The sequence below is a fragment of the Macrobrachium rosenbergii genome, chromosome 56 (assembly GCF_040412425.1).
Source record: "Macrobrachium rosenbergii isolate ZJJX-2024 chromosome 56, ASM4041242v1, whole genome shotgun sequence".
Lineage (NCBI taxonomy): Eukaryota > Metazoa > Arthropoda > Malacostraca > Decapoda > Palaemonidae > Macrobrachium > Macrobrachium rosenbergii.
The window spans coordinates 26,494,291-26,566,379 of NC_089796.1; the positions used below are offsets into that span (position 1 = coordinate 26,494,291).

Genomic DNA, 72,089 nt, shown 5'->3' on the forward strand with positions numbered 1-72,089 from the left:
GGTGACGTCAACCACAAGCCCTGCCACCTTCCAAAAATTAAAGGCCACTCTCGTCGAGACCTGCTCCCTGCCGGTCTCCGAGAGGGCCGCCCGCGCCCTCGACCTCGCCATCAACCCCCGGCAGGACACAAACCTCCTGGAGACATGGCATGCCCTCCAAGACCACCTCCTCCTCCCTGAGACAGACAGCAGCGGCAGGCACAAAGAGATTAGCCTGTTGAGGGAGATCCTCCTGCGGCAGCTACTCCCGGAGGTTCGTGGACAGATTACGGAGCCCTACACTCTGCCGGTCGAGGACCTGATAAGGATGGCGTAGCAGCTGACCGACTCCACGAGGGCGGTGAAGCGGGCATCCACACCCGCACACCCCATCAACTGCCTCCAGCTGGAGGACCCCTCCACAGAGTGCATCAATGCCGCAAACATGTGGCGGCCACCCCACCACCAGGAGGAGGAAAGGCCAGGGCTTTGCTACTACCACCAGAGGTTTAGCAAAGAGGCCCGGAATTGTGAAGCCCCTGCCTTTCCGGCCATCCAAAAAATGGGGGAGGCGGTGGCCACCCTCACAGGCTGCCATGGCAGCAGCACCTTAAACACCCAGGAGCCCCGCACCAGTAGGCTTCTACGTCTGTGACACTGTCTCCGGCAGGATGATGATGATCGACACTGGGGCAAAGCGGTCAGTGTTCCCGCCTTCCAGAGAGGACCGCAGACGCCCGCCGGACTTGGCTGCCTCCCTGACGGCCGCCAACAGGTCCCCCATCCTCTCCTATGGCACCAGGCTCATGTCGGTCTCCATCCTGGGCCGGAGATACAAATGGAACTTCATCGTTGCAGACGTTAGGACCCTGCTCCTGGGTGCGGACTTCCTCACCCACTTCGGACTGCCAGTTTACGTCGGCTGCAAACGCCTGCTGGACACCGAGTCCTGCCAGTCCCTGCCCCTGTCGCCAGGCCCCAGGGTGCCCACACTCTGTTCCGTCGCTTCCCACCAATACGCCTCCCTCCTGAAGGAATTCCCAGAGGTATTCAGACACAAGCTTCGTCAGGTGCCCGTGGCCCTCGCCAAAACACGGGACATATCATCACATCAAGACGAGGGGCCCCCCGACGAACGCAAAGTTCTGGAGGCTTCCCCCACAGCGCCTTCAGGAGGCCAAGAAGGTCTTCGCCGAGATGGAGCGTATGGGCATATGCAGGAAGGCCCCCAGCCCGTGGGCTTCCCCACTTCACCTGGTGCAGAAAACGGATGGCTCCTGGAGACCCTGCGGTGACTAAGGGCAGCTTAACCTCGCTACAGAACCCGACCACTAACCTCTACCAAACATGCAGGACCTGACGGCCTCCTTCCACGGGGCCAAAATATTTTCAAAACTCGTTCTTTTAAAATCATATTTCTGGGTACCAGTAGCTCCGGAAGACATCCCAAAACCGCCATCATCACGCCCTTCGGGTCCTACATCTTCACCTTCTCCACCTTCGGCCTAAGGAACGCAGGGGCGACCTTCCAGAGACTGATGGACAGCATCCTGGGGGACCTGAACTTCTGCACCTGCTACGTCGATGATATCCTAATTTTTTCCAGGTCCCACAACGAACACCTTCGACACATCTGTAAGGTCCTGCAGCGCCTGCAGGAGAATGGCCTCGTCGTCAGGTTCGACAAGTGCACCTTTGGCCTCGATGGGGTTGAATTCCTGGGCCACGAGATATCCCCAGGAGGCGTCCGCCCAGTTGAATTGAAAGTCGAGACTGTCGTCAGGTTCCCCACCCCTACCTCCGTCAAGGGCGTACAAGAATTCCTTGGGATGGTCAACTACTACAGGAGGTTCATCCCCGGGGTCATGCACACCATGGCCCCCCTGACGGAGATCCTCAAGGGCCGTCCGAAGACCCTAGTGTGGGGCCCCAACCAGCAACGGGCCTTCTCCCTGATGAAGGCCGCCCTCGCCAGCCTTGGCCCACCAGGACCCCAGCGCCCCCTCCAGCTAACAAGGGACGCCAGCAACGTCGCCTGTGGGGCCGTCCTGGAACAGGTCGTCAACAGAGCCCCTCAGCCCATCGCCTTCTTCAGCAGGAAGCTCAGCCTCGCTGAGTCCTGCTACAGCACCTTCGACAGGGAACTCTTTGCGGTGTACCAGGCGGTACACACTTCAAATTCCTCCTGGAGGGTACGCCCTTCACAATTTGGACAGACCACCAGCCGCTGGTCCACGCCTTCACAGACCATGGTCCTCCAGGCAGCAGCGGCACCTCGCGGCCATTGCGGAGTTCACCTGCACCATCAAGTACCTCCCCGGCAGGAAGAACCCAGTAGCCAACGCCCTCTCAAGGATTGAAATCAACGCAGTGCAGCTCGGGATCGACTACGAGGACCTCGCCCGGGAACAGGCTGCCAACCCAGAGATTCCAGCTTACCGCATCGCCATCACGTCGCTGAAGTGGAAGGAAGTGTCCCTCGGCCATGGGGGGCCAACACTGCTGAGAGACGTAAGCACTGGCCACCCCCGCCCACTGGTGCCCACCTCCCGTTGTTGGCTGGTCTTCGACGTCATCCACACTCTCCCACCCCTCCGACAGGACATCCCCCTCCATGCCTCCTGGTCTATCCCTCGCCACCCACGTCTTCGTCAGGAACAATGCCGTACGCCCACCCTTAACCAGGCCCTACAAGGGGCCTTTCCTTGTCCTGGAGAGAAACAAAAAGGCATTCTGGGTGGCTGTCCACGGGAAGGGCGACTGAGTGTCGGTAGACCGCCTCAAGCCCGCATTCCTGGAGGAAGAAGTCGGGGGCACTTCCCAAAGCCCCCTGCAGGAAGCAGCGCCCCCTCAGTCCGCCCCGCCCACAAGAAAACCTCGTGGGCACCCCCAGTAGGCCCCGGGTCCGGGCAGGGGAGCAACCCAAACCTCACACCCACAGGGCACTGGAGAAGTCGAACGCACCCCACAGCTGACATCGAGAAGGCGCGGCCCTCTCCGCCGCCCCAGCAGATACCTGCCTTGATCAGACGTTACCTACGTCTTGTGGGGGGGGGGGTATTGTAAAGTCCCCGCTCAACAGGTTCTCTATGATGAACCTCCCGTTTTCTATGGTGCCTTCACAGTTGACCCGAGGTCGCAGTACTCGGCCTTATCATCATTATTGTGATTTGTACATTTATTACCTGTTCATTTGCCCTTATACATAGTATATGTGTCAGACACACACAGAGTATTTTTGTGTCTAATCAACTGCTGTTAATCATCCTGTTATTTATATGTACCTGTCCTGTTTTGTGTAGAGAAATAGTTTTGACCTCGGGTCACTTGTAAATTTTGTACTGACGTCCACACGCCGCTTTATAAGCGGGTCGCTTCTTCAAGCTTTACGGGCTGCTCTAGGAGCAAGAGCCCGTGCTGGCACAAGTCCAGCTAAATCTGAAACAACAACATTAATGAACTAGCAGTACTTGTCTTCCCGCTCTTTCTTTTGCACCCTCTCACAAGATCACTCCCATGTATTCATGTAATTCTGAAATTGTTCTCTTATGAAAATTAGTACCCAAGTCTTGACTGTAGCATGATTTTAGCTTCCAAAAGCGGGTAGATTAAACTTGGAGGAGACCAACAGACAAACAGCATCCCAGTAATAAAAAAAAAAGGGGGGAGCTATTTCAAAACTTTCCAGCAACCAAACGGCATAGTCAGACTTGTTTGGTTATCAGAAAAGGGTGACATTCGTCCGCTTTTAACAATGGTTGCTCCAAACTTTCAAGAACAACCATCTCTGGAATGTCAATCTTTCTGTTGTAAACTTGCATGGAAATTATGCTGCAGACTGCTGGTTCAAGGAAAAATTAAAACTCCACTGTAAAAAAAATTATATAATTAAAATGGAACTACATTATTACTACAAAAAGGATCTATAATTACACAATCTGTGGAAGAAACCTCCATAATTCAAACATTCCCCATCTTTGTAGTTTCAAGTCCAGTGACTTGGCCTGTCGTAACTACAAAGTCATCATGGAATTCTCTTTTCATTACAGTATATTACGCGACGCACAAACAAATATTACGTTTCTTGTGTAGAAGTTTTATCTCGTTCAGGTTATCTCCATCTTCATAAATGTGAAATCTCCTTAAACTGGATGGGATGCATGACATTTCACCCTCAATTAATTCTTACAAGCCAATTTATTTTGGAAATCATGTCAATAGCTTACGAAAATCCACTATTCAATAAAAGACTATGGATGAAGGATAAAAAGATTAAAACATTGAATCGTGTTTCCTGAATACAAAGCTAAAATAGACTACACTTAACTATAGATTACTAACGATGAATCAGAATCAGAAGTAAAATTAAGAAAAATTTTAGAAGCTAAAAAACATCCTTTACTGTTAACATAACTGAAAATATTTCAACTAAAAAATATCTACTCAAATGTTGTAAGATTACAAAGTTAAAAGTTTTCTTAGAAGATTCATGTATCATAAATCTTAATACGACTGGAAACGGCAAGGTGCGATAAACAAAAACAACAATGAGATCTGTGCCTCAATGTCCAATTTACGCAACAATGTTGGCAAAATGGCTCTAGTTGTGAGCGATTTATAATCGTATAAGGAAGCAATACAAAGATTGCAATACCAGTTTTACCTAACGAACACTAAACGACAACTAGACGCTATGGTAGCTTGGACCATCGTCCTGCTCAAAAGCTAAAACCCTCACTACGTTACAGAGTATCTGTCACTGCATTAGTATCCTGGCAACACTAGACCAGCTCTGATCACAGAAATATTCAGGATCTCTGACGACAGAAACAATTCACCATTCCAGGATATCAAAAAATAATGATACCGCTCACACAAAACTGCGAATAAAACACTTCGACACCTTCAACTTTAGTCCTTAAAATATGGGTTGAAGATTTTAATTTGCAATCAAGAAGGAATCGACAGGAAGCTGAGACAAGGCATCGTTCATGACGCGCTCGACGAGGACACCCAGCTGTCTGGAGACCTCAGGCTTTATGTCCTTAAGGATCTCCTGGCTGTTCTGGTTCAAGAAGTGGTTCACGGTTTGACCTGAAAAGCAAATATTACACATCATACAAAACAAAGTACCAGAGAGAGAGAGAGAGAGAGAGAGAGAGAGAGAGAGAGAGAGAGAGAGAGAGGGAGAGAGAGAGAGAGAGGGAGGGAGGGAGAGAGAGAGAGAGAGAGAGAGAGAGAGAGGGGGAGAGGGAGGAGAGAGAGAGAGGGAGGGAGAGGGAGAGAGAGAGAGAGAGGAGGGAGAGGGAGAGGGAGAGAGAGAGAGGGAGGGAGGGAGAGAGAGAGAGGAGGGAGAGGAGAGAGAGAGAGGGAGGGAGAGAGAGAGAGGAGAGAGAGAGGGGAGAGGGAGAGAGAGGGAGGAGAGAGAGAGAGAGAGAGAGAGGGAGGAGAGGGAGAGAGAGAGGAGGAGAGGAGAGAGGGAGAGAGAGAGAGAGAGAGAATTTCTAAAGGGGTATTGTCTAACTTACAATTCCAAAAAGTTATCAACTTTTTCTTACTGTGTAATGTAACACAAGTCTACAGAAAAAAATTCAGTATAGATAAGTCTTTCAGCACATACCTAGAATAGGGTCACCACTGAAGAGGTTTTCCAACTTGATGTTGACTCTGTTTATGGCGAAATCGATTCTGGTTCCCGAGATCTGGAGATGTTCTGTGCCTGAGGCAGATCGCACCACCCCGACATTTCCGTGGCCGGTAACTTTAACATCATCTGTTGATTACAAGATAACAGGTTTGCTTTTCAGTCGTCTCGGTTGGGTGGTTCGAAGCCAGCAGTCCCCACTAAGCCCCCTTTTTCCTTAAATACCTTGCCACATCAAGAGTTACCTTTCGGGAAGGGCATCTGCTTGCATAAGCCTGGTTTGATTATACTATAAATCAAACGGCAATTTCCCTCCATTCTCCCTTGTTCTTAATCCTTTGGGTCAGCAATGTCTAAGCCAGTCAGAGTAACCCTGGCCTGGTTAGTCTTTTTTCAGAGGTCGTTGGTCAGTCTTAATATTTATCTTTAGAATCTTTTTTTAATTCAAACATGACTGAGACATCAATCAAATCAGCAGTGGCCGAAGGCACACAGGAGAAAATTCTAGTGACCCACAAGAACACTCAAGAAATCATTTCCAACTTGCCCTAAAACCATTATTTGAGGGGAGGGGGCAGATTAACAACATGCTTTGCATGCAACACAAAATTGATCACCCGAGTGGTCTTAACCCTCAATCAGCTGGCTTTATCTTCAGGATGTAATTTACAAAATATACTGGTCATCACGTGTCTCTATTTTAGCATTCTTTTTTAAACCCGAACATGAAATTATATGAATTTCTCTTTTTTCAAGCCGAACCTTGAACCTGTGTTGAGAGAAATACTCTTTGAAGAAAATTTCAGACCATTTGAGCGAAAAAACTATCTATACTACACAGTAGTGTAATTTGTTAAATATTTCGACAATTTACTCCTAAAATGCACATAAGCTTAACTCAAAAACAAATTCCCAGGCTTTCTTATATTCAAATTTCTCCTACAGTTACTACACTTAAGTTCCCTAGAGTCACATTACCATCGTCTTCATCCACACAGCTATCCCTATGCTATGGGGGCCTGTTGCTTCGATGCGGTTTCAATTACTATCTATAGCATCTTCCGCCGCTATAAACCTCCATTACTATTAATGACCAATTTTCAGCTCATTTGTTCCTTGGTCTACGAAAACCACTCCCTTGAAGGGCGACTTTTAGTCTTAACATGCTGCTTGTTACAGTTTTCTGACTCAAGATACAATAATTACAAAGTACTACTCTCCCACTCAGTTGAGGTCTATTCCAGTTTTGTTGAAGAAACCGATCAAGTTTCACTCTCTGCTGAAATACACATTTTACCCTCAAAAGTTGTCAATTCCTCAATATTTAGTTCAGTCACTTCATTCAATCTATTACTAGATAATTATAATGCCAATTTGGCAAACCACATACTCATTTTCTAGTAATTAAAACCTTGATTGAAGCATGACTAATGAAGTATTAAAGTGAGGAGATTCAAAATGAATGAAATCCAACGATTTGTGGTCATCTGACTTCAATCTATAGTACTTAGAAAAATGCGGTATCAATTTTTGTTTGTTTGTTCCGTACAGCACTGTTATATTCCTCTTCTTACAATTAAACTTAAAACTCAAAAGTACTTTTCATAAGTTGCCACACACTTAACAGCATTCTCTATTACTTACAGCAAAGCTGGGTACCTTCTATCCCTTAAAAGGATACATTGATAGGTGTTTGATATTAAGACAATAGCTCTAGAGGTGATTCCTTACGGAAGACCGGACTACATTTTCCACACATTAACAAAATAAATAGATGGAAGAGTAGGGTAATCAGGGTCAGAGCCGAGGCCTGAGCATTAATCAATTACAGCACTTTCTATCGCATCCCTTACACATATGTGGTATTCAGGGCCAAGGCCAGACACCAAGAGGTGACAGAATTAACAACACTTTCTTCTATTACAACAAGACCTCAAGACCTAAAAATCACTACCATTAAAGGAAGCAGCGATATTTCCATTACATGAGACCTTACAACATTCACCATTACATGAGACCTTACAACATTCACCATTACGTGAATGACACATTTTTCATACAGGTACTTTATATTCCACAAGAACTATTAAGTCTTAACAGATGTAAGGACATCTTTTCCCCTACTTTGCACCTTGAAACATTATCACCACCTGTTTAGTACAAGACTTAACACGTCTTCTTTCCCTGTTTAGGAGACACAAACAGCATTTCAGAAAGAAAAAAAAACTGTACGCCTTTTAGCCTTAGTGTCTTTCTTGTATTTTTCCAGCATTTTTTTCACGCTAATTAGAACTAATTAGCTTTTAGAAGCTAATCCTTTGGAATTCTACCAGTTTATGCACTGTATTAAGTAAAGGTAAACTGGAAAATAATTAGTACAAAAGTAAATTCTATGAGTCATTAAAAAAATAAAAACTGCAATTAGAGAAATGTCCAGACTTCTGTTGACCTACAAGTGATATCAACACCTGTAAGATATCTTCCCTGTCTGGTAGAACAAGCAATGGTTTATAATCAGACATGAAAGCCTGCAAAGTAAGAGCTGCTCTTCAAATCCATGCTTCAACTATGAAGCAGAGAGCTGAAATAAAATCAAGCAGCAGGAGCTCTGAAATAAACTTCGTTATGAAACCAGGCGTTGAAATCAAAACATTCTTCGAGACTTACTAAGCAAGGCGTTGAAAGGTCCGTCTCCATTAATGGCCAGGATAAAAACTCTCCCATTGAGGGTGTATTTTCCAACGATTTTCAACTGTGGAATGCTCAGCCCCACCTTGAGGGTGTTGGTCACTGGGTCGGCTCTGAGTGGGAAAAATACGCATATAAGCATTGCAGTAGAACAAGACGCGAGGATACTTATGTGAAATGAATCCGTTGGCTTTTGTGACCCTGACTTTTTCACATTCTTTTGATCCAGGAAAGTCCAGGAAATGGTAGAAGTAACAGTAAATAATCCTGTTAGGCCTGTATAGTTTGACATATATGACCGCAAGAAGTGTGGAGAAATTCGCTTAAATTTAGTAATATATATATATTCGGAAAAAATTCTACTTTGAAATGCCATTGATATTATCAGGCAAGATTTATGCCCCTTTATTTACGACTAACATTGAGCCTTTTTCCAGAAAATGCAGAATCGACAGTACCTAACAGAACAATAAAGCCTATATTTTTTACATATTGAGAGAGAGAGAGAGAGAGAGAGAGAGAGAGAGAGAGAGAGAGAGAGAGAGAGAGAGAGAGACTTACTCGATTAAATCAGTGGTGAACTTGGACAGTCCCGTTACTGTGACGTCCATGAAAGTCGACTCGACAGTGACTGCGCCATCACCCTGACGGAAGACCAAGTTCTGGATTTTCATGGGCTCAAGCTGCGGCAATCCCAGCTCCGGAATTCCTGTCGATATCCAGAAATATTTAAAATATTGTGGAAACCATTAATGGCATCAGTAACTGGCTGAGGGTCGCACTGATCACGGTCGAAATAAAGAATAAAAATTGTAGACGTTAATGACACTTTCAAGCCTTTAACAAGTAATATTGTTACAACGGAAAAGGTTACCATAAAAGAATTAGCATTGCTGTTGTCTTCACTGTTTATGATAATTATCAATGAAACTAACCACAAAAAAGTAAATGAAAAAAGTTTTAACACCAAAGTCAATATCTTATATAACTTCGTAACTCTGCTAAAAAAATTCTGGTATGAAAAAAGGGCATCCCCTATATTGCAGAGAGAAAAAATGATCTGAATGACATCCTATATATTCGAATTTTTCGGTGTCAGCGTCTTTTTGAAGACTGCTGAAACTCATCATAGCCGAAGTCATTAAACATGCATGACAATTGAAGTATTACATGATAATCAATGTCAAATCATAATCAGTGTTATACAGTATAAAACGTGAAAAGGACATGATGGCTATAGAAACAATTACGAAAATCACGCATCATGAAATTCTCATTTGTATTCACCAAAATACTACTATTTTTTTCGTCTGCCCTTTTACCCTTCGGCGGCATCAGTCTCGATGTGGAGCAAAGATAGTCCTCGTCCTTGTCATCTGTAGCAAGATTCCTCCCACTGCCCATCTGGGGGCCCACGCTTTGTCTGTGCGTAACAAGTCCGTTCGCAGTCAGTACCTGATTTTTTTCCTACAACTGTAGGAACAAAGTCTCAAAGATGAAATTAGTGCATATTAATAAACAAGAAAGTGGCTCCGGTCCTAATAACAGTACAAAGTCTCAAAGACGGAATTATGGCAAATCAATAAACAAAAGTGGATCTAGTCCTTATAACACTATTTACTAAATACAAAACATCTACCAAAGTCTGCTGAATGTCTTCGACAGAGCAAAATATTCACGTATCCCAGAGGAATCTAGTGGATGATGCATATTACACCAGATTTACGAGAATCCCCAGAAAGCTACAACTGTCGAAAGCGTTATGTGAATACGAGAATATTCTCACCTGTGAGAAGCCGAGGTCTCAGATCCTCCAGCGTCTGTTTAAGGCACTCGTTGAGCGCAACTTTCCTTCCGACGCGGCATTTCCGTAGCTGTGAAGCTGTAAATAAAAAAAAAAAAGAAAAAACACACACATTAGTTAATAATGTCCATAAAATATTACAAAAGTTAACCCAGCTCCCCTTAAATTGGTGGAAAATATAAAAATTTACCAGCTCCATAGGTTACAAGATTCGCAAATACCCGAATAAGTAATATTGAACTATTTTTTTCTGAGCTCTATAACAGTGATTTGATTATTGATAAGGACTACGCCGTATAATAAAAGAAAGAAATCCCAGAATGTGCCTGCCTTATTATAATAATTATTGCCTATGATGAAGAGTTTGCGGCTCCCGTAGGCCGCCTTCGGTGGAGTGGGACCCTACCAAAAAACAAACAGTATACAGTATCTTCTCTGAAATGCCAATAAGGTAAATAACTGAACTTCGGGAAATACTGAAAATAGGAATGAATGATGACGGATACACTACAACAAGAAGAGGAAGGGGGAAATTAAGGAGGGAAAGAAAGTGATACAAAAATGAGAGGAACGAAAGACACTGTGGATAAGTGGGAAGAGGAGGATAGAATCTGGACAGACGAGTGAACAGGTCCATGGAAAAGCTGGGGGGACGCCTTAAAGGGAGGAATAAAAGGAGTGGAGGAGGGACGAGGTAAAGCCGAGGGGTCGTGTCATCGTCCAAACTTGGGTTCGTGTGGTGTCAGGGGACGTCGAGGGGTTATTCCGGGGGAAAGGCCGAAGTGGTTGCAACAATCGGCCGGATTCAATACCACCTGACAGGTTTTCGGCACCAGTCACCACAGGAGGGGAAATAGATAAGACAATATACGACATGTCCTTTCATCATAATACGGCACTCTTCATCCTGACTTCCCGAGAGAGAGAGAGAGAGAGAGAGAGAGAGAGAGAGAGAGAGTTAATATGAATGAATGCCAATATTCCTCGAAATGCAAACGATGTGTAATACCACTTTAACTTTAAATAGTTCCATAACAAAAACTACAAATAAAATTCTCATTCACAAACCAGTACTTTGTACTCTTTCACTTTCAGCGAGTCCAAACTAAACCATTTACAATAAAGGTTAAACATTGCTGATTTTCGCTGCCTCTCCAAGCAAATACAAAACCATTTACAATTAAACAGTGCTGATTTTCGCTGTAAATACAGCGGCAAAACCACCTACTGTAATCTCAATATAGTATATACGTTCTCCATTAGCTCCCAGTACCAACCATTTAATATTATGCAAAACAGACAGAGTGAACCATCTGCATTAAGCCATAATCATGGAGATTTTTCCTCCTGACAAGGACCTTGAAGCCTAATAAAATATTGCAGTTGGAGACATCACGATATCTACTACTGTTGACTGAAGTATTTAGCATTTTTTGTCAGGTTTCATGATAATGACCTTTAAATTTTTGTTTATAACACCTGAAAAGTCTCTCTCAATCGCTCTAGACTATTTCACAGTCCAAATTGAATGTCCAAAGAATTAAGTACACGTATCTAATCATAAATTTCCCAAACATTTAAGTATAAAAACATTTTCTTTATGTGCATTTATATCTACAAACAAAGTCTACGTAAGTTCAAGCATGCACCAACATGAAAACACTTGATCAATGCATAAAAGACCTAACTAACGAATTTTGATATCCATAAAATTATGATTTAGTAACCATAAAGGAACGAACTTGTTTCAAGCACTTAAAAATCATAGAGAGAGAGAGAGAGAGAGAGAGAGAGAGAGAGAGAGAGAGAGAGAGAGAGAGAGAGAGAGAGAGAGAGAGAGAGAGAGAGAGCCCACAGCCGACCTGTCGTTAAGAGCAAGGACAAGCGGCAAAAAAGACGCCGAGGGAGCTGTAAAAAGTAAAAACATTGGGATCCTGTCGGATAATACGTGACTACTACGGGGTAAATCCGCCAACCTGGTTTTTGTCATTTCCGAGGCACGGCCGCGCCCACATACTGTCCTTCCGTGTGTTTTTTATTTATTTATTCAATTTTTATTTTTTTGCGCGCAAGAATATAACCCGTTTTCATGTGCCGGAACAAAAATTTATCTATTTTATTTACGTGCAAAAAATCTTAATCCCACCTACATGAAATGAGGTTCTCTTAAACACCCAAATACTTAGAGAGGAGGACACCGGACATAACCTCTTCCTCCATTTGTGGCTTTCAAACTTGAAAGAAGAAGAAATTAAAAGCTCGTTGCATTTTACTGTGTAATAACGTCAAAAATGGCTTGTATAATGTAAGGGTCGCTCTGTCATGAGCCAAATCCACCGACGTCCCTGAAACTGAACGACCAAGCTAAACGTCAAGTTAATTATCCGCAGGCTATGGTAGTTATGTACAGAGTGATCAAGTTTCTTGTATTATAATATAGATTCTTTGGTTCCAGGAAACCTTTACAATTAAACTATACAGATCAAAATACAAAATGAGAAGAGGTGCTTCAACGTGATATGGTCGGTGACGATAAAAATACAGGCACAGCAAATACTGTACAGCAATGCAGGCATATTGTGAAATAAAATTTCACGGTAAAAATATCCGCAAAGCTTAACAGCCAAAGAATATGGCTTTGATTAAACACTATTTTTATACCCGATATCAGAAACTTATGAACTTTGACAATTCAGTGTATTTTTTCTATCACCAGTAGGTAAAATCCTGATTCGAGTATCGTTGTGTAACGAGTGATCTAATGATGAAGCAAAAATAAGGTTGTGGGTGAATCAGACTTGCAATGCCCGGGTTTCCCTACATGGTAAAATGATAAGAACCACTTTTTCTGTGATTCACCTTTTGTTTGAGGAAAAACTTTTTCTGTGATTCACTTTTTGTTTGAGGAAAAACCTAACAGCTAACCTTGAGAAAGAACGAAAAACTGTAACAGCTGAACGAACACAAAAGAACGTGCAATTATATTTTCCCGTCTCTATTTTTCCTTCTACTTGCCGACGGCATATCAGCGGAAAAAAAAATAGTTCATTATCAGATAAAAACTGAAAAGTGAAATATTAAAAATTCAAACGGGAAAATTTATAAACTAAATGGGACAGAAAGAAATACGACGCGTTACTAATGTTAGAATTACACGAAAGAGGGCGAAAAAAATTGAGAAGCTAAAATGAATAGCCTAAAATTACACGAAAAGGTAAAACAGCAACTGGAGGCAATGTTGTTATATAAAGCTACCTGCAAAGACTGCCTATCCCAAGAACGTGTTAACACTATAGTAATAAGAACGAAACCCCATTTCACGATGCTGAACGAGGCAAAAATAAGGTTGACGAATCAAATTTCACTCTTCTATAGCAACTGACACAGTACTAGGAGGCAATCTGCAGGATTCCTGTGTAGACTGGAGTATTAGAAAAAAATGTAAATATTAACTTTATAACCGTCCGACCTTCAAATTTAAAGTACTGTACATTTACATATAACATTTTCAACCTCTTGTGATCCCCATGTCTCACATATGCAGAATGAGAATGAACATTAAATGTCAAGGTGTTTGGTTATTGCAATTTAGAGCTAACTTAAAACCCAAAAAGTCTGAGAGGAAATGTGTTTGAGAGAAATCTCCACACCACTTTATGTAATTACTAACATCTATGACAAAATTACTCTAGCTAATACCTAGAGTTGGCAAACTGTTTTTAGTTAAAATTTAGAGCAACAAAGGCACATTACAGTATTAGCCGTCTGGCCAGTCATGCCCCATTGACATCAAAATGACAAAATTACTCTAGCTTACCTAGAGTTGGCAAACTCTTTTTAGTTAAAATTTAGAGCAACAAAGGCACATTACAGTATTAGCCGTCTGGCCAGTCACGCCCCATTGACATCAAATCTTAACTGTTCAATGGGAATGTGTGTACTCACTCTTTGAGAGCCCTTCCTGCCTCTCATTTTCCCCAAAGCGTTCGTCGTTCCACTCCAATTTCCAGTAAATCTTTAGCCAAGAAAACGCATACAAATGCACATGTACACACACTCTACATAACAAAAAGACTCAGCCCAACTGGAAATCATCATTAAATTGACAAACAGTATACGAGTTAAACTCATGTACGAATGCACCCAAGTAAGAATATATAAACACTAATCTTAACCACTCCCGGACCACCTACCAACATACCCAACATGTTCTTGTCAAGCAGTCTAAATGGAGATACGCGATTGGATATATAATGAATTTATGTGTTGCACATCTAGCAAACGCGGACAACCGTGTCCGCATTACTGCGTGAGTATGAGCGTATTAAAAACTTGAATATTTGAAGCACCTGTCATCAGTGTCGATATGAAGTGTTCACATGTAACAATCACTACATGAAAATGGTTTAATCTGCCAAATAAGTCAGGAAGATCAAGGTGACTGCAAAGAGAGCTGTTTTGACAAGCACAATTCACCTCAAATCCCTTTGCTATTTACGAAGTGTCAAATTAGCATTTTCATTATGCCTAACCTTGAACTTGTCCGCGAGTCCATTATGTTGCTTTGGACTAGGCATTGAAACTTAACCAATTCCAATTTCAAGTTTTTTTTTTTGGCGAAGAGTGGCTATGGTGATGCAAGAAAGTAACCTCTATTAACGGCCCAAAGTCCTACAAGAGTTCACTAAATAATGCACCGTCCACGCAACTTCACACTCACCACGGCTGGCTCGCTTGTCACGCTCTAAGTAAGAGAAGTCGGGTGAAGTGGGAAAGCCTAAAGCGAACAGCGGTCTCCCTATTAACCGAAGGTGCCTTAATGTGACGTTTCAGAGCTGTTATTTTAAGTCTTTCTTCCTCCGAGTTGATTTTTTCTATTTTTCATTATTTCCACAGTTTGCTCTTCCACTGTCCATTTTCAAATATACTCTACACCTTCTAGTTTGTGAACTATTTTCACCGTTTTTCCTGTTGTCATACTACTGTTGCAGTTTCACATGGAATTAAATGCTAATAAAGTAAAAGAAAACTAATCTAAATGAATAGTTATAACCACCAGTCCAAATGGCAAATGAGATTAAATGGTAATGATAACTAAACACAAAAGCTGAAGTTTATATGAGCCAAAACTTATTTCAGCATTTCCTAACTTACATAACCAATATTAAAAACTGTTGTAAAAGATAAGAATTAATCCAGTTAACATCCAAAACAATTAAGTAAACCAACTTCTTGGGTCCATCAGAGTACCGCTTTTTTCGCGGCTCAAAAAAACGAAATATCTTATCTCCAAGTTAACCTTGGCTGAGTCGAGCCAGGTGGTTTTTACTTCAAAAAGCTATTCTTTCTTTCTTCGCATGCAACAGTCCTCCTGCCAAGAAGGTCATGCATCAATGCATAAAGACTCGTTCCTTGCCGCTGTTGTTAACGAGCTCGATCCATGGAGAATGCAAAACGTTCATGTACCAAGGATTTGTATCTGCAAATCAATAGCCACGCTCATACGTCTTGGAAAAAAAACCCGGATTCGAATCCGGATTTGGAAACATTTCAGGATGCATAACAGCAACAATGTCGATCTCTACACACACGTTTGGTCGATTACATAATTTCAACTAATCCGTCATAATCAGTATAACCGGGTGTTAGCAATCCAGTCTCAGTAAATTCGCCTAAAATTAAAAACTTAGACAGCTTAACGACTTACATCAATTATAAGCAATGGTTCCTGTGTGTGATTTAAGCAGGCTTTACACGTCACCATTTTCGACCCGTTGTGCAGCCAGCAAGACTTAAGTAAGGAACTGTCAGATAGGAAAACTTCATAAATCAAAGCTACAGGAAAAGGCGAAATACTATAAAACTTTTGTGTCAGACGAACTTCTGTAGCAAAGTTAAGAACAAAGGAACGATCTTGCTAGATGAAAAGCCAACGAACCAGCAAAGCAATACAGTAAAAGTGTTTCCTGATATTAAAGCATTTATAACTTTCAGGTCAAGACGTGCGAGAAAGCTAAATCTGACCTGATCCTGCAATATATTTATAGGTAAATGTCAAAATTCGGTAATCAGAATTTAATCTTACCACAAAGATCAGATGGATTTACCATCAAGTGTATGAAAAAAAAATTATTAATTCTTCTGGAAATAACGCCCAGTCACGCCACGCCCAACTCCAACGCCTCCCCAACTCGACCATCATGCAACCACTCCTTTCAAATCATAATCAAGGAGAAGTGCACTTCTTACTACAAACCTTCCAAACTTACATGAATGCTACACCCAGTAAGTAAAATTCAAAGTGACTACAAACTGTTTCTCAAGATTACTGCCAATCCAATTAATGCAAAATACAAACATCGGATTACGGTATTCCTATACACTACAGTTAAAAGAAGGGTTTTACTTGCAAAAAAAAAAAAAAACTAAACGAACTGGTTTTGTGATCGGAGGAATACTGGCTTAACTGCAGTAGTGTCGAAAAACCTATGATCCAGCCGGTACTGTGGTCAAGACGGCAATAGCGGAAATTTCATAAGGCACAAATTATTAAGTCACCCTGTTAACTGATATCGTCACGTTATTTTGTAATGTACAGTCAATTTATAATAAAGTAACCAACTGCATGCATGATAAGCAAATACATTAGTAAAAGAAAAAATGGAAAATTATACCAAACTAGTTAATTTTTCAAGGGATTCCAAATCTTAAATACACAAGATAACTAAAATCAAACATTCATATATATGTTGCCGAATATTCGAAAAGGTACAAAACGTTTAGGATCGTATCTAATCATTTTTTACAGTATACAAATTTACCTAGTTCCAAATAAAGACAGCTTACAGAATAAGTTACAATGGACTGGAATAATACAGTGTCCTAAAATAAATGAAAATAAAAAAAAAACCATTTTACTGATAATTTTGCAAAATTTCGAAATAAAAATTCCAAGGTACAATTATCGGTAGCCTAACACAAAAACTACTTAACCTTGATTCGTTGATCAACCTATAAAAAAGAAAAAACACTATCTTTACATTCCAGTGTCCCACATTCGTGTGAAATTTTACAAGACGACCTTAGCCTCGACCGGGCACTTTTGAGAACTTAGGGAGGGAGGGAGGGCTTCAGAGGCAGAGAGAGAGAGAGAGAGACGGGCGGGGGGGAGGGTGTTGGTTTATATGCCATGACAATTACCGATGGTTTTGTTCTTCACTTGTTCCAAACACATTAAGTACTTAGTACGAGGAGAATTTAGGTTCTCACATTTCGCTAAGTTTTATAACTAACAACAGTATAGATTTGGAAGTATTTTGAAAAGCACTTAATACAAAGCATAGCCGCAAGGGAGAAATCAGTAATGGCTTCCTGTAATCACCCATTTTTAAAAATGTTATTGGTATACTCGGCAAACCGTCACCATAACATAGTAAATAATCTGAAATCAGTGGCTCGAAAATCTTTTGATTTTCGAGCAAGTCGTTCATCCTGCTTATATCAACAGTACCTTTGGTTTTGCATTCCTCAACGCTCACATCTTGCCTCTGCGATCTGGCAACATTTCCCCCAACTGCTGCTGTGTGTGGACATGATGCATTATGCTTTGTAATCCTTTGCTGTAATCGTATTTGGTAGATTGTCTACCACATTTCGCGGTAAATCGCTCTACTTCTATGGTTCCTAGTTTCCTTGATAGTAACAATTTCTTCACTTCAATATAATTTCTTGAACATTATTCTTTCAGACATAAAACTGACTTAAATGACAAAACTGGGTCACCAAGGAAACGTTAACACGAAACCTTCAGCTTTTCTCTTAATGCTGGCATGTCTGCATTGATTAAATCACCAGTGGTGTTAAGATGCAGTCTCTCACTTATGTAATCACTGGGAGCAGCAGGATTATATGCATCGAAAGCAAAAACTCTTAATGGCGTCATGCCTTGAGTTACCTTCATTATTGGATTGGCTTTTCAATGTTCTTTTCCTGTGAAGTAAGATTCATTTTCATTTTGATTTTCGTGTAGATCACATTTGCCACATACTGATCTTCAAAGGGCTCTCCTATTACAAACCTTTCTTAAATGCTGCCTGATATATTCAGTGTGACGAACCGAAAACAACATTAACTTCATGATAATATAATGCATCAGCTCCCTCATGCACTTATCAATTTTCAGGCATAACGCATCTTATTCTTACACTTGGGGAGTTACTGCTTTCTGACACTGACAGAGATTATAGTGTGTTATGTATTTAAATACAGTAGATGTGAATTGCAAGTTGATCTCAATATAACAAGATAGATGCCAACTCACTTCATTAGTGAGCAAGATTCATCCCTATTTGACTATTCCATAGATATCAAAATCTTCGTAATCGTATTTTTGGAGTTACCACATTTTGCCTTTTACTGCAGAGCCCCGCACACGAAGTTATGCAACGATAGTGCACTAACTGAGGAACGACAACAGTTCTGTATCTGAGAAAATGACCACGGTCATATATTTACAGCAATTTCTTACAAAAGCAATTAACCTAAGAAAAAAAGACCTTCACCTGCTTTCCACAAATTTAAAAAGTTTACTCAACAATAACGCCGGTACTAAACTTTAATGCTGCGTTCAAAGTCATGTTATGCAGTAATAAGTATGTTTTTGTGAAAATACAATGGCTTGCGTCGACCTAACTTAGGCCTTGCGTAAAATGATTATATCGACGTATCACCCAATACATAATTTTGGTAAACTTTAAAAACATTTACTCAAGAATAAACAGCAAAAGCTAGCACAAAGGCAACGCAAAATTACAAATGAAAGACTTAAAGAAAAACGACTAATAGAACAGCCTAGCTGTATTTATTGGTGCACATAACCAAATTTGTGAAATTTTACAAAATCAACAACCACAAAAATTATAAAGTACTTACATTTATGATTTTGTTTATAAACACTTCACTCTCCTACCATGTCAGGGAACGAAGTAGAAGAATAATTTGACATCAGAAACATACTTCTGCCTACTTAACACGAGAGAGAGAGAGAGAGAGAGAGAGAGAGAGAGAGAGAGAGAGAGAGAGAGAGAGAGAGAGAGAGAGATTAACATTTCCAAACAGACATACCGCATTATCTACACCTTCCTAATCATCTCGGATTACTTGAGTAAAGATGAAAACTTACTTTCATATTTTGACAAAAATCGTCTTAGTCATCCATGACAAATTTCCCTTTTGAAAAGCTCAGTGACTTTTTGGCTTCAGCCAAATGTCGCTCACACGACTCCAGTTGTCTGTTGCTAGTCTTTTCTCTTAAACGCACGGGCTATAAACTCCCATTCACCGGCCTAGAATTCTTCGGTTTAGTTGTCTTTACGAGGCAGGGCAGAGGTTTTATCAAGAGTAAAACCACTTTTTATTTTCTAAGATTTTCCTTTGTCCTTGAAATTGGTCACATTGGTAACAGTGGTTTAAGGCCATTTGTTTGCACTAGGTTTTTATATATGTAGAAAAAGAAAACTTCCCTTTTTATTTGCTATTATTTAGGCCTGGGGTTAACGAAAAAGTCGCCTCGCTCTGGCGATGTAGACTAAAGTTTGTAGCCAAAATTGTATAAACTTTCACCAAAATAAATAATGCCAAACGTTTAGGTACATCAGTAAGTTCTGAACACCATAAAAGGCGAATTCTGCCATGAAAATTGACCTTCAGGCTTCTTCCAAGCCCGTAAAAAGGGTCGGGTGTAGAATTAACGCCCTTCGTGGCAAACCAAGGTTTTACTGCAACTTACAACAAACTTCAGCCATTTGATGCATGACCTTAAGGGTACTCTGTGAATTTACAAAGTCGATCGTAGAAAATGTAGGTATAATATATATACTAGTTGCAATCTGCAAGCCTTAGGATGAAGAATCACACTTTGCCTCTTCAACTTCCTATTCTAAGCTGAAGTGGTCCTGTAGCAAGTATGAAATGTGAATCTGAAGTTAATTTTTTAACAGGAAACAGTGCAATTTTTAAACGCTTTGTTCAAGCACTACGGCCATTACGAATACTTGGTATTGGTAAGCCTGATAACGTGGCCATTCCTGTCTGGCTTATCTTAGCTTTCGGACGTTCTCAACTTACTACACTCAAAATCATTCTGCTTTTAACTGAACCTTTCACCGTATTATTATTATTATTATTAATCTACAACATGGTAACTTGCAGAGTAGGCTTCAACAGAATAAGAACACTCACGTGTGAGCACAAAATAAAACTAGACAAAATCTTTTTAACACGAAAAGAGTAATGAAGTCCAGGAAAAACTACGGTACCTGAGCATAGTGCTTCAAAGTACTATTTATAACTCGACTTGCTTATCACTCGACACCAAGAACACTGCCATGAAAACTTATGGTCCTGGGTCGTGTAGCAAAAAGATGACTCGGCAAAATGTGGACGCACTAAAGCAGTTCTAACGAAGGTTCTTGTTGAAACAGACGAGCCTACAGAAGATGGCTACCCGCTACCTTCCTGTGATGGTCTACAGTTAAGCCAGCTTAGCATACAAGTTCAAGAACTCAGCGCAAACTTTGTACTTAGAACTCGCTCGCACAAACTACGCTTTTTTTTTACATTCAGTTTCAAACTTAACACTTTATCTTTTTAATTTCAAGAACATTCACTTACACACACTTTCATACTATTTTTTGTATTTTAACATCAGCATATCAGGACTGTGAACACCACGGGCTATAAATATGAAAAACTTTTTTTATGCTGTCAATTCAAATTACCTTGCTAATAATAATAGTCTAGGCCGAAGGAGGGAGAGGGAAAGGAAGATAGCCGTTCTTTAGCTGGGTGGGGTGGAGGGCCAAATCATTTAAAACCTTGAACTAAAAGGAATCTAGGGACAATACACAAGACCCAGAAAAGTGTATGTACAAAGACCACAAGTGCTTCACAGTAAGAACGAGGTTCGTGATCATGAACCAGTAACTACAAGGACGTCTGCAAAGTACTAAAACGAATTAAAATTATCTTCAGTTTCACCAACTGGGAAAACTTGTAAGCCCTGTCGATCCAGTTCAAAGCTATTGGTCTACCTTGACAGGATTTGATTTTTTTTCTACCTTCGGCGTATAACTGGGCTTTATGTAGGTCATAATGGCTCATATACATGTTAATAAAAGTGAAGATACACAGTACACGAAAGGACTGACGCAAAAGCAGCTTTCTGGACAGTAGATTCAATCTTGATTAAGCATTCAAAGGATGAAGTAGTAGCTAACCAGTTCTTTGGAGCTACCAAAATCAAGAAAAATCCGTTAATGAAAAAGTAATCAAATCTATGCATACGAGATACATTAATCTTCCTATTTTCTTACAAAGTCACGTAAATCACCGTACAAACCATTCTAGGCACAAACTAACTACTCCAATTCTAAGATGAGTTGAACATTGTTGGCTGCGTTTCAACTATCTGGCAATGAAACTAGACATACAAGTCATGACGGAAGGTCTCATGCGACAAAAAAGTAGCTTCTAAAAGGTTATGCAGTACTCGATGGACCCAGAATTCAGCAAAAACTTAGAAAGGTCAACAGACAGATGTATCGAGGAGCAACTGTGATTGTTAAAGCCTTGCCACTTACACGGAAAACATCGCATTGTATGTATTAATGTTTGCTTGTTCCCTTCCCCACTAAGGTTATTCACATGTGTAGAAGGTGCTTCAGCTAATTAAAGGTCATCAAGGGTTTTTAAAATATGGCTCAAATTTTTTTTTAATAATTATGAAGATCAAAATTACATGCGACTACCCGCACTAATACGTACACTGTCGTACGTCTTTCCGTGAACCTTCTGAAAAAAAAAAAACACATTGTAGTCACAACCGGTTTCATATATAACCACCTCCAATATCTCACATAACCTTCTTGATTGCTTCCTGGTAATTTCAAAGGGCCCACATCTCAATAACTTGCTTAAAAGCTGACTTCTCAAGTGTCTTGTTTCCATCTGCAAGGCTATTGCCTTCAGTAACGTGGTTCCATCTAAATCATTCTTTAAGTATGCAGAACCTTGCTTTGCATGTTAATGGACTCTTGTCTTGTTCAGAATGGTGAGCAACCAGTATTTTATACAAAGGTTACGGCGATCTCCTCACCAGAGAAAGGTCCTAAGTTTCAACTCCCGAGATCTTTCGAACTCAAAATCTAAGCTGAACCTTTGGACAGGAGTGAATAAGATATGTTTTAGCCAGCCGACTGTGAAGGGTCACCCCTGGTGGGAACTGGGAGTAGGAAAGGATAACCAGTTAACATCTTTTGAGGGTCACCGCCATTTGTGGGCGAAATAAAGCATGGTGATAAAAAGGGAAAACCCAAGATGAGGAAATGATTCGGACACGAGATATGCAGTGTTTGGATAAGCATCAGCACAAGTGTTAGACACACTTGGGGTAAATGTTCAGAATCACCGAAGCAACGATTTTTCGTACTAGCAATTTAAACTTGAGGGACCATGTTGCCTGTCACAAGATTCACCCATGCACAAGGGTTGATCTCGTTTCGTTAAAATATAAATAAGGTATCATGTGCTCGCGTCACCATCTACACCAAGACACTACTGAGAGAGAGAGAGAGAGAGAGAGAGAGAGAGAGAGAGAGAGAGAGAGAGAGAGAGAGAGAATCGTCGTGTGCATAAACATCCGAAGGGCGAAAGGACAGAGGAGGATACCGATGAAAGGGTCACCTTAGGCAAAGAAAAGGACGCCCTTTGGTTTTCCCCAAAGGACGACCGCCGTCTCGGCATCCCTGAAAGGAATAATCATCCCCTCCTCCTCCCCCCCCTCCTGAGTCCTTTCCTCTTAACAGAAAGTTTACGTAACCCTCCATATTGCTTTGCCTCGGGGTATCTCCGGTTTGACCTTCCTCGTACTCTTCAAGGACTCTTGTAAGTCGATGTCGAATACATTCTAAAATTAATACTCTAAATGTTTCTAATCTCTACACAAGAAGTTTCTTTACAACCTTAAATTTGACAATATTAACAAAATACTTTCAAATTCCAAGACATATCACTGAAATGTTTGTGGATCATGAAAACTTTAAAATCTAATTGTTTTTCTTCATAAATTTCCATAGCTATAGCCTATCAAAGAAATTGCACAGAAGTGCCAAGAATGTAATTTAATGAAGTCGCAAATACGGTCAGAGTTATGTGCCGGAAGAAAATCCTCTGAAGCTACACTGCTGACTTCTAAGTTCAGTCACCCTAGCCTAGACCCATACTAAGTAGACAATGACGCTGTCACTAGGATTTGAGAATTGTGACAACAGCCTCAGATGAGGGGCTCCTTTTGACGATTAACCAACTTCCTATTTATTCTATAATCTTCAAACATGTTCTATGATAATGGCCAAGGATGCTAAAGGCAACCTTTCGGGTTCATTTAGAAGGTGGCAAGTCCTACTAGGGAAGAGACAAGAAAGCTTCCGGGTTGGGGGTAAAAAGTCTCCTTCCGACGTCACTTCACATCCTTAATCATGTTCACTCATGTAAATAATGCTCATGTTTTGAAGACTTTTTATCCTTCTGTTTTGTTTCAAGTGCTACACCACTCCGCATTAATTTTTACTAACATTTGGTTCTTTTTTTGCTTAAGTTGTTACATCGCATCTCATCTGCGACTTCTTCACGGTCCCCTGCACTCTAAATGACGTGGTTATTCTTCAAGAGTAAAAATGATAAAAAGATTAACCTATCACAAGTTAACACGATCACTACATCTTTAAGCATACTTTACATCTAATAAAACCTTATATAAAAAAATCCCGTCTCATCTGTGTGTAATGTCCATGCACATTTTAAATTATAAATGCGTATAGGTAACTTCTAGGCAACACTCCTAACCCCCATAATGCAACTACCTGGATGTTTGAGACCAAGATCACTAAGCCCTTTCAAGGGAGACGGTAAAAACTTGCCTCTGGCAAGGATGCAGACCTTAAGAGAGAGAAGAGAGAGAGAGAGAGAGAGAGAGAGAGAGAGAGAGAGAGAGAGAGAGAGAGAGAGAGAGAGAGAGATTGTCTAAGCAGCAACTTTCAAGGTCATATTTATCCTTAACATATATCCAAGTCTACAAGCAACCCACTTGGTCATGAAAATTCTTCGACAATGACAACTGTTTAAAAACCTGCTACCGTTCGTTAATGGTAATACTGTCATAAATAGTTTGGTTCTCTAAAACCCTGGTAACATATTTACCTTCTTTGCAAAACCTATAATTTCAACAAAGATCGTTTATGTCTACCTTGTACCATCCTTCAGTCTCTTGAATTTTAAAATTCCAACCACCGAACTCATAGCTGGAACCCAGACTTTCTTCCTGCTTAAGGCCAGTGCCAAATCTACGATTCTTACCTGGAAGTTTTATAGAAGGAAGACCTTTCGTAATGAAGGTGAGGAAGTGTTCTATGGTCAGTTTAACCACAGGTTACTCGTTAAACGTGTTTAAACCTCGAACTATGCGGAATTTATTAAGTCAAGTTATCAAACACAATAGAGAGAGAGAGAGAGAGAGAGAGAGAGAGAGAGAGAGAGAGAGAGAGAGAGAGAGAGAGAGAGAGAGCACGATTTGCCGGAGCAAATGGTCACTACAAAGTTACTCAAAGAATGAACTTCAATGTATCAAAATAAGTACTCACCAATGACGGCGTATGCGAGCTCCCACATATCAAGACAAGAAGTCTACATTTATGACCTGATCAGAATGTGCGAAACTGACCGAAGACCTTTCATAGCAGCTTCCAGTGGAAAACACTAATTATGACGAAGCACTTTTCAAGGAAAGTCACTTTCACAAACTTCAAAAAAGCGCTTGAAAAAACGAAATGACCAGAGGCAAGGTAGGGCTATTCATTCCGAGATTCTCGGCAATTTAACCCTGAACTTAAAATTTAATTTCAATACAGAAAAGAATGAGGAACAGTTCTTCAGATAACATTCAGTCCAGAAAGGAATGTGGAAGAGTTCTTCAGTAACATTCAATACAGAAAGGAATATGGGTTAGTTCTTCAGACATTCAGTACAGAAAGGAATGTGCAACTGTTCCTCAGATAACATTCAGTACAGAAAGGAATGTGCAACTGTTCCTCAGATAACATTCAGTACAGAAAGGAATGTGCAACAGTTCCTCAGATAACATTCAGTACAGAAAGGAATGTGCAACAGTTCTTCGGATAACAGAGTCGATATAAAAAATGTTCTACCCATGTTTGTAAAACATATGAAACCTAAGCAAAATTATACATATTAACCCTATTTTTATTCCCGTTCATGTTCCACTCCTCTGCAAATCATACATAGTATTTTATGTCCATGCATTACCCAGAGGCGTGTTAATTGCGCTAATATCTATGCAAGGACAGTTTAAGCGAATTATTAAACAAGTAATTTGCTTTAAGCTACCAAACTACCTGCTGCACTAAGACTAGTTTACCTATACTTCCACAGACGAACTTTCTCAAAACCTTTTCTTTACGGTATATCAGACAATTTTAATTGTGTTAAGGAAAATATGACAGGGGCTAGCAACTACATGGCAAAAATCGAGCCTCGAGGCTGGCAAGCAACCTCGAGTCCGATGTGGAAAATGGTCAAAATGAGGCCTGAGATAACAACAGGGAGCGGAAAAATGAAAAACTAAAGGACCGCTCTATCCGGGTAACTGTCTCAATACGTTAAGAGTTCTTTACAAGACAGCTCTTCTTGTGATTGGATGGTTTATTGACACACGTATACGGGCACACAAAATTGCAAAATTACAAGAGGGAGAAACCGAAGCATGTCTAGATTTCCCCTGATTTGCACCTTAATGGATCGTTACTCTCTAAGCTGACCAATCGCCCTGATTTCCATTTCGAAACAAAGAATATGTCTTGACCTAGCCCAAGCTTGAAAGAATCAAGAGGAAATAAAAAAAAATACTGCCTAAGAAAACGAAACGTTAACTTTCCACAAGTTGAGATATACAGTAGTAAGACTCAGGTTAAACATTCTAAATCTTCCCGTAAAGGCCGAAGATCAGATTTACAGCTGAATGGTGAGACTTGTGCACGCATATAGTAATCTGTTCCTGAAGTAAGCTTAAAAACCATTTTCTTCTTGAACAGATATACGTTACACTTAGGCACAGAAGAAAAAATATTCCGATAACGGTATTCTATTTATTTGTATATCAAGAAATGAACGAACTTAATTACCAGTTAAATTTAGTTAAATTCCTTCGTGTAAAATACAATAAATCACTTTTCATTATTCACACGGCTATTGATAAGATGAATAAAAGTGCAGAGTCTACACACACACAAAAATAGAAAACTTGTGCACGATTACTTCCGTTCGAGAAATCAACTAAGATATCGCACACCAGAAATGACGAAATGTTAGCCGGTCATCACTGCAACAAGAGAAAGCTCGCAGTAAAAACAAAATGTGTTGCACTATACAACACAGAATGACTGCACAAGAAATGTTTGTGTTTGATGTTCAAATATTGAATCAAGTCTTCAAATGGATCATACTGATGCCATGTTTGCAATTTACCAAGATTCCATTAAGAGCCAACGGAAGAGCCATTTAAATTTTATTCAAGAGTCTTCTCTGTAATTAAACAAAATAGCATATTTTGCGTAAGAAATTAATTTTTATGCTTATTACGACTCCTAGCGTGCAATAATCAGATCTTGCTTTAAAGATTACAAAATACATCATTGGTACCAGATGGTCTTTCTCTTATAAACAAGCAATTGCTTAATTTATGGCCAAGGCACTACCTCCGTAAGGGGCAAAAATACCGAATTCCTGTGGTTCCAGTAAAAAGAATCAAACCCGTTTAAGAAATCTTCAGAACCTTGACCTAATGAGGTTAGCTTCTCGTGTTCCCGACTTGTCTGGTGAGAGAAACTACTTCAATTTATGACTACAGTTCGAATAAGGGAACAAAGTCTGATGACCTGACGAGAAACCTGTAAGGGCACGTCCCTTGTATCCAATAGACGATTCGTGCAGAGTTGGTCAGTTGCTGTAGACTGCAAATCTGGCAAAAGTAAATAAAAGGTGGGAATCAGCACTGTCCAAATAAAAATAATAGCGGGTACGGGGTAGTATCATTCATCTCATTCTCTTTTTCGACTCCATGGAACAGGCAGGCCTCATTTGATTCAACTTCTAATATTTCCAGTTGCAGTAGTCTTCACAGTTGGTGTAGCTTTACTGTTTGCTTCAAGCAGTTAAATGGACGTAGCAATAACTGAGGTTTATGCTCTCACAAAGCTACCATTCCATGATGAATTGCTTCCAATTAATAAGGAAGTTTTTACCTAGAATAAGTTAGAAACACTAAGGCATTAACATTTTAAATACAAAACTTTGGGTTTTCAATTGGGTCTCAAGTTACGGTAAACTGCTCACACATAAGAAATAGTATTATTTGTCCCGTGCCTACCTCCCCGACCCAGTAACAGAGAAAGCTAAACTTTCACTACCTTGTCCGAAAGAGAGAGGATACGGTTCTCTTGTGTATTTTTAATACAAAAACAAAGTTTAATCTTTTCCTTTCCTTCTTTCCCACCCGTTAGATTTCACTTTCTCTTTCCACCAGCATTTCCGCCCTCATTAAACAGACTCGTCATTATTTAGAATTTCTATGTAACTTCCTCACGTGACTCAAATGATGAACTTTTTTACTTTGTGGAAATGAAAGGTAATGGATTATTTAGCCTTTCTTGAGTAAGATAAAAAAAAATGTCAAGAGAGATCTTGTTCATAAGTCTTTGCTAAATTAAATTATGCATAGATATCTCGAGAAAACTTTCGTTACTTATCGTTGAGAGAGAGAGAGAGAGAGAGAGAGAGAGAGAGGGGGGATAGCAACCACATCCAAGGCCGCAAAGGTGGTTATGACTAATGTAACCATCAACCTGTGATAGAATAAAACTTTGTCGAAAGAGAATGGGGATTTACTAAACTTCAAACCTAACAATCATAATAGCATTCCTACTTCTGCTAAGGCAGCCATAGACAAGTTCTCACTTCAGACAAGGTTTCTTGCTTATCCTTTTTTTTAAATAGCAGCCCGTCCCCTCCCTTGATGGTCTGTAACACGACAACTTTTACCAGTTTCTTCTCTCCCTTTACTGGTAGAGGATTTTCATCTTTTTTCTTTTTTAAATACTGCCCGAAAAGCACACTTGAAGAAGAGTCCAAACGTTTGATACAGCAACGGAATTGGTTAACCCGTTGAAATACTTTACAAATAAAAATTATGAAATGACGTTGATTTTGTTCCTATACTGTGACCAAACCTAAGGACGTCAAAACGTACGCATTCTCAAAATCCGGCTGACCAATCGTTCTCTGAATAAAAGATGACAGTCAACCTCTAAGTCTGCACGTAGCAAGAACCTGTACTGACCAACTCTAATTAACCTGTAGCAGGATTCACCTGAAGAAACCAGTCCCCCCAACGCCCCCACCAACCGCTGAAACCTCTTCGGTCACAGAATGACATGGCGATTTTATGACTTACACCAGGGTAGTTCCACTGTGTGTGTGTGTGTGTGTGTGTGTGTGTGTGTGTGTGTGTGTGTGTGTGTGTGTGTGTGTGTGTGTGAGAGAGAGAGAGAGAGAGAGAGAGAGAGAGAGAGAGAGAGAGAGAGAGAGAGAGAGAGAGAGAGTTTATTCCAAAGGCGATACTCGAATAGGTCATTTATCATTACTAAAGAAAATCCAAGCTGTAATTTCTAGTTACTTCCTGACGGGGCCATACGATTTATAAACTACAGTTCTCTGGTACGTAAAATACTTTAAAACAAAGGCAGATTTTAATGATCAGTTATCAGTGAAAAAATATAATCACTTAACATCTGAAAACACCGGTAGCAAAAAAAAAAAAAAAGTAATTACCATACGAAACGAGTCACCGGAAAATATCATATACATTTGAAAACGAACAAAGTTCAAGAAAAGCCAAGTACTGCATGAAGAGATACGCAAAAGGACACTTAACTAAAGCACTGCACGAAAAGTACACCGAATGAAAGGAAACAAAAGTAAAAGTGCGCAGACTCCATCTCAAGACCTTTTTTTCCCAAACTTTCACTTTCAATGGACGCTACCACTGTAATGCTCTGGTCTCGTGCACGAAAGAACGCACGAGATAACACTAGCCTAAATGTTGGAAAAAGAACATTACAAACTTGAGATTCAAGAAGAAAAATCCTTTATTCACAATGTAAACACTTCTTTGGTTATTAGATATCTAATAAAAGCTACAAAAATAACATCCAAACAAATGTCAAGACAACTGTCATTATATAATCTTCTCTTTCTCCGCTAGCAGTGAGGAATCTGTTTTGTGAACCAACGCTGCTCGTACAGTACCAAATGCTAAACATATTTACCTCCGAATTCAACCCTCCTCTTTGGTTCAAAAACCCAATAAATTTATAAATGAAAGATTTACTCAAAAGACTGTAGAACTGTAGCAACTGCATAGAAAATACATTAATTCACAAACATCTCAGTACAATAGAGCTAAGACAATGCAGATGGTAGGGGCAGCTCTGGTTCAAGTTTGGCGTATACTATTAATTCCAATGCAGGTCACGGCAGAAATATAATCTCCCTCAGTATACAGATCAATTAAAACCTGTATTCTTACGTCTGGGTACAAGGGTACTTTGCTCCGCCTCGCATGGCAGAGGATCCATCCACAGAACAAAATTATTTGTTACTATTCTAGCATGATACTAGAAACACTTGGAATCTAGCACCATACGCACACAGGCATACTAAACAGCGAAGACTCATGATTAATAATATCAAGAAAATATCAGGAAGTTACGCCACAGCCATACTTGCATTAATTCATTACTATGACATGCATACTAAACGTGTTCCTCAAATATTAATTACATAACTCAAGGTCAAAACTGTTAACGAATAAGGTTTTAATAAATGAACCTTCCCAACAGCCAATTTCATATGTACAGTTGAACAGAACACCCATAATTAAAAGAAAACTACTAATATGAAAAACTCTAAACCAAAACTCACGACATACCATTAAGCTCATGAAGACAGCCACGTTCATGAATACAGCCACTGCTAAAATAAGTCTGCATTAATCGACCTTACCAAATGAACGTTTCGCTATTTCACAGACAAAGGGAAGGCGCTTTAGTACTGTATAATGACACTGCCCACTCGACACAAGCAGATAAAGTGGTGTTATCACTATGATGATTCGATTTTAAGACACTTTCACGCAAAATAAACACTCATCACGCAACACTTCTCCGAAAGCTACTCTTACTAAAGCGTACCTAAACACAGTTTAATCATTTCCAGCAACATTCACCATAAAACATTCATTGCGCTAAGCTTCAAGGTACATTTTGCCTACTTCGTCTCGGCCAGTAAGCACTATTTCCAGATATCTCGCTTTCATTCCTAATTATTGTTATGGGGCAGTAATTGGAATACCCAGTCAATAAAAATTATTCACATACGTTCATTTCTTGAATGGTTTTCATTTGCTTCACTACTCTGGTAATTCATAAGTTCTTTAACTATCGTCCAGAAAATCGTTAAAGTCTCTCAAACAACTTTTCTGAAAATAATAGCAACTGTCTGTTCCCTTCCGAACCCTCGCTTCGTTGTCGAGTCATTACTTCTCATTAGTGTGCTTAGTATTTTCCCCAAGGCAAAGTCGATCCACAAACGCTCATACAACTTACATTCCAAGCTTGGAACTGGCCTGACTTTATGAACAAGATTGACGTCTCAGTGGTTGGGATGCTTTCGAAGCGTGAAGGGAAGGACCAGTATTGAAATACTGAGTTTTACGATTAAAATTAGAATACATTATGGGTCCTAAGCAAAGGGTACCAGATTACCGAGCCAGCTGCAACGCTTTTGGCACGTAATTATTCTAAATTTGAAAGTGGTTCTAAACCTATACGTCACAGTAAACTCACTGGTGGGCCAGAGGCAGTGAACAAAATACGACTCAGATGCAAGTATAAGGGTTGCAAGAATTCTGGCCCAACGTAAGCGCATCATACACAAATACCGAAAACTTGCACTGAAAACCTCTGCCTGACATACGTCGGTTTTTCCTTCATAGTTTACAGTCCAAGATGACGCATCGTACCAAGGTCTGGAGATTAGAATCACTATGCTTTCCGGAGTGATAAGGCTACAAAATAGAAGCAAGCAGTTATCTCAATACCCTAGCTTAGTAATACATAAGCAAAAATTTGTCAGGTTTAAAATGAATTAATTTATCGTGCTGCTGCTAATCAAAACTTCAATTAATATGTCGTTCACTGCCTCAACATGTCACTTGCGAGCTTAATTGTTCAGTTTTTACCAGTTTTTAAGACAAAGCATTGCAATCTGGATTATGGAGAAAAAAAAAAGTTCCAAATTTGAAGGAGTGGACTGAATCATGAAATTTAGGCATAAAATCCAAGCAGTGGGACAACAGGAATATCAAAGGTTGAAAACAACTGACCAAAGCAGCAAGTTATGTACCCATTAGTTGGTTAACTGAAGTTGGTCGCATTCATGGAGTATAAAGGAATGGGACTAGCAACCTCTAAAAAATTGGAAGACAAACATCGGCTCGAACCACCAACAAGGGGCGTGGCGAGTTCATATCCATACACTAATAAATTGTCTCTTGAATTTTGGCATATCACTTATTTTACTAGGTCTTCCATCAATCTACTGTAAATATCAATACAAAATCACGTCAGGGAGATAGAGATAAGTTCGGAAGAGCCCATTAACAAAATAACTCAACCTTTTTCCGTCCACAGAAAAAACCAATGACGCTGTTAGACCTAATTATCATGAAGTGGTTTCACTAATACGAGCCTGACAAGATGACCAAGACCAACATCTCTATTAAGCCTCTTACATAAATACTCGCCGGCAACCTTGACCAATCTACCCCTCTCTCTTTCTAATTCCAATTGCAGTTCAACACAAGAACAAACAACCACAAAATGACAAAATTGCATCAATGCGTTCTAGTTAACTATTATGAACCAGCACATTACAAATTGACGTGAAAATCTTATTTGGGTGTCACGTCGTCATCATTCATTACCGAAGTGGTGCAGTGACCTCTCTTGGCCCCGAATGTTTGAGCAAATAACAGATGCCCAAGAGTCCATCAATATCCCCGAACGGTGTCAGCGTAGAAAACAAAAGTGGTTTCCCTTTTAAAGAAACCCGCCTGGAGGATATATACCTCTTTTGACAAGGACCAGTTTTACGCACCCGAGACGGCCCTCAGCTACACTTTCTTCCTGCAATAGTCAGATACCATAACCATACAAGTGAGCGCCCCCTCCCCCCACATACACATACACACACCCCTTAACTTCTGCTACGGGTCCTCCACTCTTAAAAACCCTTTCGAATGATTTCAACTAATCATAGGTAGTGAGCCTCCTACTTCATATTCGAAATAAGGTTTTAACATTTTTAAAAGGAGTTCTCACCTATACAAATCGGACATGTTGCGAATAGCTACCATACCGCCAATGATGTTCCAAAGGAAAGGGTCCTTCACGCCCAAATACGCTTAATTCGCATGTCGCCGAGAAAAATTACAATTTTAGCCGTTAATACATTGTAATAAAAAAGTATCTCAAATCTGAATTATCATTCCCTTGACCAAATCACTGCAATAAGTCTACCACCCCAAGGATGAAGAGAGAGAGAGAGAGAGAGAGAGAGAGAGAGAGAGAGAGAGAGAGAGAGAGAGAGAGAGAGAGAGAACGAATTTGGTGCGTCAAAAACAAAGGACATCAGACTGCCGAAAAAAAGGGAATAAAAAAGCAACCATCTGAGCACAACCCATTCAGCAGGTAATGACACAGGTCACTTTCCACTTGGATAAAGTATTACAAGGCCACTTGTGGGTGGGTGGGGTGGGGTGGGGTGGAAATAAATAAAGGAAATATTTAGAAGTAATTTCCACTGACCTCCTATACGTTACACCCACACGACTCCAGGCAGTCCTCCTTCCAAGTGCAAAGACCGGAGGGACGAATTTATTTCTGGTGATAAATTAATTCTTCGGATTCCACTGTAGGTGTTGGACAATTCAAGTGGAAATAATCAGCTCAGTGGTGTTTATTTTCCTCCTTCCAAGAGCAAAGACCAGAGTAAATTAAGTTTCTTGGGACAATTCAAGGAAAGTGTTTACCAAGGGAAGACATAAGGCATACATAATACTACCGCTCTGAAATATTCAATAATGCCAAAGCTTCCATAATACGAGTAAATTTCAACAACTAGGTCGCAACCTTGGGTAAGCTTCAGACCAACACGGAGAATGGATGGACAAACTTGTTACGCGAGATGAGTGCTCAATCTCCCATGCGATATAAACAACATGCCTTTATTACACCTTAATCGCGGCTATGATTCAACCGTATACAAGTACATGACACCAACCTTGTTTATCATGCTTATGGGTGGGCCGGAACTATCCCAACTACTATACAGGAAGAATCAACCCTCATCAGTCACACGCCTAGTTGGTAATTTCAAGTCTCTTACGGTTACCACGTACTGCGTTGTATTTTTCCCATACTGATAAGGTTGCCAGAGAAGGCTCTGCACGGATTCTGGTATGGTACTGTACTCTTACTACACAATTTTATTAGCGTTACATTTGTGTCCGGGGATTACCACGTTTCAAGTCAGGATTTTGCTTTCTTTCCAGGGAAGGAGAGTCATCCCGACGCTTCCAACAATCCTCCACCCAAATCTGAGACGGTTTGAACCATTTTCTAATTTAATTACTTCCCTATGTTTAGCCCAAGAACAAGAGCCCGTGCTAGTTTACGGCCAGCTTACACTAACACCGTCAGAGTACGTACCTCTTATCCAGGAATTGCTTTATAAATACTTCGCAAATTCCCTAACTAGATTTCACTTAAAAGGAAATATAAAAATAAAAGCTAAATAGAACTAAGCAAAAACAGCTAGCTCGAGGCATCGAGCTAGAAAGAAATAGGTAAGCTAAATTATAAAAGTAATTGTAGTAAGGCTAACTCCACAGAGAAAAAGCTAAAATTTGTGTCTGGTTTATACACCAAGTATTGCACAGAACCTGGCCAAAATCATGAACTCTGAATATGTAAGCCAAATGAAAAATATAAAAAGAACCCAGCAAGAAAATAAACGAAATCGTCACCTGTGCGCGGCTGGAAAATGGGTCGAGAGTTGAAGCATTGTCTATGAAATACCTTAATACTTTAAAACCAAGGTGATGAAACCCTGCTCCAATACTCAGGTGGCCTCCAACCCCTCACCGGAGGTTCACCACTTTCTGCGGAAAGTAAACTTACCGCACAAAATGCCGGTGTTCGTGAAAGTCACAGATTCTAGTGTGACATTAATCCGGAGCTTAACACTGTACTGTGGTTGATGCTGGGAAAAGACACTGGAGTAACTAACTATTTTAGTATATTCAGAGCAACACGAACATACAAAAGAGCCTTTTTCCCGTAATGTACAGAGGCGCTTTGTTAAAATCTCAAAAGCCTTCTTGATTTACAACCACACTGGGGTAGGAGTACACTGTAATTAACAATACTAAATGTCTGACTTTTTTTTTTTTATCTACCACAGCATTCTTCCAAGAGTATTCACTACATAATTGTCTGCTGTTATGACCATAAATATATGTACTAAAGTAAATTCCTTATTCTAGAGACTGAACATTAAGTAATAACTTTAGAAAACACGGTCTAATAATTCTCGCAATTTTATGCTACAGACTTCAATGCGTGCCATAAATGCTCTAACACTAAGACTTACATTACTACTACGATACGCATTTAAAGTAAATAGGGTGTATTGACATGCTTTTTGATATTCAGGCCTATGCGGGATAAATGCTGCCAGAATAGTTATGGGCATCCTTATTAACATGCATTGCTTTGATGACACTGGAATACAGACTACTTAATGCAGACTCGTCGATAAATGCAGGCGTCAAACAGACTACACAAGTCAAAGTGCGCCACGTAAGGAAGCGTCTCTAGCTCAGCGGGCAACGTACAGAGAGGCTGGTCAATGGTCAACGAGACAAGGATGCAATGTGAGGATGTAATAATACTTTTCTGGTGTGCTGACCGAGCAGGAAGTGGATACGATATAACCAAGCCCAGTTCCACAAGAACAGGACCAAAAACGGACAGGTACTCAGTAAAATCAAACTAATGTGAAAGGTGTCGAATAACACTTAGAAATGAAACGCTCATTTCAAGAACTCACTTCATTTATTTGATTTTCAACCCTTAAGTACATTACCAATTTCCATTGGCGGTACATTTTATACTTCGTTCGATTTATGGACATTCTGTTCTGCCGAAGCTTATTTACCCAACTAGTGGATTTATGGCTTAATTAGAAAATGTGTTCAATCATTGAAAAAAAAAAAATATATATATATCATCACTTTCTCCTTTGGTGCTGTTGTATCGAGGGCATGCTAGTCTGGTTTTCTTCGCGCATTCAGCCATGTATGAATTCAACGAAATATCAGTCTACTGAAGAGTAAAACCGATAAGCCACATGACTCACGACATGGCTCGTGAAACCAGCCAGTCACTACAGTGGACGTCTGGCTCATGGCATAATCTTGACAACAGGCTAAAAGGATGCGAAACTTGGATATCTTGAGAAAAAAAAATTGCCAATTACGGGAAGACTGTCAAAATACTATAGATTAAATTACAGATCAAATAAGGGCCTCGAAATTCACCAATTATTAGAAGGTTCTTCGGAATATTTTTCATGGTTTGTGTGAGCAAGCGCATGGATGTGCTGGTAACCATTCAGAAGTCTTCATCTTGACATCCTCCCTCTCACTTTCAGACCTAACACTCAACCAACGGTTCATTATACGGAATGTCATTATTAGCTGCCACCGGTGGCGGGTTAAAATAGTAGGGATACTAGGTTGTCTTATTAAAGGTTGAATTACATTCACGGTTATTTATACCGTTAACTGCACTGGAGAGTCACTGCTGCCGAATGCTTGTTTGCTTTCGAAAGGATTTCACTAGGACAATGCGCCATATTCATGTCACACTTATGAGGCTTTATCATGCAAAATATCTGCATTGACGCTTTGAATACAAAACGGGGTATTAAAAACGTAATTAAACCGTATATATTTTCACCTTACATCCTTGATAAATATCTTTTACCCACAACCTGAGATGGCTAAACCTCGATAAACCTCGAGTCAGGTATTCGTTCTGAGAGAGAGAGAGAGAGAGAGAGAGAGAGAGAGAGAGAGAGAGAGAGAGAGAGAGAGAGAGAGAGAGAGAGATGAAAACATCTACTTGGATACCAGTCCATCCATGTGCTTATTCAAGCCATGTGACATTCGATAGAGCCTTCTAAAACACACTGTTGGCAACGTTTCAGCTATACAAGTTTGGCAATAAACATCCCGACCACAAGCACATTTCTTACGTTACTATGAACACATGCCAGCAAAATACCATCCAACTTACAGCCTAAGAATACGGGACAGTTAACGTCATTGCCTTGGCTATGTTGATCATTCTGGAACACCAATGATTCATCAGATTTCACTGGGCGCCTACGATATACAGTATAGTAAAAACACTTGAATTACCCGTAAAATTCCATGGCTAAACGACTTTTAAACGATCATTTATGGTCATCTCATTTACGATCATTTAGCCAAGGCACTAAAGATACCCAAACTAATAATGTTTTATTTTTCAAGTACAATTACTGACCGTTATTCACTTTCATACAAAATTTCCCTTCGAGGTTGGTTCTTTCGGTAAGCCGGCTTATGCCAGCACAGGCCATTGCCCTAAAGTGAGATAAGGTGTGAACATGGATTTAGGTCTTGAAGGGTGACTCCGCTCACCAACAGAGATAAGTCTGTCTCAAAATAGGCCTGGTTAATACATTTAGACTGACTGGTTACCCTATCAAGCAGCTAATTTTAACAACGCGTAGTTAACTGACAAACAAAAACCGTGAATGCTTACCAAATTCTGTACCCGTTACAAAAGTCACGAGCAAAATGGCGATAAATCCTCTTGTATGCATGTTTTAATCGTCCGCCCAACGCCCCTAAAGCCTCAATTTCGATCTTCAGTGCCTTTACAGAACAGTACAGGACAAACAACCTCAAATACTTTCTCTATAAAGTGAGGTCTCTTCTTAGCTAACTGCTGTAAAAAAGCACTTTCACTGGCTGAAGTTTCGAAGCGCGGTGCCAGTGGCTGGAAGGAATCAGAGATGCTTTGGGATGGCGTCTGACTGGTACCAACGCTGGACCTTAACTAACTCGCGTCTGCCAGTTTCCCGGCAAAATCAAGTTCCCTCCGTGTTTGCTCGCTAGGAGTTCGCCAGGGAGGTGCGGTAGAACCCCTTCTTTTCCAACATAAATATATTTTTTTTACCTTCGTCCTTCCTACATGCGGCTGGTATGTTCCTTAGCTGATACATCATCCGTCTTGGATACTTAATTTTCTGTATTAACAAATAACCTTGCATCCGCTTTATCTCCGTTTAATTTTCCAGTTCCCTATCTTTTTTTATTTATTTCTGCAGGATTTAATTTACAAACACCGTCCGTCTTTGGAAATTCATTGTCTTGATTCTTACGCAGTACATTTAATTTCCATATACAAATCCCACGTCTGTCTCAATGACTCAAAACCTTATCATCTCACTCCCATATTAATGGATCTGATTTTCTCTCCAGTGGTATCAATACTACCTTGAGACATGATGATGATTTATTATCCGTTCCTCCCACGGTCTATTGACAAGAAGAAATTATGCAATAATAAGGTTTATTCTTGTGGACTCCTCAACGTCGACCATACAATCACGAAGCAGATGGCTTGTATACACAGCCTCTTTACAAAGCTTCTTGCGGCTTTATTCATGCCAGACACAACACGGAAATGAATATTATTCACACGCGAAACGAGTAAGCAATGACAAAAACGACAAATATATAAACAGCAACAGCAGTGTTTCCAAGATACAACGTATTTCATAAATCCGAAATAAACAGAGAGAGAGAGAGAGAGAGAGAGAGAGAGAGAGAGAGAGAGAGAGAGAGAGAGAGAGAGGAATTCCATTGTGAATGTATGAGCGCCATTCATTGTTCATGGAAGATGATACAGAAAATGACCAGCGATCCTCACTTTCACTTTCCAATTGGTTTCACTGCCGGCTGCACCAATTTGCTACCCAGCGAATTGGTGTATTCGCGTAAGACGGAGTGCTTCAATAAAACGAAAAACCAATCTAAATCTTTGCTGGTTATCTTTACAGTAGACGCGCATCATTGCTTCACTTTTTCCCAAATACATTGTTGTACATAAAACATACACTTATCCGTTTGTCCATTTGTTTGTTCTAAGTATCAACCATTCCCTTTCCTGTTTCATATGTGGATATGAATTCATAATGAAAAAGCTCGTTTCGTAAATTAGTGATGTTTTGGACTACATTATATGAATGTGTGCTCATCATAAATAATGACAATAATTTACTCTGCGGAATCGGCTTGAGTGACAACTCTCCTTCTACAGCTGTTTGGAATTTTCTTCTCGCTTCTGTTTTTCCTGATTTATAGCATTCCTTCTATCGCCTCCTTCGTGATTAAGCTTACCCTTTCTCCTTTTCTACCATTTTCTTGTTTTCTTCGGGCCTGGGCTAGAAAAAGGCATTAAACAGCCCGTTACAAGGGCCTTCACTCCTAAAATATAATGATGCCTCAATTCTTTTTCCCCGAATTCTGTTTTGGATGTGTGAAAAGCCCGCCATCTTCAGAAGTGTTTTATTACGTGATCATACACAGTTGGTGTTGTCAACGATGACTGTTCAAAAAGCAAATATCAAAGCAGAACAAGTTTAAAAGGCCATTAACGTGCTAAGCAATTCTATGCAGATTATCGGTTCATAAGCGAAAGAGGGAAAAAAAGAAAGAAGTGATAAGCAAATGAAGACGTATCAACATCACGAGTAAAATGAATTACCAGGAAACAAACAACAGCACCTTCCTCCTACCACGGGGCACATGGCTGAAAGAAAGGGCGTGGCATCTCTGCACGGACTAAGGTTCAGAGTCTTCTGACCCTCGGCATGGACGAAACCAGTTGTCAAGTGTTTACAGATGTACACATATGTGCGATTTTGCATAAATACAGAGGCCGCTGGAACGGGCAGCCCCGAGGAAAGCGACAGATTTTTCTTTGAGGAATGGGAAGTCACAAGGTAGGGAAAACGAAAGTCCGAAATGAAGCAGCGGGTGGAAAGAAAGTCGCCCAATGTGTATTGGAGGAACCTAACCTATTTGGAATGGAATGGAGTATACTATAGAGCTTGGCTAAAGGCCAAGCGCTGGGACCTATAAGATCATTCAGCACTGGAAGGTTTGAAATGTGTAACAGGAGGAAAACCCCGCAGTTGCACTGGGAAGTAATTGCTAGGAGAAGGTGGATAGCAAGATGTGAGAAAGATAATATGAATGGAGGTACAGTAAAATGAAAGAAAGGGGCTGCAGCTAGGGGACGAAGGGACGCTGCAAAGAACCATTAGCAATGCCTACAGTGCACCCCGTGAGGTGCACTGACGACACTACCCCTCTACAGGGCGGAACCCCTATTTGGGCAGAAGGCCCTCGACATTCAGTCTTGATAAAAGCGCAGCGATGATGAATATCAATGGTGCGTCTACATTAATAATTTCAAGGTCGATGTGACTTATGTTTTATAACAGTCATGTTTGTAGGGTTCGTGCATTTCCTGTGTATGTCTGCATCTATACTTTCAAAAATGAGTAAAACAATAGAACCCACACATACCCACTGCAAGTAAACATCATCAGCATTAGACGCTAACTGCTCGAAGCAGTCAGAGATGAAGAGGGCACCAGAAATACAAAAATTATCTGCAGACGGGAACAGCGTTACACTTGTTTTTCAACAGCCACGTGCACAGACCCCAGTGGCAATTAGGTAACCCATGGGTTCCCGTCTACGACGCCTGCGCTTCGGCCTTTGTACCACGCCCTTCTACGGTCTTGCATATTGCTTTAGGGCACACTTAGGTAGCATACCGTTATTTACCCATTTTTTTTTTTTCATTCCTATCCATTAATCCCCTCCTTTCTTTGCGAAGTTACATATGCTAAACGAACTTCCTAGAAGAGGTTGGTTGCGCGTGGATTGCCGAACGATGCTAAAGTTAAGTATATCTTAGTTTAACCAGACCACTGAGCTGATTAACAGCTCTCCTAGGGCTGGGCCGAAGGATTAGATTGGTTACCTAGCAACGGGACCTACAGCTTATTGTGGAATCCGAACCACATTATAGCGAGAAATGAATTTCTATCACCAGAAACAAATTCCTCTTGTTCTTCACTGGTCGGTCGGAGATTCGAACTCGCGACCAACAGAGTGGTAGCTGAGAACGGAACCCGCTCACCCAGCGAGGAACTGCCGAACGATGCATCCACATACCGAAGTATTAGCTTTGTCGGATTGGAATATAAAATTTAGGCCAATGGCCAAGCGCTGAGACCTATGAGGTCATTCGGCACTGAAAGGGAAATTGACAGTGAAAAGGTTTAAAGGTGTAACAAGAGGAAAACCTTGCGATTGCACTATGAAACAATTGTTAGAAGAGGGTGAAGAGTAAGATGGATGCGAGAGAATATGAACGGAGGTAATGTAAAAGGAATGAAAGGGACTGAAAGGGCGCTGCAAAGAACCTTAATACTGCCTACAGTGCACCGCGTGAGGTGCACTAACGGCGTTACTTCGCTACAGAGGGCTTCCATAGCCAGAAAAACTGGAAACCAGTTCGAACAAAAATAATTTCGAGAAATCAACAAACTGGCCAACATGAAGAGCAGGCTACTCTACAGCTGTACAGTATTACAGTCAGTTTTGTGGAAGATTCCTCTCCCTCTCTGCCATTTAAAGTTCACTTTCCTCGTGGTGTGGCACTCCTGGAGCATGTCAAAGCATGGACGTCTTCTGCACTGCTATGGCAACCAGTATTCCTAAATTTGATTTTATGGCAAATGCTGTTGCTGACAGTATGTGTAGCTTTGTTTTTATTGCAGGACTGTTGCTGTCTTTGCAATAAGAACCGACCTTTCTTCATCTTCGTTTCCTTTGTCTAGGAAAAGGGAATATGTACAAAAATTCACACACACATATATAAATGAATATATATATATATATATATATATATATATATGTGTATGTTTGTATGTATGGATGGATGTATATATAAATTCATTTCTAGTTTTTAGAATGCAGAGAGGATTATCATAAACAGACCTATATATATATAAATATATATATATATATATATATATATATATATATATATATATATATATATATATATATATATATATATATATATATATATATATATATATACACATATATACACATATACAGGGTGTTTTGAAATTAGAGACACCCCCTCGACAGCATAAACTAAAATTGATATGGACAAAATCAAAAGTAATTTAGAACAGGCATTTATTTAAGTTTCTCTCTGAGTATTTAATATTTTGTGTGGCCTCCATCTGCCTGTACCACAGCCTGCAATTTTCAGCAAATTGCAAAAAAGCTGAGACTCAAACTCCATTTCCCTGAACACTTTGGTCACCTCTCTTCGCAGGTCGTCGAGGCTTGGTATACCATCATAGTTCACTGTGCGCGCTTCAACAAGATCTTTTAAGATACTACCAATGTTTTCACACACATTAAGGTCAGAGGAGCTACTTGGAAATTCACTTGATGAGAAGAAATCAATACCAATGTTTCAAAGCAGCTCCTGTGTCTGAAGAGCCTCAAAACATGGTGCCTTATCATGCAAAAATGTGGCTTCTTCAACAGATAACACATTTTCAGGATCTTCGAGGAAAGGAAATACTCCACCAGTAAGCACAGTTTCTCTGAAGTATTCGCCATTTCATGACTGTCCTTTTTCTTTCATGATCCACATTAACTGTTTGGCTGTGAAACAGAGAAAAATTCCCAAACATTCAGGAAATTTCACAACTTGGTGATAGCGCACGTCATCGCTGATATCATTCAACTTTGGAGCCCAAATGATGTCATTTTTATGATTTGGCTTCTTGACTGTGTAAATGAAGAATTCATCGGATGCGGCAACATGGAGAAAGTCAGCTTCATCCCAATCTTTAAGGAATGAACCACAAAACCATGCACGTCTTCTCTCTGTTGCTGAGTGATGTTGGGCTTGCTGATAACATGAAATGCTTGATACCAGATTTTTTCAAATCACAATATACAGCACTATAACTTCTTTTCTTTCCCCTTTTCGTTTCTAGTTCAAGCGCCAATTTACATAAAGACTTTCTTGGTCTACCCACTGACTCAGCTATGATGTCTTTTGACTCCTGAGAAAGGACTTTAGGCCTTCCAAAATTCTCACTCTTTTCGCGATGACAGTCATATGGATTTTTGTTCCAGTTTCTTTTAACAAAGGATTAGTCTCTTTTAATGTATTTAGCTATCCAGGAATGTGAAATGAATGATGCGCCAGCACCCCTGGCCTCTCTGAAAGTTATTGCCCGGATCGGTCAATCCATACGATTTCCTCCGAGTCGTTAGCCATGGCTGTTATCTAACTCCATCACTCAGTCTGAAAATACAAGAAATGTAAAATGAAAAATAGCCTAATAGAAACTTAATGTACTTGGAGACAGGCTATAGCAGGAAACTTCATAACTTTCCATTTGTTCTGTCGAGGGGGGGCTCTAATTTCGAAACACCCGGTATATATATATATATATATATATATATATATATATATATATATATATATATATATATATATATAGAGAGAGAGAGAGAGAGAGAGAGAGAGAGAGAGAGAGAGAGAGAGAGAGAGAGAGACTGACTGACTGTATGAATAAGAAGAAGCTTTAACTTACATGTACCTCACAATGTTGACTTCTTTTGTTTCTAATTAAGAAATTGCCAAGGACTAATAGCCAATTAATTAGACTTGGACAGAGGTCAACAACTCTCAGAGGTTTATCAACCCTTCGTGACGATGTTTCACTTAACCTCCGATTAAAGAAACACCGGCCATGAGTCAGTACATGACAACAGATTTTCTCTGACAATGCAGATGAAGCAATATTTGAAGTATCTATGTATACACATACTAAAGCTACATATATATATATATATATATATATATATATATATATATATATATATATATATATATATATATATATATATATATATATATATAAATTATATGCTGATATTATTTTTAAATATTAACTTTTAATCTCGATCTTCGCTTTTGTTGTATGTTATGCGTGACTGCCTCGTATTCCACCCCGAGCTCCAAAGATGGTTCGATCATTATTTGAACGCATTATTGAGAGTGACGAAATCTGTTCTGACTTTGGAATTGGTTACAGTATGCCAGGTCAGCCTGTTTTGGGGTTACTGAAATCAAAGGCAGCATCGCATCTTGGTTCATCGGACAGTTTATCTAACAACTTACGTAATTTTATTTTTTTAAACAGGCGTTTTAGGTGATTCGTAATGGCTGAAATGCACCGAGGGAGACAATTGCGTTACATAAAAGGTCTGAGTGAAATGACAAAGTACAAGATACCTCAGCTGGTTATGTTGAGAGAGAGAGAGAGAGAGAGAGAGAGAGAGAGAGAGAGAGAGAGAGAGAGAGAGATTATAAGATTATAAACAGGAAGTCTAATCTAACACTAAGTCATCAAACGTCCTCATCTATTAAGCACAACAGTCAACCCTCCTTTGCCGAATAAAGACGACAAGAGCGAGACCCGGTTGACCTCGCCTCGTCTTTTCCAAGAGTGTCCATGCCCGAGTTGGCATGAAGCTGCCCTAGGAGATCCGGTTGTACTACAGGGCCATGGCCAACTGCTTTCCTTTCAAATGTGGGAAATATTTATCTATCTACTGTGTGTATATAATATATATATAATTACATTAACCCGTTTCTCTTAACATAATAGTCACAATACAGTGAAACTTCTAAAACATTAGCCACCTCATGCATCTACACATACGGCTAATGAACACCTCGCTGAACCCCCTACCCCTACTGCAAAGGTTACCATGCCTTGCCCAGTCTCGCACTTGCTGAATAACGAGGCTCATCTTTTCAAACACCCATTTCGACCTTCTCTAAGGCATCCTCTCCTCCTTACCCCTAATTTTCCGAATTATACGCCAACCTATCAACCAATTAGCGGATCCAGAAAAATTTCATGGGGGAGGCCACCAATTTTCATATTATACATAGACATATATATTTTCTATAAAAGATCTATTATTTTTCCCATTTTTATTGTTCTTATTTATGATATTATTATCTAAACCTTCAATATTATTTTGTTATTATTATTCGCCGGGGGGGGGGGCGCCGCACGCGCCCTCCCCCCCGGGATCCGCTAGTGTATAATCAGCCTTTCTTCTTTCGGATGCATCCCTTTACCTTCACTATGCTTTTTATCATTTCTTTGTATCTTTATACTTCTCTGAAACCAATATCCACACTTCACTTTCATACTGAAGAGTTTGGTCATCATTGCCTTCGTGTAGCCCTCCCTACCTTCGCTTCATGGACAGTGATTCAAATCTCTTCCCAGTCTTCTGCACATACACAGCTACCTTTCTTACTGAATTTATTCTGTGGTCCACCTCTTCTCTCACCCTACCATCATCCATTTTATTTTATTGAGAATTCATATATATGATCAACCGCTTCCATTATCCCACCTTCCATACCAATAATCGTTGCTTCATCTCCCTAGTATCCATTTACCCTCATGACCGTACTCTTGCAACGTGCCCTCCAGATTTCTCGAGATGCGGGTTCGATTCCCGCTACCAGAGATCAGAATTGCTTCAGATTCCTGTATTTGGATCTACGGCTTCTTTGCAGTGACAAGAGTATCCAAAAAGTGTGAAGAATTCGAGAAGTTAAGAGGGCAACTTGGCTATTACAATTATATGCTCTCAAACATGTTTACTAGTTTCTGCAGTTTCCCTTCAATATCACTTCATTCACGATTCATTTTCTTATTCACAGCATTATACTTGAATTAACTGTCCTTTATCTTGTTTCCCTCATCATACCACGCACAAAGATACAGAAGAACCAAAGAAACAGAACACACCCTAGTCTCAGACACACTTTGACACCATACCCTTCACTATCCTGCCAACATAGCAAAAACTCTAAATTACTCTCAATATAATTTACTTTCTGTACCATACATTCTTGAGAATCTCCACATTACATTTTTTTGGTCCAAATGACACAGATTTTTTCCCTTCACTTTCAAACTTCTCGCATAACTGTTTCGTGACAAAAACTTGGTCAGCATCTCTCCATTTACATCTTTTACTCTGAGATTCTTTCGCTAATTAACCTGTAGACCAACGTTTGATTCTTCTTATATATATACAATTTATATATATATACAGTATGTATTATATTTATATATATATCCAGGTATATGTAAGCAGACCTTAAAAAGAGATGTATTTTCTTACACAACAGTTACAGAAGCACAGACTCACACACACATATATATATATATATATGTTCATGAAGAATGATTGCACATAACGTATGCCAGCAAAATATGCAAAAGCCCATATTAAATATGGGCGTTTAAGACAAAACTGAGCGCTGTAGTACGTGTAGTAGGGTTTGGCATACTGCTTGTTACCCCTCTGTGTGGGTGCATGCAGCAGCTAGTGATATGGAAGATATCTGTGTAGGGTGTTCATCCACGATTCAGCATTTACAGTCTGAATGTGGCAGTGTCATTGTCTTTCCTTTCTTTGAAGCAAACCTTAATAGGGGAAACTGTATACACACACACACACAGACACATATATATATATATATATATATATATATATATATATATATATATATATATATATATAATATATATATATATATATATATATATATAATCTTTTCCCATTGGATGGTTGCCTCGAGAGGGTGTTGGCCAGTCTTCTTGGGATCATGTTGTGGAATCAAGTAACCATCCCCATCTTAGGTGTGACCCACCACAATCGACAAATTACAAAGGACAATTCAATCCTAAAGCTCACATAGACATAACAGATTTCTCAGAAGATGGGTCAAAGTCATTTCCTCTCTACACGCTTGGTCGATTTCCGGTCTCACCGGTAAGGCAAACTGGTAACCATAGAACCAACGAGACGATATATATATATATATATATATATATATATATATATATATATATATATATATATATATATATATATATATATATATATATATATATATATATAGTAATTCTTCTAGTCTTTCTGAACTGTGAAATATGTTAAATATTGATTTTGATTCTTTTTTGGACTGTACTCTCCTGTTTATTAGAATGTACATCTACTGTAGTGTAGCCCTGAAGAAGGCCGTTGGCTGACGGTTGAAACAGCTGTCAGCCAGGCAATGAATAGATGGAGCAGCATAGTGGCAGTTTTTGCTTGGAGATTGGATGAAATGCTGGAGATAATGGAAGTTATATACATACATACATACACACAATATATAAATAAAGATATATACTGTATATATATATATATATATATATATATCTTTATTTTATATAACATAAATATATATATATATATATATATATATATATATATATATATATATATATATATATATATATATATATATATATTTTATATATAATTAATAACAGGACCTCATTAAAACTGGATGGTATCTAGCGGAGATATTTACTCAGGAAAAGTTACAAGCTTTCTAGGACTAGCAGTCCTTATCGTCTGGTATCCTAGAAAGATTGTAATTTTTCCTGAATAAATATCTCCGCCAGATAACATCCAGTTTAAATGAGGTCCTATTATTAATTGTATTAATGTACAGAACAATTGTGTAAGTGATAAGTTCATGTATGTATGTATATATATATATATATATATATATATATATATATATATATATATATATATATATATATATATACATATACATATACAGATAGATAGATATATGTTCCCCATATTTTCGATCTCAATGCATTTTCCTCTACTATGCATTAATCTCATTGTTCTTCGACAATTGCCACATAAAACCTAGTATTCTGAACTCGGGTAAATAGCCTTAGTTAAGATACACCTGAGAAAAAGGGGAAATTAGCTACAACAACAGCAGCAGCAAGAACGTCGACGACAACAACAACAATAATAATAGCATCATTATGATTAGTATGGCAACAAAACGACAACTATAAAATTGCAATAGCTACAGACATCAATAATAAGACCAATGCACCTTTTCAGACGCAGAAAATGTAACATTAAACTACAGGACCATTTTCTTAAAGGCCTTGACTGTGCCAAAACATTTAAGTATAGTATAGATTGTAGAAAGGAGTGGAAGTTATATACTTGTGCATATTGTTTATACACATGCACAACTGTGTGTGTGTGTGTGAGAGAGAGAGAGACTCGCCAACATACACATTGAAGCATGCAAACACTCCTTATAAATAAACAAAAAATCATAAGGGACAAGCACACTCACACGGACAACTACAGACGCTAACAACCTCTTTAGCAGATTTTTCACACCCTTCAAACACAGTTAATGACGCCAGGAAACATTGTTCCTGACAACAATCATCTCCGCATACCAAAGCGAGAACAAGAAATCCATTTAACGTATTCCTTAAGTCCTCACCACAGGATACCAGTTTCCAATCCTAAGACGACGCCTCTCGACTTCCTATACTTACCGCAATTAGGACGTCCTTCAACAAGTCCTTTCGTCGTTGACACAGAACTTACTCCTAAACTTCGTCATCTTAGCCGAAATGAAATATTTCTTTCAAATAAAAACATGGTGCATAAAAACCATGCGTGAATAATTTGTGTGGAAGATGCTGGCTTAAAGTAGTTACAAGTACATGCACGCACTGCCGCAGCATTAAACCGTTTACTATACAGCTGGTTTTCTGAACTTCGTGGCTGAACAACGTTGTACCTAGGCAGTGTTTGCAAGGGCGAGCCACAGGAAATGTTAAGCGCAGTCTTCTGGGACAGTACTGGGGATGGGAAATGGGGAATTGTAGCTGAGAAGTTGAAGGGGGGACACTTCTCGAGGGTGGGGATTGGAAAGACGTGTGCCCTGACCAACAACTTCTCTCTTTTAAGTTATTACTTGCCCACTTTTTTCTTTCTCTCTCTCAGTTCTTCTTGACTACCTTACACTTCCTCCTGCATATGATCTCTTCTACCATGCACTTAGACATTAATTAATCTCTTTTTAACATTCAGCAAATCTTGCTTACTCATTCCACCACCTAACTATCTTTATTCACTCTTTTTATGCAAATATTCCTATAAAGCTCCCTGCTGACCCTATGACATCATCCTCATATCTTACATATATACTCCTCATCTACTTCTTCCATTTCCCTGTTCTTAACTCTACAAGAAAGTAAATGAAGGAAGAAATTTTGTTTACCAATAGATTTTTTAATAATATAACGAAATGAAGAAATGCTGTCTGAGGCGAATGTATTTATGGGTCGTTGGAGCAGTTGTCCTAAAGATTTGATGAATGTAGATATAGAAGAAAGGGAGAGATGAATGCCCTCGGAGTGAAAATATGGTCAGAGTAAGTTTCAAGAGTTGACGAAGACATCTAGATTTGATGGAATTACAAGTGTTATGGTTCAGTATGGTGGTGCGAGTTCCCTTAGTGGTTAATCAAGGTTTACAGGGTGCCTGATGAGGGAATGGTTCCAAGCAGGAAGGGCAAGAGAACGTGCAAAAGTGCAGTGAACTGAGCGGTGTGGCTAGTGGGATCAACACACACACTGCTGATGACCCATCTATGTGGGTATATTAGCTGAATAATGTCGCAAAAGCTTATGTACCTGGATGCTCTTATTTGATTTTGCAGTTTCCTCAAGCAGGGCGTGGCTCTCAAAAAAAAATAATAAAAATAAATAAATAAAATAATAATAATAAAAAGGTCACTGCTAATAAAACTACAAAATCGCACATGACTCCCACGTGCAGAAAACTTCCACAACACGAAGTACTTCATACACCTACAAAGAAAGCTAACAAGGTTCCGGTATAGGTCTTCCTCTTCTTCCCATTATCTCCACATAACCAAACCATCTCAAAATATGCTGATTTATCCTTTTAGGTACGCTAACCCTTTTACCACTCTTTCTATTCATCTCCACATGTCTCACCCTTCAAATTCTTCTTATTCCACAAATATTACTCTACAATACATCACTCCAGCTTCTATCTTCTCACTTTAATTTGCAATCAGTTCCAACACTTCACTTCTTTAGAGGAGAATTTTCTCATTAATCCCTTCGTACATTAAAATCTTCGATTCCATAGACACTCCTAGTTTCTCCAATATTATAATATATAGTGATTGAAAGGTACGTTTTGTTTATTTAATATAAATGTTTTTGAGATATAACTCAAGATTTCGGAAGGGAAAATGAGAGAGAGAGAGAGAGAAACCAGAAGCAGCAAGCATCAAAAAGACGAACTAGGAAGAGGCAAAAATTGAAAGACAACAAACTTTTCCTGTTAATCGAAAAAAGGAACCACAAGCAACTTAAGCCAGTCGATCTTGCTCCGAATCCTGTTCTGTTTCAAGTTAGCTGTTAAGGTTCTCGTCCTGATGAGTAAACAATTTTTTCCTCTTTCAGGAAAAAGTTACTACAATCAAGAGAAGAGTGGGTCTTTTGAAGGACCATGTCGTTGTCTTTAAATACGCACACATACATGCTTGGGAAATGAAATTTACTTTTTATAAAATTCCTATTGGTATCGTAGCTTAGGTGGGAAGCGCTGATTAACGAATACAATGGAATTATTTTTAGATAAAATCAGCTTACACCTTAAATCCAAGATCTTTGCTATTTCATTGTGTTCTTTTAATGTAAAGAGGGTCTACAAATGCCATTTGGGAAAAACAAGCCCAGTTTAGAGGTAGAAAGGAAATAAGAAAGAGAGTGGAAATCACAAGAATAGAGAGTTAAATGGTAGATAAATTTGATCAGAGATTATTGTATACAGCTACTTCAAGTCAGAATGCATTCGCCCACGACCCCCTGTAATTTCTGTATGATACAGCATATTGTTTGATGATTGATGTAAGTTGTATGTCCTTGTAGGCCAGTAATCAAGGTTCTGACGATTACCATAGTGGGCAGTCAGAAGTGAAGTTGTCCCTTGCGATTATTATTCATGTTATTCAGCCCTGCAATGAATTCAGTACTTACTGATCCCTCACACATCTGAGATTTGTTCAATAAAGATCCACGTTAAATCAGAGAAAACAGCGTCCGGTGAGAAAGGAATAGTGAAAACTAAGAAAAGACAGTGAGCTATATCATTAACGATGAATCCTGGGCAAAAACTGTAACCGATGAACTATAAGAACAATGCCGGGCAGAGTAACAATATGATGAGTCCTAAGAGACGACACAGGGTAATATAAATACCATTGGTCAAAGAGTGTACCATGAATTAAGCATCAAAGGTGTGACTAAAATTGCGTATTACTGCAAAATTAATGCATTTATGAAGATTCCATGTGGTGAAGTAATGCACTGTGCTGAAAAAATAAATGAACACTTAAAGTGAGCTATGAAGCAACCCTCCATTAATCTTTCTGACTGATCTTAAATTATGCGTATATTTCTTTGATTTGAAACAAGAGGTCTCTTTTGGCTATCGGAACTCTATCTGGATTCTCAATCCTCGTTTTGGATATCATCCATTCTTGGGATTCTGTCTTTCCATCTTCGGTTAAATTTGTTGTATGTGATGACTCATTTTTAATCATGTAATCATTCAGTTTTAAAATAGTGTAAAAATGTAATTTTGTCTTAGTTTAATAGTTTAATTTTGTACAACTTAGCCCATCAAAGTTTTCCCCTTTTTCTATTAAATCATGTGTGGGTATTGTGATTGGAATATATAAATTTAGTCCAAAGGCCATGCGTATTGTTACTAAAGGTGATAAATGAGAAATGTTACTGTAAAGAAGCTTACGTGAACTGAATGTAGATTTTTACTTTTACTGATTCTAAAACGATACGAGTGTCGTATATATAGGCTGCTGACCTGATAAGAGCTAAAATAAAATAAAATAGAGGGTTCTACATAGAGAGAGAGAGAGAGAGAGAGAGAGAGAGAGAGAAGAGAGAGAGAGAGAGAGAACAGTACTGAAGTCACACGAGAAAGAAGGGATACAAGACAAAAGACTGACTAACTGATTACTACTAATTTTAAGCAAATGTACAAATACTGAGAAAGAAAATAGAGGAAAAATAAAGAAATTAAATGTAACTATAAATGTGTTAGATCTGGATATCACTTACTGATAATTTTCAAGGAGGAGAATTCTTCCCCGCCCGGGAATGAGTTTATACAAAATGCGAATTCTAACATCACTATTATTCTTTAATGTGGATATTAAATAGCCTGAACAGATTTCAGGTTGCGAGAGTGCAATGTTGGTATATGTTGAACCTGGGACCTTAATGAACAGCAACCACCCTTGGCTCTCATCTCTAAGAATTCCTTAGTAACTCAGGGATGCAATACCAGGATCTTGCACAATATTTCTGACCTTATCTGACTTGCATATCACGTCACAGAGTACTACAGAGTACTGTATATACTGTATGTATATATAATATATATGTATGTATATATATATATATATATATATATATATATATATATATATATATATATATATATATATATATATATATATATATATATATATATATATATATATATATATATATATATATATATCCAAGTAGGGTGAGTCTCGACTCAGGATACAGTCTCGAAGGCGAAGGGAAAGGGCACCATTATTACAATACGTTTATTATGCCGACGTTTCACGACAATTGCTATAGTCGCATTTGCAAGGCTGCAATGATTATAAAAACTTCTTACAAAAAATCACATTAAAACATCGATGTATAAATTATAAAACAAAATAAAAACGGAGGGAATAGGCACAGGACATACCTAAACCGTAGCAGTAACAAGACTAAAACAAAAGAACACAGGAAGAGCAAGAAAGGACGAGAGAAGAAAAACATAAACAAAAGGTTAAGCAATGAACAATTGAACAGAGGTTGTTTGAGTATTTAGTGTTGGGACCGTCTTCTTTATAATAATATATTCTAATATATTGAGGTCATTTTCATTTTGGGGTTGCCCTATTATAGAAAAATCTTTATAATTAATATCAGTTTTGCACATGAAAATGCGACTATAGCAATTGTCGTGAAACGTCGGCATAATAAACGTATTGTAATAATGGTGCCCTTTCCCTTCGAGATTATATATATATATCTGGGTCCTCGTAGTAAAGGTGTTAGTGGTTAGAATGCTCACTTAACTTGCAAAAAGACCCCAAGTTTGACTACCATCCGAGGCATATCGTTTGTGAGCCGTCCTCTGAAACCCATTGCACCTCTGTTGACCCAAGTAGTAATTTACATAGCTGGTTTTTAGTTGACAAGGGCTGGATGCAACAAATGAAGAAGGTCCTGGGGCCAGAAACTTTATCCCAAAACACTTACTGAGATGTTAGCACTGTCTGGAACTACTCCCTGTTTTAGGGACATGGCGCACAATTGTGCTTACATACATACATATATATATATATATATATATATATATATATGTTAATATTCTTGATAGATAAGTTTATGACCCACAGCCATACGTGCAGGGTAAGATTCTACTAACATAAGACAGAAACAAAATACCCAAATTACACAGCCGTAAGTAATTTCCTCTCCTCAGTAATTACTTAAAAAGTACTTGTCCATACAGGATGATGATAATAATGACGACATGCTACTTGCAAATGACACGAAGGAGCAACACAAGAAATGCAAGCAAAATTTATTCCGTTGGCTTTCAAGCTTCATTTTGACAGACAGAGATAAAAGTTATAATTCAGACGAAAAAGTTAATTATGAAAGGAAGTCACAAATAAGTTAATCAAGAACGAAGTGATACAAGAATATAAGGAGAAAATGAATGCAAAACAGTCCAGGCTTAAAAATGAAAGCTGGAAGAAGTAGCCTATATGAGGGGCATGTAAAATCTAAGGATGGTCATAGAATCAATAGGGATTGAAGGTTAAGGAATAAAAACACTGCGTGATGGTATGAGGAAATGAAAGTTTTAGTAAAAGAAATAAAGAAACTACTATAAGTAAGATGCAGTGGTGTAACGGTGAAGATGGGATTGAGTGGCTAAACAGGGACTGAAGTTTCTCTAGATGAGCTGAAGGTCATAGGGAATTGGTAAGAGGAATAACTGAACTTTTGTATAAAGGTAAAGGTGAGAGAGATGACAATAAGAATCGTAAAGGCATAACGTTATTTACTATAACCGGGAAGGTGTAAAGTACGAATTTGATTAAGAAAGGGTGACAAAGGGAGAACAGTGTGGTTTTAGAAGAGAGTGTGTGGATTAACATTTTGTTGTGAAACAGTTATGAGAGTTTTCAATGTAATGAAATCAACCAGTACATGGAATTATGAAATAAAGAAATCCATGTAAAAATGGACCTAGAATAAATTTATGATAGTCAATAGAAAGGCCATGTAGAGAGTGCTGAGTTTGTATTCTATGGAAAAATAAGTAGCTAAGATGGAGAGAAAGCCTGTGTTAGAAGAAGTTGGCAGGAGAATAACTAGTTTGGCATAAAAATACATCTGAGACGAAGGACCATCATATTTTCGTGGCTATTAAATATCTTGATGGATGGAGTGATGTGCGATGTTACCGAAAGGACAGTTTATGTCGGTGCAGAATTGCAGGATAAAAAGTAAGATGGGAATGGAGCGTGGTTATGTTTGATGTTGGCAGATGATACAGTGCTGATTGAAATAATGAGCAGAAACTGGTGGGAGTTGGAAAATGTTTGAAAGAGGAGAGAGCTGAACTACAGCAGTGCTGAGATGGATGGCGGAGGGAATGGAAACAGTGATTTGTATAAGTAATTGGAAGTAACGGATGGTGGCAGGATAGGGATGTGAATCATAAAATGGGCAAGTCAGTGTTGTTAGCAGGATGTCTGCAAAAGACTGAAGAGACTTAGAATGTCTATGTAACCTAACGTAGGAATGCAAGAAGGGATTGCTGAGACAACAGGTCTTTCTGGAAGAGAAGTAATGGCACTGAATGCGAGTAAAAAAAAAAAAAAAAGTAGAAGCTGGTGAAATGGATGATTGTCTGCACTGTATTGGTGGCAAGAAGTAAACTGAAGAGGTGGTAAGTGTGGAGATATGCAAAAGGGATACATAAGTCAGTGTTGACAAAAAGATGGATGAGTGCTTTAAGATAGTTCGGTCAGGGGTAAGGATGGAGAACAATAGGCTGGCGAACGGAGTGTATAATTAGGAAGTGTTAGGAGACAGGTAAGAAATACCTTGATAGAACTGGATAGATTGAGTGGAAGAAGTAACTACAACATATTTATTTAATATACATGAAGTGCAAGAGAATGCACAAAATGGAAGTGACAGTAATATAAAAGATGGAGGGTTTGATGCACCGTTGATGACCTGTGTAGGTAGGTGTATGAAGCAGCTAATGTTGTGGAAATTTCCTGCCTAAGTGGTTCATCCAATATTCAGCAAATAAAATATGGATACGGGGGTAACCAGTCTTGTTTTTCTCTAGAACTAACCCCTTATTATTGAATATACATACATACTGTACATACACACACACAATATATATGTGTGTATTTACAACTAAGTGAGTTTATGTTTACGCTATTGAACATCATAAAACGTATGAGATAAGATGAAAAATTTTATGACTTATTGCCACGACGCACATAAAAAAAAACTTTTTTTTCCTCTTAGAAAAGATACTCGATCTTCACGTACTGGATAATCGGTGTGTAATCTGCTAGGAGACATACGTGAGAAAATATATCATGAAGCTGGACCAAAAGACAAGTGGGCCGAGTTATATCACTTCTGAAAGTTTTATTACGCCACAGAGAGAGAGAGAGAGAGAGAGAGAGAGAGAGAGAGAGAGAGAGAGAGAGAGAGAGAGAGAGATTCCCAAATTAAATTTATGTATCAACTGCAGAGTTTCATTGAAAGTGGGAGCGGTTGCCATATGAAACTCATATATCAGCTGAGAGAGAGAGAGAGAGAGAGAGAGAGAGAGAGAGAGAGAGAGAGAGAGAGAGAGAGAGAGAGAGAGAGAGAGAGGCCCACCTATTGACGAGGAAACGAATATTCGCAATTGTGAATTTTTTCTTTTATCAGCCAGACAGTGCCAAATATTTCCAGTTATACTTTAGGATAACTGTGATTTGTTTTTCGTCTTCTTCTTCCGTAACACAGTTCTCATGGCGAGGAGCTAAAAAGCGGCCGAGATTTCCTTGACATTTCGAAAAGAAACTTCCTAAATTGAAGTCAGCGTTTTGGTGGGCTTCAGCTAAAAGTACACAATTAACAAATATGCACCCACTCTCACACCCTTGGGTTTTATGGGCCCTCAGAATCCCAGTGTCTGTTGCTCGTTACCGTTTTAAGATTGAAAAGACATCTTGTAATAGTTAGTTATTAAGTCAAGAAAATTTTATTTGAAAAAGAACGACAAATAAATCAACAGACATATACGAGTATATGCATAAATATGATAAAGTTATGTTAATTATAGTACATACTATTAAAAGGCCTAAAGCAAGCCCTCAGCGAAACGCTTCGTACAGCTTTCGATCAATGAAGCTGGTTGATCAGCATTTGGAGTGGTGACCACCGATAAATGTAAAGCCAGGTGCCATTGGCACATTCACTCCCTTGACCATCTGCGGGGTAGCAGCCTCACTGCAAAAAAACAATGTTTACATACTTGCAACAGTCCTTGGGAAACTGGTGCCAGTGACAAGGGTCATCTCTACTTAATGGAGTGTAATGAGCCTCCATATTCTTATTTTTCTGTATAACACTGATATTTTACTGACAGCGCCGTCGTCCAGCCTCTCTCTCCAGATATCCATATATGTGTATGAAGAATAAAGGCGCCTCAGTCTAAGGTGCAGACTCCAGCCTCCTTGGTCCGAACTTTGGGATGGTATGGCATGTCCCTAAAATAAGGCCTTATCGTCTCCACCCTCTCTTATGTTACCGACCCTTCTGACGGAATGGGTGTATCATAAAAAATAAATAGAAGTGTACAAATGTTACCGACCCTTCTGACGGAATGGGTGTATCATAAAAAATAAATAGAAGTGTACAAACTCGACGGTTTCCAGTCCAGAGCTATAAAATCTAAGATTTCAAACTTGACGTCGGTATGTTTTTTTTTTTTTATTTTTGACATATTCTTGCAAGATAATGAAATATAACGTGGCAGAAAACAAAACAGAAATGATATTCTTCATAGACTCCTTTTTTTTTTTTTACCAGTATTTGTAGATGATGTAGCAAAAATAACAATGTATAGAATCTTGTAAGGCAAAATATAGTGTTTTCTTATTAAAACGCATAGTGTGGCGTTCGTTTTCCTAACTGATTAATTAGTTTGCTGTTTGCCAAACTTTATTATTTTCACATTATCTTCTCTTTATACTCAATCACACTCCATTCTAATTCATGTCAGTTTGCTTATTATTACTTACTTATTTCTGTATTCATAACAATATGATAAGCTAGAATTATCATTATATAAATATGGAACAAGCCATCAAAACTCTTTTAGTTTGATCCTAGGAATGCCTACATATCATAAACAATAATATTGACAAACACTGTCCCATTCTTCAATTTCCCAGCTGTAACAAGTTTTCGGGAGTGACGTCCCGCATTTAATTGTGACCTTCACTGTTTACTGACGTCCCAGAACATATGCGAGAGCGAGACTTCAAGGTGACTTCAAAGACTAGTATATCATAGCAAATGCGTCTCGTCGCTCTATTTCGACTCACTAATTCCCGCTCCTTGTAATTTAAAGTCGACGCACTTCAAGTTTTCTGAAACACTTCCGCTATTTTGCAAGGCGTAGTTGGGTGCCACAAACGCAACTTTCGTCTAAATATAGCAAGCACAGCTTCCTTTCCAGCACCAAGCTGTTTCCCCTAACGGAGATTTTTATTTTAAAAAAAGTTATAAGTTTTCAAGGACTTTCCTGTCACCATCGTCTGGTAACCGTAAAAAAGTCCTTGAAAGCTTGTGACTTTTTTTTAATAAAAATCTCGGTTAGATACCTTTTGTTTAAATGACGTCCTGTTATTATATATGTATACACACACACACATATATATATATATATATATTATATATATATGTATATATATATGTATACATATATATACATACATACATATATATATATATATATATATACACATACACATATATATACATATATACATATATATATATATATATATATATATATATATATATATATATATATATATATATATATATATATATATATATATATATAATCCTTTGCTTAAATCACACGCATCTGCTTCTGACCTCCGGTTCTGTCCTGAAAAATAACCATCGGAAATAGCAAATCCTTACTTAGGAATCTTGTACAAAGGTTGACCCAAGATCAGGCTGGCCTTGAAGGCAGGTTTTCCCCCCGGATTCAAATCTCTCTTTCGAACAATTCAGAGAAAAGTCGCTGGTGGCATCAAGGTTGTAATTTAAAGACCTTGGGAGGCATCACGAAAATCAATATCTACTGATCTATATCTACTTGGTGATAGGCAAGTCATGATTTATGACATTAAACTATATGCTTCATAGTAAAAGAATTTCATTCCTAATGTGTTCTTACATATATTATTTACGTGACATGGATACAGTTATTTCTTTTGATATATAAGTTGCTTCTTAGTAAGATTGCTAGTCTGTTTATCATCTTAGTCTGTTCTTCAGAATATTCATCGCAAATCGGTAGCACGTTGAAATAATATTCTAAGCACATGATATATCTCTTACAAGGTCAATATTCAAAGCATAACAGTAATATTAACAACTAATTATTCTATGCATATATTTACGTAACGTTCAGTTCCTACCAACATCACACCAATGGAAATGTTCGCTGAACCGAGATGTAAGAGAAATTATTTTAAAAAATGTTCACACGCACATACGAACAAAAGCGCTCGCTCGCTCGCTCGCTCACACCAACACATACAAACAAGAATAAAACAATGTTCACGAGCAGTGCAACTCTTTGGAAATCCCAGTGTCTGGTTTATAACACTATTTCTTCTGAAATGCTTTCACACCAAAAATACTTCTGCAATTGCTAACAACTCAGATAGATATTAAAATCGCCCCAACACTGAGATCTATAGAATTACAAGTCATATGACGACAATATTGGACACATCTCAATAAAATAGAGAGCAAAGAAAGTGTCGCAATCATGACATGCGAAGTTCCCGCAAGAAACCAGTTCAAACTTGTACCGAATTCGATCCTTTCTTAAGTACCGAATTAAAACGATCGAAAACTATGTTGACGAAGGACAACGTACGTCGGGACAAATCAGAACGTATCAGGATTAAAGTGTCACACTTTGTTGTCTATTACTGCCATCTGGGTTCTTACATCCAGCATGTCTGTCTATCAGCCAAAGTTGGGTCGACCGTCCCGTCTTGTGAAACATCGAGAAATAATGCACGTAACAAAATTTAGCGGTCTGATGAAAGCAACATTAATTTAGTCGTTGATGATGACCGAACGGAGGAGAGAACTAAAAAAGCCTATACACTGAGTTTTAATTGATACTACAATTTTCTATTTCCTCTTGCGTGCTCATGCGCGCCTATGGTACACATTAACAGTGTTTACGATGTCATCTTAACAAGTGACATGAAATAAACAAGTCTCTTTCGCTTCCCTCCTCCCTTGCGCAAGCGCACAGAAAATTACATGCACGCAAGAGGCAAACACAATCATTAAAAAAATTACCTGACCTTACCTTTCCTTTGTTCCTCTGCCATTTCCTTCTTTCATCACTCGAATTTATTTTCATTTCGTAAAAGCGCGGGAAATCGGCCAACCACAGATGGATGTACTAACGTGTAAAATTTTAACAAAAACTAATGTGATTCATCCCCTAATAAATTTTCTCTAATTTTCTTTAATGAGAGTGGATTATTACGAGTTAGCCTAGGACAATAGGGAATCTGCTTGAGCACAAATATTTAGTAAAAATACATAACAAATCACTATAATGGGCTTAAATATGAATTTCTGCATATTAAATCAATTGGAATTTCTCAAAATATATATAAACGCGTCAGTGACTAAACATATCATATCGGCTTTCCAAGCCTTCTAATGACCCATTGCCACTTATACCAGATTCCAAATTCCTGGGCAATGAATTATGGGATGGGGTTGCCGGTTGCTAAAAATGATTAAAGGAGCTTATGTCAAGGACGTTTGGAGATCACAGTAGTCACCCATCTATGTACGGACCACAACCAGTGTTAACCAACCCCACTGATCAAGGGACCAGTTCCCAATCTGATATGCATGTGGTTACCCATCCATGCAGTGACCAAACTCAATACAGCTTAACAGAATGGAGTGGAATATAGAGTTTAGGCCAAAGGCCAAGCGCTGGGACCTATGAGGTCATTCTGCGCTGAAAGGAAAATTGAGAGCAAAAGGTTACACAGGTGTAACAGGAGGAAAACCTCGCAGTTGCACTATGAAGCAATTGTCAGTAGAGGGTGGACAGCAAGATGGAAGAAATATGAATTGATTAACAGTAAAAGGAATAAAAGGGGCCGAAGGGACAGTGCAAAGGACCTTTAGCAGTGCCTACAGCACATCCCGTGAGGTGCACTGACGGCACTACCCCTCTACGGGGTATTGCAGCTTAACTTCACCGAGAGAATGCTGATTAGAAAACTAGGCATTGTTTGGTGATCAACCCATACCGTACCGACCAAACCAAATGTTTCTTAACTTTTTAACAGGCAAAGGCTGAAAAACATCCACGTATTGAATAAGATGCTCGTTGGAAGGTCACAAAAAATAGTACGCTTCCATCACTTTTGGTTCAGATGCATTTCATGTTCCCATTCACACCGCCCGCGCCCCTCCCCTGCTCTTCTGAAGCGATGACCTCATATGGAACCCTAGTAGTTGTGTCACCAGTTAATGCACATTATAATCAACCCATCAAGAGAATAAAATAGAATATAGAATTTAGGCCAAAGGCCAAGTGCTGGGACCTATGAGGTCCTTCGGCGCTGGAACGAAAATTGAGATACAAAAGGTTCTAAAGATGTAACAGGAGGAAAACCTCAAAGCAGTTGCACTATGAATCGATTGTTAGGAGAGGGTGGAAAGTAAGATGGAAGAAAGAAAAAAATAGGTTCAACGAAGGTACGCTGCAAAGAACCTTAAGTAATGCCTACAGTGCACCGCATGAGGTGCACTGACGGCACTGTCCCCCTACAAGACGGAAATGGTTGCAGTGTGCCAATTACTCTAACTTACCTGTTAACTTTCACCTCTTTTTGTGCGTAATCATAATGAAAACTATGTTTAGACGTGACGTCCTTCAGTAAAGGGCCATCCTTTCTTACCAGTGGCCCCTGTATTCATTAATATCTGAAGATGTAGGCTATAAGCCTTGTAATCGATTTTAACACACAAAGATAGGCTAAAATTATCTTCTGTATGCGATATGCATTCATAATTCATTTTATGTTGATTATTAAATGAATAAATGCTATTCATTATTAGAGTACTGGAATGCCTAATCAGACTGCTAAGTTGACAGTCTTTACTTGTTCGTTAGATAAGCAAGTTGTTCACTATGAATCAATAGTTACCCATCGTTTTTTCCTAGGTATACACTGTTTATTAAAAATTAGTTTGTAATAAAATCTGTCGTATGTTGACAGGAAATTATTCTGCACTGCATTTGCGATATCTAAAATAATAAAAAAAAATGTCAAATACCAATGCGACAAATGACTGTCTTACATAAATCACTGCTTGACACAGGAGATTGGGTCATCTGCAAACCTATAGTTGAATCTAAACCACGAACAAAAGTTTTGTTAATGGAAATTTGACATGGAAAAACCATGCCGTACTGTAAATGAGAGAGAGAGAGAGAGAGAGAGAGAGAGAGAGAGAGAGAGAGAGAGAGAGAGAGAGAGAGAGAGAGAGAGAGAGAGAGAGAGAGAGAACTGATAAAAGCCCATGAATATGGACAAGGGAATTTTAACATCTCTTGCATAGTTGGGAAAACCCTTTCCTCTCCTCACCCTGTGCCTACCTGTGTCCATGCTACCTGTAACCGAACCTTGTAAGCTTCCCTGTATATCCATTTTTATGATTATTTTTTTTTTATCAGTTTCCCCGGCTGGCCTTCCTTTTTCCTCTGACATTCCTTAGCACATCCCTTGCATTTGCCATATCTTAAGGATATATCTTTTCTAGTATGCCACTTCTTACGATGCACAAGAACTATTTTTATCGAATTCAAGAAAATTGAACCATCGAGTGACTTAACTTAGATACTATAAGTACATTATAATTTAAATTACTTGTTACCATTCTTACTTATATAAAGCTTTTTACTATGTGCTGAGAGGTGGTTGGCAATAAATATTAAATTATTTTCTTCCCCTGTTGCCAGGTCTTCACTTTCAGACAATATTTTCATTGTTCTAAGAATAATTTTTTGTACCTCCTTGATTTCCCAAGAATTACTGGCATTCCCATAATTACAACTTACATTTCTTGTTTATATATACCACAGCAGCTGTCTTGTGATAAGATGGGTTAATTCTGAAAAGACTTGTCTTCACGTTTTGTAGTATGTTCTTTCTGTTGAGTGTAAAAAACCAGAATGATGAAAATATTCCTAATAACCTCAACTCCATATTATTTATTAATAATAAAAAAGCATTCATACAAAAGAAGACTAAATGGCTATTTATGAGCAAATCAAGCGTCCAGAGAATAGGAATCACGTGAGTGAAAAGAGAAAAAAAGGAAGAGGAGAATAACTAAAAATGAAATGCATATAAAAACTGTAAATCACCAACATGTTATGGTACTGTACACAACAAAAAATAAACATACATAAATAGCAACAAATCAGACTAAGGAGTTCCAGTTGTGTATAACATTCTACAGCAGTATTACAGTTGCGTCTAGACTTAGCATCAATATCAATCAGCCCTGGAAGGCTGATCTACAATTTTACTGTTGAGGGAAAAGTGAAAGCAAACGTTTCCTGTTGAAATAAGAGGTTATGGAAGATGCCCACGGTATTCCTTCTGGTGATGGTCTAAATCATAACTATCATTGCAGAGCAAAGGACAAACTCACTTAAGCAATCTGGTCTCAAATATAGAAATCCGGGGATGCTGTTGCCATCCAGGGAGAATAACAATATATTAATATACTGAACCAAAAGATTAAAAGCATGTGACATCAATACCTTATCTTTGTATTTATTTACAGGAATAGTTAGCACAAACTTGGAACAGAAAGGAACATCAATTATACACTGAATTCTCCCAGCTCTTTTGTCATGCACACTATTTGCCTGAATCCACATTTAGGGTTAACCTTCATCTATGCCCTTTACCACAGTTTTCCGGGCATTACTGCTGATCTTTGTTCTACTGTTTCTATTTCTACTAAACTACTTGTTCCTCATCCCTTCTCACCACATGTTCAAACGTATCTGCCTTTGATATATGTCTATTTTCTAACTTCTGGACGCCATATCTTACTCATCATTGATCGGTTCCTGTCTGTTATTTTTGATGGGCCCAGGGTTAATTTTTTTTTACTTGACTCTCTAACATGCCAACATCCTCCAGTCTCCAATAACTATATTCATTCATATTTTCAAAATACTTCCTCTCCAGTTCAATGGATGAATCATGAATGACTCGCTGTACAGTAATAATTACATGTATAATGCATATGATTATAACAAAAGCTTAGTAAGGTAAACAATATTAAAGTATTTGCCACCAAAGCATGAACTCAAATTCTGTAATACAGTTACTAATGTTTTCCATCAGTATCTCCATCCACTCTCAGTTTGGAATTATCTTCCATTCCCTAACATTTGAACCTTATTGACATTCAAGACATGGGCCTATTGCTTCCTCCAGGGCTGAGCCCAGTCTCTTCCCTCAAATTCTTTTTCTTCCTTTCATTCAACCCTAATTTAGGCAATCCTGTACACAGCAGTGAAGGCTCTCCACAGCACCCTTCAGTCCCCGGTTGCACTGCTTTCTCTCTTTTATTTTTCTTCCATTTGACTGGATGTCCAACTTCTTTAACTTTACCTTGCATCAGCTTTCACCTTTTATCCAAAAGCACTCCCCTGGGCAAGATCTACGAGTCTATGAATGTCTTGGTGGTCTTGTTCAACATACACTGGCTAATCCACTTCTGTTCTCACTCCTTCAAAACTTTCTAAGGGACAAAGTGAGCAGGTACAACTTACCCATCTTCTACCACTGGTAAAGCATACTGCCAATACCCCAGTAACCCCAAATGATTTGATCTCCATGTAGGAAAGCTGTGATTTTTATGAAAGAGGCAATATGGTAGGAATGCATTAACATCAGAACCACCAGAGTGCATGTCCTTTCCTCTGTCACACTCTAACAGCATTTATAGGTTATGTCAAACACTCACCTAAAGATCAGGCATACGAAAGGATTCAGAGAATCCAAGGGGTGCAGTTTCCTGGTTTACTGATATAGTAGAAGGTATGAAAGACTGATGACTACCGTTGAATCTTTAACTGGCGTTTTCTATAGGAACTATAAACCTGATAAATCAAGTGCATATTCTGCTGATGAAGTATAACACACTCAGAGAGAACCAAAACACAAAAATGCTACTGAACTTGTTCCATAAAATGAATGTTTTCTAAGCAAGCCTCCTCTCTGGTGATAACATTATAATTAACGTTATTATTAAATACCTTAACCAGAACACCAAGTTCAACATTCTTAACTCTTGTAGGCCTGTATTGAAGCGTTTACTCTCAATATATATATGTATGTATGTATATATATATATATATATATATATATATATATATATATATGATAGTCATACCACGAACTTAGGCGAGGTTAGGTTCCAGAACCCCTCGCGCAAGTTGAATTTTCGTGTAAGTTTGGCACGGTCTCTAAAAATGCTAATAAATGCTTATTTCTAAAGTTTAAACACTAAATATGACCCCAATCATGCTCCGAAATTATTAAGTTGACTTTTAAATGAAATTAAAGTTACTGTAATTTCATTTAAAAGTTAGCTTAATACATTACCCTTAAAAAAAAAGAAATAAATGGTTGACATAAAAATAGAGTTGGAAGAGAATTTGTCTCTCTCCCCTTCCAACCGATCTATTTTTAGAAGTCTTCTCAACCTCTTTTTAATAACTTCTTCATTCTACGTCTCTTTCTCTTTGCTCTGAAATGCTTTTTCATGAACAAACAATGTTTTTTATTTTGACTAATACAACTCTTAGTTATTATGTCTCTATGTTTTAGAACATATTTACCACATTAGTGCATTTGCACTTCGTAGACAGTAGGGGTAAAACCAGATCAATTTAAACTATCTACTGTACAGGTAAAGACATACAGAGAAAATATTAGTTGTAAAAATGTGTGAGCGCTAACTAAGAACAAGAGAGAGAGAGAGAGAGAGAGAGAGAGAGAGAGAGAGAGAGAGAGAGAGAGAGAGAGAGAGAGAGAGAGAGAGAGATAAGGGTTGTCCTTACTGAAGAGAGTGAAATTATTTATCAATTATTACGGAGGCCGGAAGAATAACACGAGAGAGAGAGAGAGAGAGAGAGAGAGAGAGAGAGAGAGAGAGAGAGAGAGAGAGAGAGAGAGATAAGGGTTGTCCTTACTTAAGAGAGTGAAATTATTTATCAATTATTATGGAGGCCGGAAGAATAACAAGAGAGAGAGAGAGAGAGAGAGAGAGAGAGAGAGAGAGAGAGAGAGAGAGAGAGAGAGAGAGAGAGAGAGAGAGAGAGAGAGAGAAGTTATTCTTGCATTAGATATCAAAAGATGGAAATTCAATATTTATTCAATATTTAACCTTTAAATGAAATTAAAGTTACTGTAATTTCATTTAAAAGTTAACTTAATACATTACCCTTAAAAATAGAAATAAATGGTTAACGTAAGAATATCAGAGAGTGTGAGATTAGTATACTATTTCTCTCTCCTCCCATTCCACTAATCTATTTTTAGGTCTTCTCAACCTCATTTTTAAAAACTTCTTTATTCAGTCTCTTTCTCTTTGTTCTGAAATGCTCTATGTCTGTTTTAGAATGGCACATTTACAGTTTGTAAATGGCACAGGTAAAATTAGATCAATTTAAAATTATCTACTGTACACTTAAATACTTACAGAGAAACAGTAGTATGTCGGTTGCCCTAACTACGAATGAACGAGAGAGAGAGAGAGAGAGAGAGAGAGAGAGAGATAACAGTTGTCCCTACTTAAGTGAAATTTTTTATGAATTATTAAGGACACAGAGAGAGAGAGAGAGAGAGAGAGAGAGAGAGAGAGAGAGAGAGAGAGAGAGAGAGAGAGAGAGAGAGTTACAAGAAACCTTTGACCACTAATCAGCAACACTACCCCTCTTGTTATGTTAAAGCAACATATCGACAGCTTTTTGCCCTCGAGCTTCTTACAGAAGATGAGGGGAGAAAAATATCAGATACAAATTTTGTAATTACAGTTATATTATTATTATTATTTAATCTTATCAATCTTATTATTTGGAAATTAGTACTTATTATTAGGTAAAAAATTTATTTATCATACAAAACAAATAAACATACATGTACCATAGAAATTCTCTCATCTCAGTAAAAGAGAGAGAGAGAGAGAGAGAGAGAGAGAGAGAGAGAGAGAGAGAGACAGTATTACTTTTATTATTTGTTATTTTACACATAAAGCTTGAAAACTTATAAATTACATAAAAAATTAAACAAACACTTTTGCAGGGTCTCTCAGCATTCGCAAATATTCGCATGTCCGTGAAAAACTCATGTATGATAATCAGTTAGGTTCCAATGAAAAGTTAGCTTGTCTGTGAATTCACGCAACTCGAATTGCACAAGTTCGTGGTATTACTGTATATATGTGTGTGTTTGTATATATATATATATATAGGTTCCGGAGCCCCTCGTGCAAGGTGAATTTTCGCGTAAGTTTGCCATGGTCTTTAAAAATGCTAATAAATGTTTATTTCCAAAGTTTAAGCACTAAATATGACCCTAATCATGTCCCAAAGTATTAAGCTAACTTTTAAATGAACTAAAGTTAGTGTAATTTTACTTAAAATTTAGCTTATTACCCTTAAAAAAGGAATTCAGTACATGGTTGACATAAAAACTGAGTATTGCACAGTTTCATAATAGCGCATTTACAGTAGGTGCGTACGTATACTAATGTTATCCCTAATTCATGGGATGCCGTTTTCTTTATCACTTAGAGTAAAAGCCGTTTTCTTTGCGTCACTAGGCAAGACGTCACGTCAGTCAACAAAAGTACAATTCCATAAAAAATCGAAAAATGTACAGAATGTTCGTAGAACGTAGTACTGTACAGTACAGGTAAAATTCAATCAATTTAAAATTATATACTGTACAGGTAATGACATACAGAGAAATAATAAGTTGTAAAAGTATGTTTGAGCGCTAACTATGAATGAGAGAGAGAGAGAGAGAGAGAGAGAGAGAGAGAGAGAGAGAGAGAGAGTAGAGAGAGAGAGAGAGAGAGAAGAGATACTGTAATAGAGTGAGAGAGAGAGAGAGAAAGAGATACTGTAATAAAGTAACTGTACTGCTTTTGTATCGTATTTATGCGCAAATGTATAAATACAAATTTTCCATTCTGATTTTACACCTAAAAACACGAAAACTTAAAAATTAAACACACTTTCTACAGGGGTATCAGCTTTGAAAAATGCAGTTTCTAAGGGCATCACATCTTGTAAAAGTACACCAACTGAACGTGCTGTAATTACATGCACATACAAATTGCACCGGCACTTTTCTCCGAAGTGAACAGAGTAATTTTCAAAGAATGACACTTATACAACTCTTAGTTACATCTCTGATATTACATTAACGAATTCATTTTATCAAATGAGCGCAACAGAACAACCTCATCTCCAGGTCATGTAAAGTCCTTGTGACAAAGACTTTGCAAATGGACATAATACTTGTATGATATTTATGTACAGAAATATAAATTTAAATTTTCCATATCGATTTTACAGTTAAAAGCATGAAAACTTTTAAATTTACTTCAAACATTAAACAAGCATTTTCTGCAGGGGTATCATCTTTGAAAAGTGCAGTAACTTTGCAAATGGGTATCACATCTTGTAAAAAGTACACTAAGTGAATGAGCTGAAATTACCTTTGCATCATATTTATGCATGTACAAAAATAAAAATAATACATTTTCGATACAGATTTTACACATGAAAGCATGAAATGCATTTTCATAGAATTTTACACATGAAAGCATGAAATGCATTTTTCATAGAGATTTTGCACATTAAAACATGAAATGCATTTTTCATACATATTTTACACATAAAAGCATGAAATGCATTTTTACAGATTTCACACATAAAGAATGAAATGCATTTTCATACAGATTTTACACATAAAAGCATGAAAACTTGTAAATTACTTCAAAAATTAAACACCCACTTCTGCAGGGTTTCTCGAGAATTTCGTGTGTCAGTGAAAAATCGCGTATGCCCATTAGTTAGGTTCAGTGAAAGTTAGGTATTGTGTGTGAATTAAGCGCAACTCGAATCGTGTAAGATCGAAGTATTACTGTATAGATAGTATTACTGTATATATATATATATATATATATATATATATATATATATATATATATATATATATATATATACACACACACACACACACACACACACACAGGTAGTCCCTAGTTAACGGCGGGGGTTTCATTCCTGATCGAGCCCTGCTAACCAAAAATCACTGTTAACTGAAAATTGCCAATAATTATGGTAATAAATGGCGTTTACGACATCTTAAGTGCCAATAAACCACTTATCAATGCCGATAAACTGCTTACTGACGCTGACAAACCACTTACCGATGCCAAAAAATCTGGTTAACGGCATCATTAGCCAAGCGCAGTAAAACTGGAACACCGTTAACTGATGCCACTGATAGCGAGGACTGCCTGTATACATACATACATACATATATATATATATATATATATATATATATATATATATATATATATATATATATATATTGTCAAGGATTTCCATTCTTCCCTCCTAGTCAACCACAATTCATTTGAATTTCTAATAAAATAAAGCTTCTCAGTTAACTGCTAGGCAAGCCAATATAAGAACGCATTCCATTCTTGCCTGGCAGGAAATACCTGAGCATGCCAAACAATAGATCCCTCTCCTTCAACACCCCCCCTGCTACAAGCGCACCCCTAAATTTCCCCCCTTTGGGGTAATGTTTTCGAAGTAGGATAAGGTAGGTTATAGGCATTAGGGACACAAGCCACTCAAAGGGGAAGCTAGGATCTTAAGCTATAAGCTCACAGTCTGTAAGACCGTTTTTCCCTTGACTCCCTTACTGGCTGCAGACTTTTTTCAGATAACGCCTGGACGCACTCGCAAACACCGCAGCCCCCCGTCGTTTTGAAACAGAAAGGCAGAGACTTCACGGCTGCGAGCTGAGACAGACATTTTTCCCTCCCCCTGTTCCTTGGGAGCTGGCCAATTTACGCGACTCGAAGGCATGCCGACACTGTATTAAGAGCTCAAATATTAGTCTAAGGTAAAGTCTGAGAGTTAGTTTGCGCCAGTAGGCAACCCCCCCCCCGCCATCTTTCGTCTAGTTAATCCTTTTCTTACTGTATCTCAACGATTTTCCAATTCCCATTTCCACTTACGGCATTCCCTTTGTCTCATCCGAACCAACCACATTCAATCTTTAAAGTGCCTTTGTTCAGTAGCCTCATAACCTGTAATTAAGTCCTCCCTCATAGTGTTAAATTGGGCTACGATTTAGAAGTTAAGAGTGTTCACTGTGCTCTGTTTAGTGACAAGGGAGATTTCTTTTGTACCCACATGTTTGTCCTATCTCAGGAATTCTCTTCCAGGAGACTGCATAATCCTGCCCAGTTTGCAAATCTATGCCAAGATATCCCTTACTGACTGCCATCTAAATTTCTCAATCATTCCTGGTCGCAGACTGATCGCAAGAATCCATTGCCAACACAGAAATCAGCTTGCAGAAACTAATTGCCATTATCCTGGGATTTACCCCTTTCATTTTATTGTTTGTCTGTAAATTGCTGCATTTTGGGCATATCATATTTACTTACTTTAATGTGAATTGTTGCATCTGCGGCCCATCATATTTGCCTTGCTTATCTGTAAATTACTGCATTTATGGCCTATCATATTTGACTTAATTGTCTGTAAATTGCTACATTTTGGTCTATCACATTTGCCCCGTTTCCAGTAAATAAACCCCTTAAATGTAAAGAGAGTTCTAATTCCAAATTGGCGACCTTCGTTCCCGGGGTTAATCAATGAAAACCTCAAGGTAAGTACCATTAGCAGTCCTTTTGTTCATAATCAGGGACCTCCCCTCGGCCCCTAAGGCAGTTCATACTATGAAGCGTTCACTATTTATTATCCCAAGGACCCCCGCTTATGACAATATATATATATATATATATATATATATATATATAAGTGAATGTTTCTATGTCTGTCTGCTTTAGAAATCCAAACCACTTGACAGACCCAGACAAAATTTGGCACCCTGCCCCTATGTGACCCCAGAAAGGTTATAACTCAAAATCAAACCCCTACCCCTGTGACAGACATCAAACACACAAACTGAATTAAATTTTTGTTTTTACCAATTCTGTCAGGTTTCCCTTCAAGTGCTTTGTGGGTTAAAGGTATACGATTAACTTGCAACAATAAATTCCTTATAACATCAATATTTTATCAAAATTTATGCAAATTTTAATCATAATCTATGATAATAATTGATATAATTGCTAATTACCTTGATAAAATCAACACTGAAAACCTATATTGGTAATTTCTAAAAGTAGAGATCTGCTTTTCGCAGCCGAGAACAACTTCCCCATCTGAGCATGCGTAGTAGCTCCTGGCTAAGCCCGACGTGCAAGACATATGGTATATCCTTTCTTTTTATTCATTCAAATGTGAAATTCCTCATTAATTCGTTCGTTTCTTCTTTGTTTTTACTTTCAGAATTCGCTATAGCGTTAAGGTGACTTATTTTATTATAAAGTCGGTTTAAATGAGGTCTGAACTTAATTATTGGATAGTTTGGCAACACATCCACCACACACACCAACACTATCAACATCACGCAACCACTTCCACCAAACTCTCTCTCTCTCTCAAGGCATCACACAACAATTTGGAGTAAAATCTATCTATGAGGTTTTTAACTACATGTATTGCAAGCAAATTCATAGTTGCAATCTCTTTCTCTCTCTATCTCTTTTTCTCATTTATAATTTCCCTTTATGAATGGGGTTAAACATCAAGTCATACTAGAAAAAACCAAGAATATTTGCCACTTCAAGTCAATCATTCTCTCTGTCTCTCACCATTGTAATCAGATAAGTGCCTGGATATATGTATATATCATGTTTATTTAAAGCAATGAATTCAAGACAGAATCATTAATCACTGGAAGGAAAAGCATTTTTCTGAGTTCTTCAAAGTTTTCCTGGGCAGAGCTGGGTTGGTCAGCTGGTATATGTATATATATCTATATATATATGTGTGTGTGTGTGTTTCACAAATTCTGACTCGCTACTATTAACAAATAGTTTAATCAGACCAAGTCAACAAACATCACTCTCATGAAGACCAAACCGTTCTTAATAAATACATATTCTTAGTTTTATTATTATAAATTGTTTAAGCAGACCACAGTCAATATTATTGCCACTTATAAGGCTGGCTTTCAGGGTTTGTTCTTGATAGATATATTAGGTTTTGTTCAGTTAATTACAACTTAATTTAATGACTGGATAAAATGAAAGTGTTGAAATTTGACAAAAATTCTTTCATGGATTTGATTCTAAAACTTAATATGCATGAATGCATCATTTCCCTTCCCTTTCTCACTACTGAAAAGATAGCAAATTTCCTCATACCCCTCTTCAGACTTTTAAGATACCTGCAGCAGAGAAGAAGCAAAGTTCTGGGATAATTTAAGCAACATCCATGTTTTTTCAGGTGACGATGATGATGATAAATCATTCTCTCTCAACATGATGAGGTCACTTTTATCAATTTTAAGACTGTGTTCTGGAGGCATTCAATTTTGAGAGGAAGTCTCTGTGTCTCAAATAGTCTTGGATGCTGTTCCCGGGTCAACAATTAAGTGACAGGAGCTTCCTCAGGGCTTTGAGCTCCCCAAAGCTGTATCAATAGATGCTATCCTAAATGAATTAGCAAATTGTCACTAACATGGAAGGGTGAGACACTCCTATAAATGGGATAACTGCTCATCCCAACGCATAATGCCACCTCCAGGTTTAGAGGCATTGGCCAGAGATTTCTTGCCCTCTCTTTCAAGGACCTCTGTAGTTCAACCTCAAGCAGTGGTAGAC

General features: G+C 38.6%; 1 protein-coding gene across 3 annotated transcripts; it reads right to left on the reverse strand.

Moving 5' to 3' along the window:
* Window positions 1-3,848: 3,848 nt before the first annotated feature.
* On the reverse strand, window positions 3,849-37,594 carry LOC136836288 (protein takeout-like). Of its 3 annotated transcripts, none has more exons than XM_067100348.1 (6): window positions 37,238-37,594; window positions 10,098-10,193; window positions 8,873-9,020; window positions 8,291-8,424; window positions 5,600-5,752; window positions 3,849-5,073 (listed from the first exon to the last, which is right to left on the reverse strand). In XM_067100348.1, the coding sequence occupies exons 1-6, from the start codon at window positions 37,296-37,298 to the stop codon at window positions 4,919-4,921; spliced, it is 747 nt and encodes a 248-aa protein (XP_066956449.1). In that variant the 5' UTR covers window positions 37,299-37,594; the 3' UTR covers window positions 3,849-4,918. The 3 variants fall into 3 exon arrangements, with proteins under 3 accessions (XP_066956449.1, XP_066956450.1, XP_066956451.1); XM_067100349.1 differs by lacking the exon at window positions 37,238-37,594 and adding an exon at window positions 30,232-30,751; XM_067100350.1 differs by lacking the exon at window positions 37,238-37,594 and adding an exon at window positions 24,812-24,923.
* Between the last annotated feature and the right edge of the window lie 34,495 nt (window positions 37,595-72,089).

Coding starts and splice junctions, on each gene's coding strand:
- LOC136836288 (XM_067100348.1), bottom strand. CDS start 37,298: ATGCATACAAGAGGATTTATCGCCATTTTGCTCGTGACTTTTGTAACG. Junction 5,753..8,290: donor ACCTTTCAACGCCTTGCTTA/GTAAGTCTCGAA, acceptor TGTAATCAACAG/ATGATGTTAAAGTTACCGGC. Junction 5,074..5,599: donor CAGTGGTGACCCTATTCTAG/GTATGTGCTGAA, acceptor TTTGCTTTTCAG/GTCAAACCGTGAACCACTTC.